The sequence below is a fragment of the Bufo bufo genome, chromosome 4 (assembly GCF_905171765.1).
Source record: "Bufo bufo chromosome 4, aBufBuf1.1, whole genome shotgun sequence".
Lineage (NCBI taxonomy): Eukaryota > Metazoa > Chordata > Amphibia > Anura > Bufonidae > Bufo > Bufo bufo.
In genome coordinates, this window is record NC_053392.1 from 209,125,339 (window position 1) to 209,197,427 (window position 72,089).

Consider the following 72,089-nt stretch of genomic DNA (forward strand, 5'->3'; position numbering starts at 1 on the left):
ACACAAAATATTAAAAGGAAACTAGCAAAATTGCAAGTGTTTTTTGTAATTTAAAGACAGAGAAAGCATGAAAATGCCCCTCCTTTATACAAACACACTGCACACTGGTATTGACAATTTTATATTAATAATGCAGTTTTTGGCAGTAAAATGTGTTTGATCTAATGTTATATTGTAGTAATATAATGTGTTTAATAACACAGGTATAACAATGCAATTTTTGCAGTAAATGTCTTTGAACTACACAATATATTGCAGTATTAGAATGCATTCAATAACACAGATATGACTGCAATTTTTACAATAAAATGTTTTTTTGAACTGAATACCATCTTGCAGTAATAGTTTTTTGCAATAACATGGATTTAACAATGGCGTTTTTGTGTTATTACTGTTGATGTAACCACCTCTTGCATCATATACAATGTGTGCAAAAACATCGGTATAAAAATGATGCTATTGCAGTAAAATGCCTTAGCTTTAACTACCTGTTATCTTGCAGTAGAAACACATTCAATAACATAGGTTTAACAATGGCATTATTGCAGTATTGCTTTTACTGAAACTATTCGTTATCTTGCAGTTATATAGAAGCCATTCAGTAATACTGGGATTGTGCACGGAAATGCCCAAATACAAATGATAAATTGAAAAACAAATGTGAAATTGCTCAGCATTTGCAGCAGAATGTATGCTAGTGGAGAACTGGCAATAAGTCTATGAACTGTAGAAACATTTTTACAAAAAAAAAAGCTGGCTAGCTTTCATGCAGAAAAATATTATTTTCTTGCAGGATTTTCTAATGCAGAACCAGTTTGCATTCAAACAACAAGACATTATCCAGTCCCCACTCTGTCAAAATGCTTTCCCTGATCAAACCTAAATACTCCAATCATATCTCACCATTCTTTCCGTTTTCTCTCCTTATAGTGCTCCTAAAGTGTCCCCTACCATGCTAGATTAGTGGCTTTTGTCATAAAAAGCCACAAGACCATACCTTTTAGGTCACTAGTTGAGCACAGAATGGCATTTCTTCCTTCTGAGCAGAAAGACCTGCTGCATACTGCTCCAATTGGCTGATCAGGCTGTGTGTCAGCCTCTGAGCCAATCAGGGCAAGCCCCACCATTCTCTCCCAGTATCATGTGATCCTCTATTTTCTTCCTCTCTCCCTGGGTTCCCCTGCCAATTCTCATAGTAAAATGGTACTGGGCACTGTTTTTACGTGATTGGCCATAACTTCGGATGTGTTTGGTGGACAAATGTTTCTGAATAATTGATTCATTTAGAATTGATTCTGTCATTGCAATATAGCTAATAATTTGAGTTTTTCAGTGGAATAGGTGTCCACCGATCTTTTGAGACCCTAGCAATGCCCCTTTGGTCAGTATTTTCCATCAGTTATTGTGAGCCAAAACCAGGTGTAGGTCAAAAACATGGAACAGGTGCCAATATTTCCATTATACCTATCTCGAGTAGGCTTCACTACTGGTTTGGCTCACAATAACTGATGGAAATAACTGACCAAATAACTGATGGAAATAACTTGACCAAAACTGATGTGTGAACTGGGCTAAATTGGTGAAGAATCATAGAAGAAACCAGCCTGGAACCGAGTTTAAAAGGACAGTCCCATTTCCCTTTTTATTAAGCCTTTTAGCATCAAATCTTGTATAAAAATATATCAGAGGAATGGTCTACAACAGATAATGCTGCCATTTTTTTAAACAGTAATGACTCACAGCACAATGGTGCATACAGTACTAACACATTGTAGCATAGTCTTATGAGATATGTTGCCACATTTGGAAGAGAAGTGCAAGTGGCCTGCAATGCCTTTGTCCCTGGCGATCTTTAATATCCACTAACATCATACTGTGATGCTGACCCCAGTATTGTACTGTCAAGTGGCATGCCTGTATATATTCTCTGTTTGCTTCAATCCCAAATTTGCTATAGCAAAAATAAAAAAATAAAAAAAATTCTCTGCATCTAGAAGCATTATGCTCTGTAAAATGGTCGCTCTGTAATTAAGTGTTAATCTTTTACGCAAACATAATAGCAATCTCTATAAAAGTTCTATATTAGAAAGATGGTATGTCCTGTTAAGAAAATAAATTGGCACATATCTGCAAGTTTCAAATTGTGCTAACTATGGAAATCTTTGATAATATGCTATGCGCTGTGTTTCACTGTAAGCCCATCTCCCCTGGTTTCCGGCTATTTAAGATTTGTGTGGCCTCATTTCATTATCTCTCATCTACTGCTCAGTACAGCTTGCAGAATATCATTTTTATAAAGTGCCCATGGATTAACTATTTCTTAGTAATAAACACCATTGTACTGCTTTATCGCCGCTTACAGTTCATTCATTTTGATTAGGTTATCTTCATAAGCGAAAACAAGATAAAGTTTTCTTAAAACAAATGGTAAGGATACCACATGAAATCTATTACTTCCTAGTGATAGCCCCCGTTAGGCTATCTTATCTCAATGCAAAGAACATAAAGGACCGAGGGAAAATGGAGGAAAACCAGAAAACCGTCTTCTATTAAAACATACTAATTGTTCTCCTCTCAGAGGATTTCTGTTGTTAATAATAGATCAAACAGAGAAATGTAAATAGATAAATGTTAAATCATTAAAGTCCTTTTAACACACAAAATAAAAAGAGTGACTCGTCTCAGGACAGTTATCAAATGCAATCATTTAAAAATTTTCTCCGAAAGTGTGCATAAATGTCTTCTGTCTGGATTCTGTGCTATCGTCCTGTCAAGGGCTCTCTCAACATCATCTTGGATCTGAAAACTATCCACATTAAAATTTCATCACAAGATTTTCAGAGGTTTTCATAAAGGGTTATGTCATGAAGCACACAAAGTGAAAAGTTTCCATTAAAACAGACTGCCTTGGTAGCAATAAAAAGCTAAGTAGCTGTTTCTATGATTTCAACACGTATTTAAAATTCTGAATCTGTAGCAAGTTGCAATAGAAATAATCATTTCTGCTACTAAGTTGATGGCAATGTTGCCTCATTAAACTTAATGTGTAGTGATGGATGAACATTGGCCGGGACGGTTCGCGAAAGCGCGTTTGGAATCAAATGTTTCGCGATCCGTGTTCGCGACCCGCGTGTTCGCGGCAGGCCCCATCGACTTTAATGGCAGGCGAACCTGAAAAACCTTCAGGTCATATTTGCAGCCACCAAATACTTACTAGAAGTGCACAAATAGTCCCACAACATGGACAGGACATACTAGAGGGGGATCATTGGCAAAAATTCCACAACAAATATGTATTTAATCAGGGGCCTGTGGGGTTTTGCTCTGGAAGACAGCATTAGCGGAGCAGCAGTATAGAGACAACAACAAGTTCTTTGGATCGACAAGTTCAGTGTTTTATTCACACTGTAGGCAAGTGACAAACAAGCAGTTATAATCATGCGGAAATTTCATGTGGAAAATCTGCCTCAAAGAGTTCCTTGACCATAGCAGCCCAACCTGTTTTCACGCCAGACAGGTAGCAAGCCTTCATACGGACACAAGGCTCCCAGATCCCAACACAGAGACTGGCTTCTGAGCCCAGCGGCCTATTTAAAGAGAGCCAGGTGCTGCAAAACACGGACAGGCACTTAAAATCTGGTCGGTATTTGAGCTCACCTGGCTGTAAATCAGCCCAGCAGCACATGCTGGAGGAAAATACCTGTTTTCCCAGACTAAACCTCTCACTTTGTCACAGGCATTTTTATGCGTCTTAAAGTGAAACTCTCAAAAATGTGTACATGGCCCCCAAAATTGTCATTCACCTGACAGAAATGATCTTGTGATTATGTGCTGTAGGTACATTAGGCGGTCACTGGAGACAAATTTTACTGTAGGCCACGGGAGTAAAGGCCCCAAAAATTAGGCATTCACCTGACAGAAAAGAACTTGTGATGATGTGGCTGGAGGTACATTAGGTGATCACTGGATACAAATTTTACTGTCGGCCAGTATAGGCCCAAAAATTAGGCATTCACCTAAAGAAAAGAACTTGTGATGATGTGGCTGGAGGTACATTAGGCGGTCACTGGATACAAAGTTTACCTGTAGGCCACTGGAGTACAGGCCCCAAAAATTAGGCATTCACCTGACAGAAAAGAACTTGTGATGATGTGGCTGTAGGTACATTTGGCGCTCACTAGATACAAATATTACTGTAGGCCAGTACAGGCCCAAAGATTAGGCATTCACTTGACAGAAAATACTTTTATGCCGCTGTATATACATAAGACAAGGACCATTTCTTTGTTCTGGGTGGTTGCGGATATGTGTGGCATGAGAAATTCAATTACATGCGGTTGTCACAGGTGTTGAATTTCTCCGAGATCCATGCCGCATTCAATTTTAGAACTGTGAGGTAGTCCACACTGTCGTGAGCAAAGCGAGTGATCTATTGTTCACGTTTATATTTACACTTATTTATACCCTGCACGTGTAGAGGCACTTGTGATAAATTTACATTTAGTCAAAGACTACTAGTTGCCTGCTCTTGACACTTGCATTTTTTTTATTGGTGTTATATTTATATCGTTAAAATTTTACTATTATTATTTATTTATTTAATAATATGTGATTACATATATCTAACCTACTAATATTAAAACTTTCTACAGTAGACCCTTTGTGTGCTTGGGTTATATGGTTTTGCTCTTGTAGAAGTCAGTATTGCAGTGGCGGTGTATTATTAGACTGTCAGTCTTTTAGCTTAATGCTTCTGTGTACACCTACTATTTTTGCAGTGATAACACTGTGTTTCTTACTGCCTACTGGCTTCTCATTATCAATGCTTGCTGATGCATTTGTACAACAGTGTTGCACTAATAGTGGTCCCTATTGTACCCACCCCACTGTACCCTCCATCATAGGGTACTGTTACCCTATTGTACAGTGGGTTGGACATAAAGTTTTAATAGGAACCTGTGAAAAACACTATGGATCTTCCAAGTCTGAGGAAGATCAAGACAGAAGGCAACGGGATTGATGACGGGGCACAAGATCTTGTAAGCCCAATAAACTTAGGACCCAACTTCCAGGAGGGAACCTTCAGTTAGATATTCTTTGTAGACAACAACACCAGATCACCCACATTCAGGTCCGGACCAGGCACACGTCTCTTATCCGCCACACGCTTATATCTCTCACTCATCCTCTTCAGATTACCTGAATCTTTTGCCAAATAAATGACAAAGGCGAGGAAAATCTCTCTCATCAGGTAAACCAGAAGACCCCTCTCCAGAGAATGTCCAAACTGCGGAATGAAACCCTTATGCACCAAAAAATGGTGACTTATTAGAGGACTCCTGGCGGACTGTTATTTAAAGCAAACTCAGCAAGGGACAAAAAAGAATACTAATCTTTCTGATCTCCGCCACAAAACAGCACAGATATGTCTCCAGATTCTGATTGACATGTTCGGTCTGATCATTCGACTGCAGGTGAAAAGCAGAAGAGAACGACAACCGAATCCCCAAGCGAGAACAGAAGGCCTTCCAGAATCTGGAAACAAATTGCGTGCCTCTATCAGAAACGATGTCTGAAGGAATGCCATGCAGATTACAATGTGATCAACAAATGCTTGCGCCAACGTCTTAGCATTGGGTAACCCAGGAAAGGGAATCAAATGCGCCATTTTGCTTAAAACGGTCCACTATCATCAGGATCACAGTCTTCCCTGAGGAACGAGGCAGGTCCATAATGAAGTCCATGGACAGATGCATCCAAGGACAGGAAGGAATGGGATAACGGGAGGAGAGAACCCGGTGGCTGTGAATGAGGAACCTTGGCATGAGCGCAGGTCTCGCAGGTTGCCACAAAACCCTCAACCGTCTTACGAAGAGCCGGCCACCAGAATCTCCGAGCAATGACATCCACTGTGGCTCTACTCCCCGGGTGCTCAGCAAGGACAGTATCGTTGGTGCTCCTTAAAAACCTTGTGTCATAAAGAGAGAGGCACAAACAACCCCCCAGGAGGACAAAGATCAGGAGCCTCTGCCTGGGCTGCCTGAACCTCTGCCTCCAAATAAGGATAAAGAGAAGAGACGACCAACCCCTTCAGCCAAAATGGGACCCGGGTCTTCAAAGTTCCCCCCTCCTGGAGAGAACAACGTGACCAGTGCATCCGCCTTCACATGTTTAAACCCCAGGGTGGACGTGACAACAAAGTTAAACCTAGAAAGAACAAAGACCATCTGGCCTGTCTCGGGTTCAGACGCTTGCCGAATCCCAAGTAGGCCAGATTCTTATGGTCGGTAAACATGGTAATAGGGTGTCTGGCTCCCTCTAACCAATGGGGCATTTCTCAAAAGCTAATTTGATGGCCAACAACTCCCTATCTCCCACATCGTAATTTCTCTCTGCAGAGGAGAGTTTCCTTGAGAAAAAGGCACACGGTTGCCATTTGGCAGGAGAGGGGCCCTGAGATAAGACCGCACCCACACCCACCTCAGAAGCGTCCACCTCAACAATAAAAGGTAGAGAGACATCAGGTTGTACCAAAATGGGAGCGGAATCAAAACTCTCTTTGATACTAGAAAAGGCTTTAAGCGCATCTACCGACCACGAGGAAAAATCTACCCCCTTTTTAGTCATATCAGTGAGTGGCTTAACACAGAGGAATAATTCTAAATTAACTTTCTGTATAATTGGCAAAACCCAAAAACCGCATTCAGCGCCTTCTGATTCTCAGGAAGCTCCCAATCAAGCACAGCGCGGACCTTCTCATGGTCCATGCGAAAACCAGAAGCGGAGAGAAGAAAAACAAGAAATTGAATCTCCGGAACTGCAAACACACATTTTTCCAGTTTAGCGTACAATTATTTTCCGCAGAATGAGCAAGTCCTGACGTAGGTGGTCCCGAATGAGTCTTGAAATCAGGATAAAAATCTAAATGTCATCTAGATACACCAGTACAAATTTCCCCATTAAATGATAAAAACTGCTGTTCACAAAATGTTGGCAAGACGGCCGGAGGATTCATCAAACCAAAGGGCATAACCAAATTCTCGAAATGACCCTCAGGGGGTAATGAAGGCCGATATCATTCGTCCCCTTTCCCTGAGCCTGACTAGGTTGTAATGCCCCTCTTAAATCCACTTAGAAAAAACTTTAGCCGGATCAGAGGAAGCAGATATGGGTCACGAATTGTGATACGGTTCAGCTCCTGAAATCCAAACAAGGTCTTAAAGACCCATATTTTTTCTTACAAAAAAAAAACAGCGGAACAGGTGACTTTGAGTGTCGGATGTGTCCCTTTCTTAGGCCTCTCAGAGATATATGTCGCATAGCGACTCTTTCAGGTTGGGGAGAGATTGTATAAACGTGATTTTGGCAGCTTGGCGCCTGGGATGAGATTAATAGGGCAGTCGTCCTCCGGTGAGGGGGCAACTCCTGGACACCACTCTCGGAAAACCCATCCGAAAATTCAGAGAGAAAAGATAGTACAGTCTTGGTAGAAACCTCTGAAAGAGACGCCGTGAGGCAATTCTCTCTGCAAAACTACACTCCAACCATTTATTTGCCTTTCTTGCCAATCAATGGTGGGGTTATGTTTAGTGAGCCAGGGTAGCCCCAACACTAGAGGAGTAGGTAAACCGCTTAGGACGAAACACAACATATCCTCAACATGAGCGTCACCCACAGTTAAACGAATATTGTGAACTATGCCCTTTAACGATCTTTGAGAAAGTGGAGCAGATCTATAGCAAAAACAGGTATATCCTTTTCCAAAGTGCATACTGGAAACCATGCGTTAATTTGCAAATTGATTATCAATGAGATTGACAGCTGCTCCAGTAGCTACAAAATCTCACAAACAATGTTATTGCTGTCTAGCGCTACCTGGCAAACGGGAACCTACAAGCAAGTGGCAAACCTTCAATTTCCGCATCAACTTGCCAATAGTAGCTAATGGAAAGTTTTAGAGGGTTTTTTCCTTTTGTTTTTTCTTTTATTACCCTCAGAAAACTCATGAATCTCCTAGAGGGGCAAACATTAGCCAAATGATTTATACCCCACAACAGAAACAAACCCTCCTCTGAGAGTGAATCCTCTCACTAATCAGAGGCAAAGCAAACCCAGCTGCATGGCCCTCCTCCTCAGAGGGGATTGAGAGAGACTGAGAACCCCTGCTGACCTGAATGAGACAGCCCCACTGTACTTGGGCTGAATATGACGGGAAGGATAAGTCTCTCCTCTCTCACACTAAGCCGTCTGTCCAATACGAACAGGCTATAGACATGGCAGAGTTAACGAGGCTGGTCTCTCATGAAAAGCAAATGCATCCTTTCAATCTTTCCGAAAGACGTTGGCAAAATTGACTTCGGAGTGCAGCATCCTTCCACCCAGTATCAGCTGCCCATCTCCGAAATTCTAACAATATATCTCTGCGTACTATTACCCTGTAATAAAAGACGCAGTTTAGAATTCAGCCAGAAGCAGTACGATCCGGGGTCATCATATATACTGCCCCTTGGGCTACAAAAATGTATCCACGAACGGAGGGGCCATGCCCCCACCGGCAGCGAAAAGGCCCAAGACTGAGCATTATCCCTGAGCAGCGAGATGATGATCCCCACCCTCTGCTCCTCATCACCAGAGGAATGGGGAAGTAGGAGAAAATGGAGTTTGCAAGCCTCTCTAAAGCGAAGAAAATTCTCAGTACCCCCGGAGAAGTATCCGGAAGCGAGATCTTAGGCTCGGAACAAACTCCATGAACGCCAGCAGAACCGGTCACCTGAAACTGAGACACAGTTTTACGGAGATCTTCTACCTCCATGCTTAAGACGGTTATGGCGGTTTATAATGTCACGAATGATGTTGCAGATAGCTGGAACTTAAAAATAAACATCCGACTGGCTTGATCCCAAACTAAGGAGCATATGGGTGTGCCCTATAAAACCCTAAGAGCTCTCCCTGACTGCTATGCCCATGCAAGGGTCTCAATGGTAGACAATTGCATGCACACGTTCCTAAGACTGTGTGACACCTGAAAACCCTATAATAGTGAGGGGACACGACCATCGGCTCCCTGCACTTAATACGGACGGAGTCAGGGTCACCTAGAATCAAGCCAGCAAGGAAACACAAATAAAGGAAAGGACTTATCTGACCAAACAGCAGCATCATTCTCCAGCAGTGAACAGCTCATCCAGGAAGTAGTATAAACCACAAAGTGAGGCAGTATGGGAAGGAATATAAAGGGAGACAATTAGTCTAAATAGGTGACACCTGGGAGAAGGAAAGGAGAAGAGAATGTGAAACCAAAACAAAGAACGTCATGCAAGAGGCAGAGAAGAACTTCTGCCAGACCTTCTCACAGAACTGGCGGTGACACTGGACTAAATGTGACAGTCACTTATGAGGGTATGAGGGTACTGTACTATGTCATGCGCCCACGCCGCCTGCTTCATTCATAAATTGGGCGGCGCAGGTGCGTGACGTAGTGACTCACGCTGCCAGCGCCCGTCCTCCCGGCCTGCCTCCTCCCTCCTCTCTGCTACCAAGTGCTTGTTGTAAGCAATACAGGCGCTGATTACCCTGAATTTGTATATATTAACAATGCCTACAATTATAGATAAGATTACAGTATATACAGTGAGCGGGCCCCGTGTAGTAGAATACAGTCATTGCACGGGCCCCGCTGTCATTATAAAACCAGATGCCGGCCCCCAGCCCCTCCTCCCTCTCAGCTGATACACCGCGCTGCGATGCCGCGCGGCGGGTGTATCATTGACAGTTCGTCAAAATGCAGCATTCGCCCCATAAGACGCACTGCCATTTTCCCCCCACTTTTGGGGGGAAAAAAGTGTGTCTTAGGCCGAATGCACACGGCCGTGTTCCGCGGCTGTGAGCGGTCCGTGGTATGCCGGGCTGGATTTCTGCTGACAGCAGGAGCGCACGGCGTCATTGGTTGCTATGACGCCGTGCGCTTCATGCCGCCGCTGCACTACATTAATACACTCGTATGATCTATATGAGTGTATTACCGTAGTGCAGCGGCAGCATGAAGCACACGGCGTCATAGCAACCAATGACACCGTGCGCTCCTGCTGTCAGCAGGAATCCAGGCCGGCATACCACTGCCGTGTGCATTCGGCCTTATAGGGCGAAAAATACGCTAATCAGTCATAAATACATTTCATAAAATAGAGACACAAGGTACAAGTGAAGGCACAAATGGAGAGGTTGAGCAAGCATCCGATAAATTTAGAGTTTAATCAAAAGCAACTAGTCAATCCATGTTTCAGGAGTCATATCTAAAATATAATTTTAAAAAAACTGATTTAATTAGGACTTAGGAAATCAAGTTATTTTTCACAGTATTTTTAGATAGCTTATATTTTGTAATTCACATGGATAACTCTAAATTATATATTTTAATTATATCTGCTGTGTGATAAGGACAGGCTTTGTGTGTACTAATAGGACGGCTGCCATTTTGTTTCTCCTAATGATGGCTTCCCAGACAAAAGGAGCCATTATAACTAATGGAAGGTATTTGAGAATATATTTATAGTAAATTAATATTTAAGTATTTTTATTTTCTTAATTCCCAGAGAACCTCTTTAAAGAGGTTCTCCAAGACAGGTCATCAATATTAGAGCTGGCTACTGAAGTGCTGCAACGTCTGGCGTGAAAGGGAGCAACAATGACAGTTGATAGTGACAGCAGTGTAGTCTTTGATGATGATTTCACATCTTTATTTCCAAAGCTACTCAAGAACATTTCCATTTTATACTGACAAGAACATAATGACTATATGTAACCCAAAATTACTAATATCTAGGGGCTTCACCATTAATCGCCGGAACTGTACCCCTAGGTTCCATGAGGCTGATTGTATCTACATGTGAATGCATTTTGAGTTACACTATACCACAACATGATGATAAGTCATTGCTATCCACCATTTTCTGTATTCTCTGTATAAGGAAAGGCAGGTGGCATTATATAATCAAGAAGCATTGGAGAACTTAAACAGTAAAATAAATTCAGAGTAAGATGTTGCCTGTACCCCGGACCATACAACAGACATAGTACACAGACACTCGTTACAGTGATAAATGTCTCTATCTACAGTGATTTATGTTCCACAATTTATAAAATTGTCTTTATTTGTTTTCAGATACAACAGAGTTACAAAGATTTCACGGAGGCGAGGGAAATTGCTGGTAAATATATTGTATTTCAAATTTAAGAGAATAAGACTAAAATAAGAATTAAATGTTATTTTGTATTGATGATATTTTGCAGCAAACAAGCCCTGGGGTTAGAGACATGGAATACTGTATTTGGCATTACTGCAGCATCAGTTCTGATGATAACACAAGCACAAATACAAATTGATGCTGATGAAAGTACAAATTGATTTTTTAATATTTGAGTTCCTCAGTTAGGATAAGTTTGAAACAGAGGGACATATTAAATTATATGGTACAACGTTAACAAAACTTCCTTAACCAAAAATAATTGTTTTGATTTCTCAATTGAACTTAAAAAGTTTTTTGTTTGCCAGCTGTCCTGAATGCTCACCTCTCCTGCTACATTGCTATGCCAGAGGTCCATGCCCGTAGTCATCTCACCTCTCTCAGGGCAACAGCCATTGGTGTATTTATTCTCCCTGTGGCTACAAATTTTGGGCCACTTTTGGTGACCCTGCCTCTTGGTGCATGTTCCCTTACAGTGCAAGCATGTGCACTCTCTAGCTCTTTAAAAGCCAGTGCACACTCAGGCTAATCGGTCTCCAGCCAAATGGCTGCTTTCCCTGGGAAATTTAACCTGCCTTCACCTACGTGAATGTGACTGAGAAATAAGGTTCCTAGCTTCCCTAGCCTCTGCAAAGGTATTGCCATGTCTTCTCCCGTACCTGAATCTCTGACTGTTAACCATTTTCATCCTGTTCTGCCTGTCCTGAGCTCTGTTTGATCACCATATTGATCCTGTGCTGCCTGCCCTGACCTATTGCCTGTTTACTGTATTGAAAGAACACTACCTGTCCTGATCTCTGCTTCCCCTTTGATACACAGCATCAATAGGATAGGCAGAAGCATGATCAGAGTTTCTTGTGCCCCCAGGCATGGGAGGACTGGGAACTTAAAGTAGCCCTGGAAAAAAAACGAAGCGGCCCCATGTTGTTGGCGTGTCCAAATTAACAGAAGGCGGTAAAACATGAGAAGGCAGGAAGAACAGAAGAAGGTAGGGCCAGTAATACCACAGTGCAGTACAAAATACTGCCCCAGCAGATGCAAATACCACAGTGCCTCACAAAATACAGCCACCCTTGTCACAGTATTCAGCTGTATCACTGTCCAGAGGACAGCAATGCAGCTGCATTTAGGAGGGTATCTGTGGCTGTCAGCTAGGTGCATAAGTACCTGATGCTCCTACATTAATTAATACTGAGAGCATCAGATTGTTATGTACCTGGCTGCTGACCATGAGAAAGGCTTGGGCAGCCCCACTGGGCATCGGCTTACCGGGAAATTTCCCTGGAGGGTCTATGACCAGTCCGCCCCTGCCCCCAGGTCAGTTGTCATTGAACGTAGACTACACCAAGAGGTAGCGGCCTGGTGGTTCCCCTGGAGCAAAGTCCACATCCCTGTACAGGGGTGAAAGGGTGAATAACAGGGAACTGCCAGGATAATTCCTTTAGGAGTAACCATTTATCAAATCCATTCAGTGGAATAGTGGGTCCACACCTGCTGAATTACATAGGGCATTACATCATATTGTAGTGACTGGCTTCTGTGGTTACATGTTGAGATGTTTTGTACATGTGCATTCCACATAAAACTACGGTTTTAAGCTGAATTAACAAGGCTGGACCATGTGCCAGAGGCTGTCCAGCTGTGTACAGGAGTCTCTCTGGTTCTGCAAATCAGAGCCATAGGCTATAAACCAGTGTATAGGGCCTTGTACACGGATGTCATACAAAATTAAACGGGTTTTGCCATCTCCGACAATGGGGGCATAACGCTAAGAAATGCCCCCATTGTCTGATAGGTGCGGGTCCCACCTCTGGGACCCGCACCTACAGCAAGAACGGAGCGGGGAAATGAATGGAGGGCTCACTGCGCATGCGCAGCCGTCCTCCATTCATTTCTATGGTGCTGCCGAAAATAGTAGAGCGCTGGCTCGGCTATTTCCGTCTGCCCCATAGAAATGAATGTGTCACGGCCACGGTTTTGGCCGTGACTCCTTGGGAGCCGCATACTGTTGCCCGCGGTTTGGGTTGTTGTTTCAACCGCAGCTTGAGGCTTGATGTTGTTTGCCTCAAGTGCGGTTGCCGCGGACAATAGGTATGTGTGCGGTCCCTTTAGAGTTTGTGTGCGTTTATGTATGCACTGTCGTTTGTCTGTGTGCACTCTGTGTAGTGTGTGGTGTGCACGGACACCTTTCCTGCACTGTGGTTGCCCGTGGCAATGTTTGTCGTTGTGTACATGTGGTGGCAGTGTCCCGGCCTTGGGGCTGTTTCCCAGGACACGGTTGCCACCCATGTCGTTGCCTGCGGCAACAACCACAGTGTGTTTGTTGTGTTGGACACTTTCCCTTTAAGTTGGTGTTTTCCCTTTCCTGTGGTGCTGGAAGGGTTAACTCCCTTCCCAGTGTGTGTGATGTCACTGGGTGTGTCTGACCGTTGGGTGTGGCCTCTTAGGCCTATAAAGCCTCTCTCTTTGGCATGGCTCAGTAGGTTGCTTCAGTCATGCTTTGCTGTTGCAGCCTCCTGTGATTTCCATCTTCTTGTAAGGGCCACCCTTCCGGTCATAAGTTCTAATACCGTGATGTGTTGTTGATGTCTTGTGTCTTGTGTCTTTGGTTTTTGTGCAGCTATGGATGTCCTGGTCCCTGTGTGTCTTCATGTGTGTGATGTTTACCTTTGTCTGTGTGGACAGCCTTTCCTTAGCACGGGTTCCAGTCAGCAAGGCTGAGACAGGTTTGTGTGGAACTGTTTGGTTCACCTGTCTTATCCATAGTCCTGTTTATGTACCCTCTTCTTCATGCTGCTTGGCCAGTGAGACTCCTGCTCCTCCGTGCCTAGGAGGAGTGGGTTGTCTTACCCTGCTCCTTAGCCCAGGGACCGGTCGGAGGGTAAGTCAGGGATCCGAGGTTCCTGCGCATGGGTCCTCCTACCATCAAGGTCGGCCCATGCAGGTAGGAGACAGGGTCAGCGTTAGGGACGCAACAGGAGGTGACCTGCTCCCTAATTCTGTGTTCCTGGCGAGTAGCGACTGGACATCTTCAGTCATCGCACGGCTGAGGATTTCCCCCATCCTTAGCCGTGACAGAATGGAAGCAGGGGCCACGCGTGCGCGGTGCGCTCCCATTCACTTCTATAGGAGCAGTGCTTGGTGGTGGACAGACCCCGGGAAATCCGGGGTCCTCCAGCCACAGCTCTCCCTGCTCCGTTCTCTTTGTAGGTGCAGGTCCCAGAGGTGGGACCCGCACGTATCAGAAAATGCCCCCATTGTATGTGATGGGAATACCCCTTTAAGGTGTCTAACTGAGAAGACTTTCATAATATGATTAGAGTTGAGCGGACACCTGGATGTTCGGGTTCGGCAGGTTCGGCCAAACTTGAAAAAAAAAATCGGGTTCGGGCCCCGAACTTGACCCAAACCCGAACCCCATTGAAGTCAATGGGGACCCGAACTTTTGAGTAGAGTTGAGCGAATCCGAACTGTAAAGTTCGGGTTCATACCGAACTTTATGGTTTTCGGCACCCGGACCTGAACATTTACGTAAAAGTTTAGGTTCGGTGTTCGGCGATTTTATGGCGCTTTTTGAAAAGCTAAAAAGCAGCCAATCAACAAGCGTCATACTACTTGCCCCAAAAGGCCATCACAGCCATGCCTACTATTAACATGGCTGTGATTGGCCAACTGCAGCATGTGACCCAGCCTCTATTTAAGCTGGAGTCACGTAGCGCCTCCCGTCACTCTGCTCGGATTAGTGTAGGGAGAGGCGGCAGCTGCTGTGAGGGAGAGATCAGGAAGAAATCTTATGAAGATTCAGAACTTCTTCTTTACTCAGCGATCTACAGCAAATGTGTTTTGTGGGTGCAGTGCACAATTTTTTTAAGCCTGCCCTGAGCCAACTACTACTGAAAACGAACTTTTTTTTCCTTCAGTTAGTCAATATCAATACATAATCGGCAGCCATTTTATGCAACGATAGTGCATCAGCACAGGCTATCTGCATATCTGCAAGTCCAGAAATACAGCTTTTTTGCTTACTGGGGTAAAAAAAATACGTCTCTTTCATATAGTGCACATCTGGGATTAGACGTGCATAAGTGATTGTCACATTTAGGCCAGAAATACAGCTTTTCGTTTGGTGGGGTGATAAAAATACATCTGTTTCATATAGTGCACATCTGGGATTAGCCCGTAACTGTGGTTAGGTGGACCTTGCCACAGATGACGTTGCGCAGTGCACACTTGATTTTATCCGATACTTGGTTGTGCAGGGAGGGCACGGCTCTCCTGGAGAAGTAGTGGCAGCTTGGAACGACGTACTGTGGGACAGCAAGCGACATGAGCTGTTTGAAGCTGTCCGTCTCCACCAGCCTGAATGACAGCATTTCAAAGGCCAATAGTTTAGAAATGCTGGCATTCAGGGCCAGTGATCGACGGTGGCTAGGTGGGAATTTGCGCTTTCTATCAAAGGTTTGTGAGATGGAGAGCTGAACGCTTCCGTGTGACATGGTGGAGATGCTTGGTGACGGAGGTGGTGTTGTTGGTGGCACATCCTGTTTGCTGGGCGGCAGGTGCCAACGTTCCTACAGAGGCGGAGGAAGAGGCCGAGGCAGCAGCAGAAGAGAGAGCAGGAGGGGCCTGAGCCCTTTCTTGGTTTTGAAGGTGCTTACTCCACTGCAGCCCGTGTCTCGCATGTAGATGCCTGGTCATGCAGGTTGTGCTAAGGTTCCGAACGTTAATGCCTCGCTTCAGGCTCTGATGGCACAGTGTGCAAACCACTCGGCTCTTGTCGTCAGCACATTGTGTGAAGAAGTGCCATGCCAGGGAACTCCTTGAAGCTGCTTTTGGTGTGCTCGGTCCCTGGTGACGGTGGCCAGTAGCAGGAAAACTGTTTTGGCGATGGCTGCTCTGCTTTTGCACCCTGCTCCCGCTTTTGCTACGCTGTTGGCTCGGTCTCACCACTGCCTCTTCCTCCGAACTCTGAAAGTCAGTGGCACGACCTTCATTCCATGTGGGGTCTAGGATCTCATAGTCCCCTGCATCGTCTTCCACCCAGTCTTCCTCCCTGACCTCCTTTTCGGTCTGCACACTGCAGAAAGACACAGCATTTGGCACCTGTGTTTCGTCATCAGAGACGTGCTGAGGTGGTATTCCCATGTCCTCATCAGGAAACATAAGTGGTTGTGCGTCAGTGCATTCTATGTCTTCCACCCCTGGGGAAGGGCTAGGTGGATGCCCTTAGGAAACCCTGCCAGCAGAGTCTTCAAACAGCATAAGAGACTGCTGCATGACTTGAGGCTCAGACAGGTTCCCCGATATGCACGGGGGTGATGTGACAGACTAATGGACATGGGTTTCAGGCGCCACCTGTGCGCTTTCTGCAGAAGACTGGGTGGGAGATAATGTGAACGTGCTGGATCCACTGTCGGTCACCCAATTGACTAGCGCCTGTACTTGCTCAGGCCTTACCATACTTAGAACAGCATTAGGCCCGAACAAATATCGCTGTAGATTCTGGCGGCTACTGGGACCTGAGGTAGTAGGTTCAGTAGGATGTGTAGCTGTGGCAGAACGGCCACGTCCTCTCCCTGCACCAGAGGCTCCACCAACACCACCACCACGACCATGACCGCGTCCCTTATTAGATGCCTCATAGTTAGCATAGTAAAAAGTAGTTAAGTGTCTTAAAAATAATTAACCGCCAATAGAAACCCTGAAGTAGGGTATTGCACTAAAAAAAAAAAATTTCAACTCTATATGACAGCGGTATTTGTGGCCTAAATTTCACAGTAACTTATGCACGTCTAATCCCAGATGTGCAGTATATCAGAGGGTTTTTTAACCCCAGTAACCAAAAAGCCGTATTTCTGGCCTAAATGTGACAGTCACTTATGCATGTCTAATCCCAGATGTGCAGTATATCAGAGGGTTTTTTCACCCCAGTAACCAAAAAGCCGTATTTCTGGCCTAAATGTGACAGTCACTTATGCACGTCTAATCCCAGATGTGCAGTATATGAAACAGATGTATTTTTTTCACCCCAGTAAGCACAAAGCCGTATTTCTGGCCTAAATATGACAATCACTTATGCACGTCTAATCGCAGATGTGCAGTATATGAAACAGATGTATTTTTTTCACCCCAGTAAGCACAAAGCCGTATTTCTGGCCTAAATGTGACAATCACTTATGCATGTCAAATCTCAGATGTGCAGTATATGAAACAGATGTATTTTTTTCACCCCAGTAAGCACAAAGCCGTATTTCTGGCCTAAATGTGACACTCACTTATGCACGCCTAATCCCAGATGTGGAAGGGAGCAGGTCACCTCCTACCGCGTCCCTAATCCTCTCCCTGACTCCTCACTGTATGAGCGGACCCCGATGGTAGGACGACTCATACTCACGATTCCTAGAAACCCTAAGCCGCCTGGTAATCCCTGATTTAGGAGCAGGGGAGAGACAACCTGTTCATCCCAGTCATGGAGGAACAGGAGTCTCTATCTGAGGCCAGGCTGCAAGGAGAGGGGAATAGTGATGTCGCGAACATAAAATTTTCAGTTCGCGAACAGCGAACGAGAACTTCCGCAAATGTTCGCGAACTGGCGAACCGGGCGAACCGCCATAGACTTCAATAGACAGGCGAATTTTAAAACCCACAGGGACTCTTTCTGGCCACAATAGTGATGAGAAAGTTGTTTCAAGGGGTCTAACACCTGGACTGTGGCATGCCGGAGGGGGATCTATGGCAAAACTCCCATGGAAAATTACGTAGTGGACGCAGAGTCGGGTTTTAATCCATAAAGGGCATAAATCAACTAACATTCCTAAATTGTTTGGAATAACGTGCTTTAAAACATCCAGTGTGTGTATACGATCAGGTATGATGTTGTATCGATCAGGTAGTGTAAGGGTTACGCCCGCATCACAGACATTGACAGACCAAACTCCCCTTTTAATGCACCGCAAACAGTTCATTTGCACAACCGCAAACTCCCCATTTGCACAAGGTTGGATACCAAGCTAGCCACGTCCCGGTGATGTCATTGAAGGTTTCTTCCTCCACCCAGCCACGTACAACACCAAGGGTCCCCGAAAGGTCAATTGAATTGATTTTTCGAACGGGGAGATGGTTAAAAAAACGCTGGCTCCCTCCCCTTTGTTTTTATCCACGGTGACTGCGTCTGCGCCGTGCAATTTACTGTCACACCCGATATGAGTGGTATTTTCTGTAGTACTATTCTCATCAGTTTAATCCCTCTAACGTCCCCAATCTGGGTGCCATTTATTGAATAGATTTTTCGAACGGGGAGATGGTATCAGTGGTTGGCACTGGCAGTGGGCACACTACAGTCAGTAGAAGCGGGCCTGACACACACTGGCAGCAGGCAAGCAACTGAAATTACACTAAAGTGTAAAAATTAAATGCCTTATTTATCGGCAAGCTACTGTGCCACCCGGTATGAGTGGTTGGCACTGGCAGTGGGCACACTACAGTCAGTGGAAGAGGGCCTGACACACACTGGCAGCAGGCAAGCAACTGAATTTAGACTACTGTCTAAAAATTAAATGCCTTATTTATCGGCAAGCTACTGTGCCACCCGGTATCAGTGGTTGGCACTGGCAGTGGGCACACTACAGTCAGTGGAAGCGGGCCTGACACACACTGGCAGCAGGCAAGCAACTGAATTTAGACTACTGTCTAAAAATTAAATGCCTTATTTATCGGCAAGCTACTGTGCCACCCGGTATCAGTGGTTGGCACTGGCAGTGGGCACACTACAGTCAGTGGAAGCGGGCCTGACACACACTGGCAGCAGGCAAGCAACTGAATTTAGACTACTGTCTAAAAATTAAATGCCTTATTTATCGGCAAGCTACTGTGCCACCCGGTATCAGTGGTTGGCACTGGCAGTGGGCACACTACAGTCAGTTGAAGTCGGCCTGACACACACTAGCAGCAGGCAAGCAGCTAAAATTACACTAAAGTGTAAAAATTAAATGCCTTTTTTATGCAAAGTCCTGTGCCAGCCGGTATGAGTGGTGGGCACTGGCAGTGGGCACACTACAGTCAGTGGAAGTCAGCCTGACACACACTGGCAGGCAACTAACCTTAGATTAAAGTGTAAAAATTAAGTGCCTATTTTTTAAGCAAAGTCCTGTGCCACTCGGGATGACAGGGGTGGGCACTGGCAGTGGGCACACTACAGTCAGTTGAAGTCGGCCTGACACACACTGGCAGGCAACTAACCTTAGATTAAAGTGTAAAAATGAAGTGCCTTTTTTTTAAGCAAAGTCCTGTGCCACACGGATGACAGGGTGGGCACTGGCAGTGGGCACACTACAGTCAGTTGCAGGTCGGCCTGACACACACTAGCAGCAGGCAAGCAGCTGAAATTACACTAAAGTGTAAAAATTAAATGCCTTTTTATGCAAAAGTCCTGTGCCAGCCGGAATGAGTGGTGGGCACTGGCAGTGGGCACACTACAGTCAGTGGAAGTCAGCTGACACACACTGGCAGGCAACTAACCTTAGATTAAAGTGTAAAAAATTAAGTGCCTATTTTTTAAGCAAAGTCCTGTGCCACTCGGTATGACAGGGGTGGGGCACTGGCAGTGGGCACACTACAGTCAGTTGAAGTCGGCCTGACACACACTTGCAGCAGGCAAGCAGCTGAAATTACACTAAAGTGTAAAAATTAAATGCCTTTTTTATGCAAAGTCCTGTGCCAGCCGGTATGAGTGGTGGGCACTGGCAGTGGGCACACTACAGTCAGTGGAAGTCAGCCTGACACACACTGGCAGGCAAACTAACCTTAGATTAAAGTGTAAAAATTAAGTGCCTATTTTTTAAGCAAAGTCCTGTGCCACTCGGTTATGACAGGGGTGGGCACTGGCAGTGGGCACACTACAGTCAGTTGAAGTCGGCCTGACACACACTAGCCAGCAGGCAAGCAGCTGAAATTACATTAAAGTGTAAAAATTAAATGCCCTTTTTTAGCAAGTCTGTGCCAGCCGGTATGATGGTGGGCACTGGCAGTGGGCACACTACAGTCAGTGGAAGTCAGACCTGACACACACTGGCAGGCCAACTAACCTTAGATTAAAGTGACAAAATTAAGTGCCTATTTTTTAAGCAAAGTCCTGTGCCACACGGGATGACAGGGGTGGGCACTGGCAGTGGGCACACTACAGTCAGTTGAAGTCGGCCTGACACACACTAGCAGCAGGCAAGCAGCTGAAAATTACACTAAAGTGTAAAAATTAAATGCCTTTTTTTATGCAAAGTCTGTGCCAGCCGGTATGAGTGGGGTGGGCAACTGGCAGTGGGCACACTACAGTCAGTGGAAGTCAGCCTGACAACACACTGGCAGGCAACTAACCTTAGATTAAAGTGTAAAAATTAAGTGCCTTTTTTTTAAGCAAAGTCCTGTGCCACCACGGAAATGACAGGGTGTGGGCACTGGCAGTGGGCACACTACAGTCTGTGGGCCTGCAGCTCCTCACACACAGGCAGGCAGGCAACTGCAATATGTATATAAAGGAAAAAAAAAAAGCAGACTAATGTTTGCAGCCCTAAAAAGGGCTTTTTGGGTGCTGTCAGGACGCTGTTCCTTACAGCAGAGATCAGATGAGTCTTTCAGGACTGGAGTGGACACTGAATTCACTAGCCTAGCTATCGATTTCCCAATTAAATCAGCAGCAGTTACAGTCTCCCTCCTCTCACTAAGACTGCAGCTTCAGAATGAATCTAAAATGGATGCTGTGCAGGAGGTGGGAGGGTCTGGGAGGGAGGGTATGCTGCTGATTGGCTGGAATGTGTCTGCTGACTGTGAGGTACCGGGTCCAAAGTTTGCTCAATGATGATGTATAGGGGGCGGACCGAACATCGCATGTGTTCGCCCGGCAGAGGCGAACGCGAACAAGCTATGTTCGCCGGGAACTGTTCGCCGTCGGATAGTTCGGGCCATCTCTAGAGGGGAACACATACAGCTATAAGGAGATGGCAGGTAAGTGAAACCAGTAACACACTTACCTGCCACAGACACACTGACTGGAACCCGTGCACAAGTGCTGGTGTCCACACCAACATTAAAAGGACACAGCACACAGGAACCCAGGACACCCATAGCTGCAATAAACGTGAGACACCATAAGATCATCAATGACCACAAGGGTGGCTCTCACTGGACAGACCATAAGGATAGCACCAGCATTCACCATGGCTGGAGTACCCCCCAGCTTCAGGCATCCAGCAGAGGCTAAATAGCCCAACCAGCCACACCCACACACACAAAAACCCAGTGTTCACCAAACCCTAGGAAGGGAGTTAACCCCTCCAACACCAGACAGAGGAAGGAAGCCACTTAAAGGGGAAGTGCACACACAAGCAAACTAAGCCACACGTTACCACTGGCAACAGCATGCGTGGCAACCATGTCACGGCAATCACCCAGAAGGCCGAGACACTGCCACCGCATGCTCATACAGCAACACTTTGCCGCAGGCAACCGCAAGAGTAGCAACAGTGTCACAGCGCACACCATAGGCCGTGACACTGTATTTCTGGCCTAAATGTGACACTCACTTATGCACGTCTAATCCCAGATGTGCACTATAAGAAAACTGATTTTTTTTTTTACACCCCAGTAAGCACAAAGCCATATCTGGCCCTAAATGTGACAATCACTTATGCATCGTTCCTAATCCCAGATGTGCACTATATGAAACAGATGTACTTTTTTTCACTCCACTAAACAAAAAGCTGTATTTCTGGCCTAAATGTGACAATCACTTATGCACGTCTAATCCCAGATGTGCAGTATATGAAGCAGATGTATTTTTTTCACCTCAGTAAGCACAAAGCCTTATTTCTGGCCAAAATGTGACAGTCACTTATGCACGTCTAATCCCACATGTGCAGTATATTAGAGGGTTTTTTCACCCCAGTAAGCACAAAGCCGTATTTGTGGCCTAAATGTGACAGTCACTTATGCATGTCTAATCCCAGATGTGCAGTATATCAGAGGGTTTTTTCAACCCAGTAACAAAAAAGCGATATTTCTAACCTAAATGTGACAGCCACTTATGCACATCTAATCCCAGATGTGCAGTATATGAAACAGATGTATTTTTTTTTACCCCAGTAAGCACAAAGCCATATTTCTGGCATAAATTTGACAGTCACTTATGCACGTCTAATCCCAGATATGCACTATATGAAACAAATGTATTTTTTTCACCCCAGTAAGCACAAAGCCGTATTTCTGGCCAAAATGTGACAGTTACTTATGCACGTCTAATCCCAGATGTGCAGTATATTAGAGGGTTTTTTTCACCCTAGTAAGCACAAAGCCGTATTTCTGGCCTAAATTTGACAATCACTTATGCATGTCTAATCCCAGATGTGCAGTACATCAAAGGTTTTTTTTCACCCCAGTCAGCACAAAGCTGTATTTCTGGCCTAAATGTGACACTCACTTATGCACGTCTAATGTCAGATGTGCACTAAATGAAACAGATGTATTTTTTTCACCCCACTAAACAAAAAGCCGTATTTCCGGCCTAAATGTGACAGTCACTTATGCACGTCTAATCCTAGATGTGCAGTATATGAAACAGATGTATTTTTTACACCCCATTAAGCACAAAGCCGTATTTCTGGCAAAAATGTGACAATCACTTATGCACGTCTATTCCCAGATGTGCAGTATATGAAACAGATGTATTTTTTTCACCCCACTAAACAAAAATCTGTTTTTCTGGCCTAAATGTGACAATCACTTATGCACGTCTAGTCCCAGATGTGCAGTATTTGAAATAGATGTATGTTTTTCACCCCAGTAAGCACAAAGCCGTATTTCTGGCCTAAATGTGACACTCACTTATGCACGTCTATTCCCAGATGTGCACTATATGAAACAGATGGGTTTTTTCACCCCAGTAAGCACAAAGCCGTATTTCTGGCCTAAATCTGTCAGTCACTTATGCACGTCTAATCCCAGATGTGCACTATATGAAACAAATGTATTTTTTTCACCCCACTAGACAAAAAGCTGTATTTCTGGCCTAAATGTGACACTCACTTATGCACGTCTAATCCCAAATGTGCACTATATGAAATAGATGTATTTTTTATACCCCAGTAACCAAAAAGCCGTATTTCTGGCCTAAATGTGACAGTCACTTATGCATGTCTAGTCCCAGATGTGCAGTATATTAGAGGGTTTTTCACCCCAGTAAGCACAAAGCCGTATTTCTGGCCTAAATGTGACAGTCACTTATGCATGTCTAATCCCAGATGTGCAGTATATTAGAGGGTTTTTTCACCCCAGTAAGCACAAAGCCGTATTTCTGGCCTAAATGTGACAGTCACTTATGCATGTCTAATCCCAGGTGTGTAGTATATTAGAGGGTTTTTTCACCCCAGTAAGCACAAAGCCGTATTTCTGGCCTAATTGTGACAGTCACTTATGCACATCTAATCCCAGATGTGCAGTATATCAGAGGGTTTCTTCACCCCAGTAACCAAAAAGCAGTATTTCTGGCCTAAATGTGACAGTCACTTATGCACGTCTAATCCCAGATGTGCAGTATATCAGAGGGTTTCTTCACCCCAGTAAGCACAAAGCCGTATTTCTGGCCTAAATGTGACACTCACTTATGCACGTCTAATCCCAGATGTGCACTATATGAAACAGATGTATTTTTTTCACCCCAGTAAGCACAAAGCCATATTTCTGGCCTAAATGTGACACTCACTTATGCACGTCTAATCCCAGATGTTCACTATATGAAACAGATGTATTTTTTTCACCCCAGTAAGCACAAAGCCGTATTTCTGGCCTAAATGTGACACTCACTTATGCACGTCTAATCCCAGATGTGCTCTATATGAAATAGATGTATTTTTTTCACCCCAGTAAGCACAAAGCCGTATTTCTGGCCTAAATGTGACAATCACTTATTGTCACGGCTGCGTGTGAGCAACAAGAGCATACACAGTGGATAAAGCTACTGACCGGACCCAAACTAGGGAGGATAAAGGGTGACCCCTGTCAGACCCTCAAAGCTCTTCCTATGCTGCTAAGCACATGCCCGGATTCAAATGGTGGATTGAGGCATGCCCGCGTACCTAAGAGTGATCACCACTGTAACCCCTACAATAGTGGAAGGGGCACGGCCACCGGTGCCCTGCTCAGTATATGGACGGAACTGGGGTCGCCTCTGATCCAGTCAGCAAGCAAACAGAAACACAATGTCTGCACACTTAACTGAAGGAGCTGCGGCAGCAGTGAAGACAGATCCAAAGACAGCTGGCAATATCCGGAGTACTTGCTGCAGCAGAACACAGGTCCAGTGAAATGATAGCACACAAGTGAAGATGCTCAAGTGAGAGATACAACTCAAATGAGAAATATAATCCGCACCCTACAAAGGCAGAGGGGTGATTTAAAGGCAGAGAAATCAAACACAGGAGGAACAGCTGGGAGGAAGGAAACAGATAGTAAAGACCTAATCACAGGGGCGGAGAAACAGAGCAGAGAGAACTCCTCCAAGCTCTAGTAGTGACATCATCACAGGGGTGGAGAAACAGCTGTGAGAACGTCTCAAAGCTCTGGTAGTGACAGAACCCCCCCCCCTCTACGGGTGGACTCCGGACACCCAGGACCCACCTTCTCAGGATGAGCCCTATGAAATGCCCTGATGAGGCGAGTGGCTTTAATGTCCGACACCGGAACCCACATCCTCTCCTCAGGACCATAACCCTTCCAATGAACGAGGTACTGAAGAGAACCGCGGACAATGCGAGAGTCCACAATTCTGGAAACCTCAAACTCCAGATTGCCATCAACCAAAATCGGAGGAGGAGGCAAAGAGGAGGGTACCGTGGGCTGGACATATGGTTTTAAAAGAGATCTGTGAAATACATTATGTATCTTCCAAACCCATGGAAGATCAAGACGGAAGGCAACAGGATTGACAACTGACAAGATTTTATAAGGCCCAATAAACTTGGGACCCAATTACAAGGAGGGAACCTTCAGTTTAATATTTCTTGTAGACAACCACACCAGATCACCCACATTCAGGTCTGGACCAGGCACACGTCTCTTATCAGCCACACGCTTATACCTCTCACTCATCTTTCTAAGATTACTCTGAATCTTTTGCCAAATGGTAGACAAAGACGAGGAAAATCTCTCCTCCTCAGGCAAACCAGAAGGAGCCCCTCCCGAGAATGTCCCAAACTGCGGATGGAACCCATATGCACCAAAGAATGGTGACTTATCAGAAGATTCCTGACGACGGTTGTTCAGAGCAAACTCAGCAAGAGGGAGAAATGAACACCAATCCTCCTGGTTCTCTGCCACAAAACAGCGCAAATATGTCTCCAGATTCTGATTGAGGCGCTCAGTCTGACCATTCGACTGCGGGTGAAAAGCAGAAGAAAAGGACAGCCGAACCCCCAGGCGAGAACAGAAAGCCTTCCAGAATCTGGACACAAACTGCGTGCCTCTATCGGAAACAATATCAGAGGGAATGCCATGCAATTTAACAATATGGTCGACAAAAGCTTGCGCCAATGTTTTAGCATTGGGTAAACCAGGGAAAGGTACGAAATGAGCCATCTTGCTAAAACGGTCCACCACCACTAGGATCACCGACTTCCCTGAGGAACGAGGAAGATCCGTGATAAAGTCCATGGACAGGTGTGTCCAAGGACGGGAAGGTATGGTTAACGGGAGAAGGGAACCTGAAGGCCGTGAACGAGGGACCTTAGCGCGAGCGCACGTCTCACAAGCAGCCACAAAACCCTCCACCGACTTGCGAAGAGCCGGCCACCAAAATCTCCGAGCAATGAGATCTACCGTGGCTCTACTCCCGGGGTGACCAGCAAGAACAGTATCATGATGCTCCTTGAAGAGTTTGTGACGTAACTCAGGAGGCACAAACAACTTCCCAGAAGGACAATGGGCAGGTGCCTCAGTCTGGGCAGCCTGGACCTCGGCCTCCAGATCAGAATACAGAGCAGAAACAACTACCCCCTCCACCAAAATGGGACCCGGGTCCTCGGAGTTTCCTCCTCCCGGAAAACAGCGAGAGAGAGCATCCGCCTTCACATTTTTTATCCCAGGGCGGAATGTAACAACAAAATTGAATCTGGAGAAGAACAGAGACCATCTGGCCTGTCTCGGATTCATACGCCTGGCCGACTCCAAGTATGCCAGATTCTTATGGTCGGTAAAAACGGTGATAGGGTGCCTGGCCCCCTCCAACCAATGGCGCCATTCCTCGAAAGCCAACTTGATGGCCAACAACTCTCTATCTCCCACATCATAGTTTCTCTCTGCCGGGGAGAGTTTTTTAGAGAAAAAGGCACAGGGTCGCGATTTGGCAGGAGAAGGGCCCTGGGACAAAACCGCACCCACACCCACCTCGGAAGCATCCACCTCAACAATAAAAGGTAAGGAAACATCGGGATGCACCAAGACGGGAGCAGACGCAAAACTCTCTTTAATCTTAGAAAAAGCTGCAAGCGCCTCCTCCGACCAAGAGGAAAAATCCGCCCCTTTTTTTGTCATGTCAGTGAGGGTTTTGACAACAGAGGAATAATTCAAAATGAACTTTCTGTAATAGTTCGCAAAACCCAGAAAGCGCATCAATGCCTTCTGATTCTCAGGAAGCTCCCACTCAAGTACAGCACGGACCTTCTCCAGATCCATGAGAAAACCAGAAGCAGAGAGGAGAAAACCCAGAAATTGAATCTCCGATACCATAAAAACACATTTCTCCAGCTTGGCGTACAATTTATTCTTCCGCAGAATCTGCAGAACCTGAAAAAGATGATCCTGATGGGTCTGAACATCAGGGGAAAAAATCAAAATATCATCAATATACACCAATACAAATTTCCCCATTAAATGGTAGAAAATACTGTTAACAAAATGCTGAAAGACGGCCGGAGCATTCATCAGGCCGAAAGGCATAACGAGGTTCTCGAAATGCCCGTTAGGGGCATTAAAGGCCGTTTTCCATTCATCCCCCTCTCTGACCCTGACTAGGTTGTACGCGCCTCTCAAATCCAATTTGGAAAAAACCTTGGCCCCAACAATTTGGTTGAAGAGGTCCGGGATCAGAGGAAGGGGATAGGGATCGCGAATCGTGATACGGTTCAGCTCCCTAAAATCTAGGCAAGGTCTCAGAGAGCCATCTTTTTTTTTAACAAAAAAAAAAACCAGGGGCAACAGGTGATTTTGAGGGACAAATATGCCCCTTATCGAGACTCTCGGAGATATAAGTTCGCATCGCGACTCTTTCCGGTTGTGAGAGATTGTAGAGGCGTGCTTTTGGCAGCTTGGCACCGGGAATGAGGTTAATGGGACAGTTTTAGTAGACACCTCTGCAAAAGTCGCTGTGAGACAATTCTCTCTACAAAAGTCACTCCACTCATTTATTTGCCTTCCTTGCCAATCAATAGTGGGGTTATGTCTAGTGAGCCAGGGTAACCCCAAAACTAGAGGAGAAGGCAATCCATTAAGGACAAAACAAGATATATCCTCCACATGAGTGTCACCTACAGCTAACCGGATATTGTGAACAATGCCCTTCAGGGATCTCTGTGAGAGTGGAGCAGAGTCAATGGCAAAAAACAGGTATATCCTTTTCCAATGTGCAAACCTGAAAACCATGCATGGCTACAAATTGAGTGTCAATAAGATTGACGGCCGCTCCACTATCGACAAAAATCTCACAAGAAATGACTTTGCTCTCTAGCATCACCCTGGCAGACAGGAGAAAACTGGAAATGCAGGTCAGAGGAAAAGCATCAATTCCTACATCAACTTTGGCCAAAGTAGCAGAGGTTGATGATTTACCTTTTGAGGTTTTTCTCTTACTATCACTCTTAGTACAGTTCAAGAATTTCCTAGACGGACAAACATTTGGCAAATGACCTATGCCCCCACAACAAAAACACACCATACTCTGAGGACTAAATCCTCTTTTATCAGGGGCAAGTCGACCTAGCTGCATGGGCTCCTCCTCAGAGGGGACCGAGACAGGATGAGGCCCCTGCACACTGAATGAGTCCGCACCACTGCCCCTAGACTGACAATGGCTGGACAGAGAGGTCTCGTTTCTTTCTCTTAGACGCCTGTCAAGGCGTACTGCCAATGACATGGCAGACTCTAAGGACATTGGTCTCTCATGGAAAGCAAACGCATCTTTCAATCTCTCTGAGAGACCCTGACAGAACTGACTCCGGAGTGCAGCATCATTCCAACCTAAATCAGCTGCCCATCTCCGAAATTCAGAACAATAAAGCTCCGCAGACAGTTTGTTCTGGCATAAAAAACGTAAGTTAGATTCGGCCAGAGCAACACGATCCGGGTCATCATATATCTGCCCCATGGCCACAAAAAATCTTTCCACGGATCGAAGGGAGGGATCCCCCGATGGCAGCGAAAAAGCCCAAGTCTCAGCATTACCCCTGAGCAGGGAGATGACAATTCTCACCCTCTGTTCCTCATTACCAGAGGAATGGGGACACAAGCAAAAATGGAGTTTGCATGCCTCTCTGAAGCGAACAAAATTCTCACTGCCCCCGGAGAACGTTTCCGGAAGTGAGACCTTTGGCTCGCAACAGACTCCATGGGCCAGAGCAGAGCCCAATGCTTGAAGCTGAGTCATAGATTGACGGAGATCCGCTACCTCCAAAGACCCTGCATGCGGTCAACCAGGCCAGAAAGCGGATCCATGTCAAAAAAGGATGGTTTTGGCGGATTATAATGTCACGGCTATATGTGAGCAACAAGAGCATACACAGTGGATAAAGCTACTGACCGGACCCAAACTAGGGAGGATAAAGGGTGACCCCTGTCAGACCCTCAAAGCTCTCCGTATGCTGCTAAGCACATGCCCGGATCCAAATGGTGGATCGAGGCATGCCCCCGTACCTAAGACTGATGACCACTGTAACCCCTACAATAGTGGAAGGGGCACGGCCACCGGTGCCCTGCTCAGTATATGGACGAAACCGGGGTCGCCTCTGATCCAGTCAGCAAGCAAACAGAAACACAATGTCTGCACACTTAACTGAAGGAGCTGCGGCAGCAGTGAAGACAGGTCCAAAGACAGCTGGCAATATCCGGAGTACTTGCTGCAGCAGAACACAGGTCCAGTGAAATGATAGCACACAAGTAAAGATGCTCAAGTGAGAGATACAACTCAAATGAGAAATATAATCCGCACCCTACAAAGGCGGAGGGGTGATTTAAAGGCAGAGAAATCAAACACAGGAGGAACAGCTGGGAGGAAGGCAACAGAAAGTAAAGACCTAATCACAGGGGCGGAGAAACAGAGCAGAGAGAACTCCTCCAAGCTCTAGTAGTGACATCATCACAGGGGTGGAGAAACAGAGCTGTGAGAACGTCTCAAAGCTCTGGTAGTGACACTTATGCATGTCTAATCCCAGATGTGCAGTATATGAAACAGATGTATTTTTTTCACCCCAGTAAGCACAAAGCCGTATTTCTGACCTAAATGTGACACCCACTTATGCACGTCTAATCCCAGATGTGCACTATATGAAACAGATGTATTTTTTACACCCCAGTAAGCACAAAGCCGTATTTCTGGCCTAAATGTGACAGTCACTTATGCACGTCTAATCCCAGATGTGCAGTATATGAAACAGATGTATTTTTTTCACCCCACTAAACAAAAAGCTGTATTTCTGGCCTAAATGTGACAGTCACTTATGCACGTCTAATCCCAGATGTGCACTATATGAAACAGATGTTTTTTTTCACCCCAGTAAGCACAAATTTGTATTTCTGGCCTAAATGTGACAGTCACCTATGCACGTCTAATCCCAGATGTGCACTATATGAAACAGATGTATTTTTTTCACACCACTAAACAAAAAGCTGCATTTCTGGCCTAAATGTGACAATCACTTATGCACGTCTAATCCCAGATGTGCACTATATGAAACAGATGTATTTTTTTCACCCCAGTAAGCACAAAGCCGTATTTCTCGCCTAAATGTGACACTCACTTATGCACGTCTAATCCCAGATCTGCACTATATGAAACAGATGTATTTTTTTCACCCCCCTAAACAAAAAGCTGTATTTCTGGCCTAAATGTGACAATCACTTATGCACGTCCAATCCCAGATGTGCAGTATATGAAACAGATTTTTTTTTTTCACCCCAGTAAGCACAAAGCTGTACTTCTGGCCTAAATGTGACACTCACTTATGCACGTCTAATCCCAGATGTGCACTATATGAAATAGATGTATTTTTTTCACCCCAGTAAGCACAAAGCTGTATTTCTGGCCTAAATGTGACAATCACTTATGCATGTCTAATCCCAGATGTGCAGGATATGAAACAGATGTATTTTTTTCACCCCAGTATGCACAAAGCCGTATTTCTGGCCTAAATGTGACATCCACTTATGCACGTCTAATCCCAGATGTGCACTATATGAAACAGATGTATTTTTTACACCCCAGTAAGCACAAAGCCGTATTTCTGGCCTAAATGTGACAGTCACTTATGCACGTCTAATCCCAGATGTGCAGTATATGAAACAGATGTATTTTTTTCACCCCACTAAACAAAAAGCTGTATTTCTGGCCTAAATGTGACAGTCACTTATGCACGTCTAATCCCAGATGTGCACTATATGAAACAGATGGTTTTTTTCACCCCAGTAAGCACAAATTTGTATTTCTGGACTAAATGTGACAGTCACCTATGTACGTCTAATCCCAGATGTGCACTATATGAAACAGATGTATTTTTTTCACCCCACTAAACAAAAAGCTGCATTTCTGGCCTAAATGTGACAATCACTTATGCACGTCTAATCCCAGATGTGCACTATATGAAACAGATGTATTTTTATCACCCCAGTAAGCAAAAAGCTGTATTTCTGGACTTGCAGACATGCATATAGCCTGTGCTGGTGCACTATTGTTAGATACAATGGCTGCCGATTTTGTTTTGATATTGACTAACTGAAGGGAAAAAAGTTCGTTTTTAATAATAGTTGGCTCAGGGCAGGCTTAAAAAAATTGTGCACTGCACCCACAAAACACATTTGCTGTAGATCGCTGAGTAAAGAAGCAGTTCTGAATCTTCATAAGATTTCTCCCTGATCTCTCCCTCACAGCAGCTGAAGCCTCTCCCTACACTAATCCTAGCAGAGTGACAGGCGGCGCTACGTGATTTCAGCTTAAATAGAGGCTGGGTCACATGCTGCAGTTGGCCAATGACAGCCATGCCAATAGTAGGCATGGCTGTGATGGCCTTTTGGGGCAAGTAGTATGACGCTTGTTGATTGGCTGCTTTGCAGCCTTTCAAAAAGCGCCATAAAAATCGCCAAACACCGAACCCGAACTTTTACGTAAATGTTCGGGTTCGGGTGCCGAAAACCCTAAAGCTCTAAATATGATATATGATGGAGCATGTCACATTTTTTCAACCTAATACTTAATAGGGTTATAAGGACTAGAATAAGCTAACATAAGCATTAGAGATGCTTAGGGAGGATTTTTAGACCATAAGTGGATTTATGGACCATACATTTGCATGTGTGCGTGTGTCAAAATTTTTGGATCATAATCAGTAAACAGTGTTGTCACTCAGCATTTGTAATTTCTCTAGACAACCCTTATTTAAAAATAAAGCACTTGACATTAAAATTATTCAGTTGAAACTCAGAATTTAAATACACAGTTATCATTAGAATTAGAATCACTACCATAAGAATCCGTTAAAAAATCGGGAGTTTGTACTCAGATGCTTAACTATCAGACTACATTGAAACAATAGTTTTTTTTACACCTGTCACACAGTCAATTTCAGAACCACTGCAGTCTATGGGAATATTCACATGGCCATTTTTTTAATAGCCAGTGAATAGCGGCTATAAAAAATAGGACATGTCCTATTTTTGGTCATTTTCACAGTCAGACAAACCCCATTGAAATCAATGGGACCGATTTTAGCTGCCACTTAGGAGTGCACCCATCTAACGGCCATTAAAAACGAGTACGCTAGTGCAATATGGCCTTTTAGGGCTTAAAAAAATATACTCACCTCATCCATTCGCAGAGGCAGTCGCTCTTCTCTTGATTTTGAAGGACCTGCCGAAGGACCTGCACTCAAGCATGATGACATTACCATTTTTTGTTTGGCTAAAACAAACATTGCAGCTGAGGACTACTGTGGAGGACTTTGAGGCCACTAGGGGGGACATTATGGGCCACTATGCTGAAAATTATTACTGCTGGGGGCCTCAATGAGGGACATTATTACTGCTGGGGGCCACAATGAGGGACATTATTACTGCTGGGGGCCACTATGAGGAACATCAATACTGCTGGAGGCCACTATGGAGGACATTATTACTGCTGGGGGCTACTATGGGATACATTATTACTGCTGGGGGCTATTAGAGGGGACAGTATGTATACTGCAGGGGTTGAAATTTTATTTAAAATAGTTAATGAAATTCATTCATTTTTAACAGCCATGAAAAGCAGATGCAAAACCGCCATTACAAATGCACAGGCAGCCAGAAAATGGATGCACAGATGGTCATTAAAAACTGACAATATGTCTGACAATGTGTCGTGTGAATTTAGCCTTATTATCAGAATTTAATATATCATAATTTGATAATGGTAGACATGGCTTTAAATACTGAACTTAAACATTAATTTATTGGGTTGATTTTTTTTTATAGTTCATTCAGAATACACATATATTTCCAACTAAGTGGTATACAGTACATCTAATGATGAAGCTCATACCATGCAACACATGAATCCCAAATGAATGTAGATTTTAAGCCCTATTCTAGAACACCCCCATACCTATTTATATGTAAATCTGCATTAACTCAGTGGGGAAGATTATTAGTACTATCTTTAGACTATGTAGTTAGTTTAGTGAACATAAAAAAAAAATGTTTGGTGCATTTTTTGGCTCTCATTGGTAGTTTTAATGCCATGCCCCCTTTCCCATAAAGACAAGCTTATTTTTTGCTAAACCACATCCCCTTGTGGAATGGCATGCAAAAAGTGTCTAAAACACTAAATATATTGTTCAGGTTCACCAATTTTTGGAGCAAATTGCCCCAATGTCTTTGTGATCCCATTGTATCATTTTAAGTGCCTTGGAGAGATTAAAATGGATCTAAATGTGCACATAGTTTTTAAATGTTGTCTTATCATTGGTTTAATGCAAATATCTTAGATTTTATCAAAATCAGCATATTGAATAAAATGGTTTACCAAAATACTTAATTTGAGCTCTATTTAGTATAATACACTTGGCAAAATTATAAATTGAGGTATAGTATATGAAAAAGTGCAATAAAGTAAACCAGTAACATGCAAAACTGTCCAAAATGTGTTACTGTGAGTATGCCATATGTTCTTGATGTTACAGACAGTGGATGTGGATCCATTGCATCAGGAAGTAGAAGGAATTTGGTCTTCATTGCAGGGAAGCTACCAGGCTACTACGTCTTGGAATAGTTCTAGTGTAGTCTCTGACTCTGAAGCACCCAGAGATCAGGCAATACTCGCGGTCAAGAAGGCAGCAGTCAGGACAAGAAGAGCTTGTGCATATATGTAAAACATTCTGAGGTTAGGACAGGCAGAGTTCATGCATATCTGTAAAACAATATGAAGTCAGAGCAGGCAGCACTAGAGTTGAGCGAACCCGAACATTTATGTAAAAGTTCGGGTTCGGCGCATTCTTGGCGCTTTTTGAAAGGCTGCACAGCAGCCAATCAACAAGAGTCATACTACTTGCCCCAAAAGGCGATCACAGCCATGCCTACTATTGCCATGGCTGTGATTGGCCAACTGCAGCATGTGACCAAGCCTCTATTTAATCTGGAGTCACGTAGCGCCGCCCGTCACTCTGCTCGGATTAGTGTAGGGAGAGGCTGCAGCTTCTGTGAGGGAGAGATCAGGGAGAAATCTTATCAAGAACTGCTTTTTTTACTCAGCGATCTACAGCAAATGTGTTTTGTGGGTGCAGTGCACAATTTTTTTAAGCCTGCCCTGAGCCAACTACTGCTGAATATCAATAGATAATCGGCAGCCATTTTATGCAACGATAGTGCACCAGCACAGGCTATATGCATGTCTGCAATTCCAGAAATACACCTTTTTGATTATTGGGATAAAAAATACTAATTTTTTCATATAGTGCACATCTAGGATTAGACATGCATAAGTGAGTGTCACATTTAGGACAGAAATACATCTTTTTGCTTACTGGGGTAAAAAAAAACCTCTAATATACTGCACATCTGGCATTAGACATGCATAAGTGACTCTCACATTTAGGCCAGAAATACATCTTTGTGCTTACTGGGATGAAAAAACCCTCTAATATACTGCAGATCTGGGATTAGACGTGCATTAGTAATTGTCACATTTAGGCCAGAAATATATCTTTTTGCTTACTGGGGTGAAAAAACCCTCTGATATACTGCACATCTGGGATTAGACATGCATAAGTGAGTGTCACATTTAGGCCAGAAATACGGCTTTTTGGCTACTGGGGTGAAAAAACCCTCTAATATACTGCACATATGGGATTAGACGTGCTTAAGTGACTGTCACATTTAAGCCAGAAATACGACTTTTTGTTTACTGGGGCGAAAAAACCCTCTGATATACTGCACATCTGGGATTAGACATGCATAAGTGAGTGTCACATTTAGGGTGACTGTCACATTTAGGACAGAAATACATCTTTTTGCTTACTGGGGTGAAAAAACCCTCTAATATACTGCACATCTGGGATTAGACGTGCATAAGTGACTGTCAAATTTAGGCCAGAAATAAGGCTTTGTGCTTACTGGGGTGAAAAAACCCTCTGATATACTGCAGATCTGGGATTAGAGGTGCTTAAGTTACTGTGAAATTTAGGCCACAAATACCGCTGTCATAAAGAATTAAAAAAAAAAAATTGTGCAATACCCTACATTAGGGTTTTTATTGGCGGTTAATTATTTTTAACAGACTTAACCACTTTTTACTTTGCTTTGTAAATGCTAACTATGAGGCAAACATCTAATAAGGGACGTGGTCGTGGTGGTGGTGTTGGTGGAGCCTCTGGTGCAGGGAGAGGACGTGGCCTTTCTGCCACAGCTACATGTCCTACTGAAACTACTACCTCAGGTCCCAGGTCCCAGTAGCCGAATCTACAGCGATATTTGGTCGGGCCTAATGCACGTTCTAAGGATGGTGAAGGCCTGAGCAAGTACAGGCGCTAGTCAATTGGCTGGCTGACAGTGGATCCAGCACGTTCACATTATCTCCCATTCAGTCTTCTGCAGAAAGCGCACAGGTGGCGCCTGAAACCCATGTCCATTAGTCTGTCACATCACCCCCGTGCATATCGGGGAACCTGTCTGAGCCTCAAGTCATGCAGCAGTCTCTTATGCTGTTTGAAGACTCTGCTTGCAGGGTTTCCCAAGGGCATCCACCTAGCCCTTCTCCAGGGGTGGAAGACATAGAATGCACTAACGCACAACCACTTATGTTTCCTGATGAGGACATGGGAATACCACCTCAGCACGTCTCTGATGATGACGAAACACAGGTGCCAACTGCTGCGTCTTTCTGCAGTGTGCGGACCGAAAAGGAGGTCAGGGAGGAAGACTGGGTGGAAGACGATGCAGTGGACGATGAGATCCTAGACCCCACATGGAATGAAGGTCGTGCCACTGACTTTCAGAGTTTGGAGGAAGAGGCAGTGGTGAGACCGAGCCAACAGCTTAGCAAAAGCGGGAGCAGGGTGCAAAAGCAGAGCAGCCGTCGCCAAAACAGTTCGCCTGATACTGGCCACCGTCACCAGGGACCGAGCACACCAAAGGCAGCTTCAAGGAGTTCCCTGGCATGGCACTTCTTCACACAATGTGCTGACGACAAGACCCAAGTGGTTTGCACGCTGTGCCATCAGAGCCTGAAGCGAGGCATTAACGTTCTGAACCTTAGCGCAACCTGCATGACCAGGCATCTACATGCGAGACATGGGCTGCAGTGGAGTAAGCACCTTCAAAACCAAGAAAGGGCTCAGGCCCCTCCTGCTCTCTCTTCTACTGCTGCCTCGGCCTCTTCCTCCGCCTCTGGAGGAACGTTGGCACCTGCCGCCCAGCAAACAGAGGATGTGCCACTAACAACACCACCTCCATCACCAAGCATCTCCACCATGTCACACAGAAGCGTTCAGCTGTCCATCTCACAAACCTTTGATAGAAAGAGTAAATTCCCACCTAGCCACCCTCGATCCCTGGCCCTGAAGCCAGCATTTCTAAGCTATTGGCCTTTGAAATGCTGTCATTCAGGCTGGTGGAGACGGACAGCTTCAAACAGCTCATGTCGCTTGCTGTCCCACAGTACGCCGTTCCCAGCCACCACTACTTCTCCAGGAGAGCCGTGCCCTCCCTGCACAACCAAGTATCGGATAAAATCAAGTGTGCACTGCGCAACGCCATCTGTGGCAAGGTCCACCTAACCACAGATACGTGGACCAGTAAGCACGGCCAGGGACGCTATATCTCCTTAACTGCACACTGGGTAAATGTAGTGGCGGCTGGGCCCCAGGCGGAGAGCTGTTTTGGCGCACGTCCTTCCGCTGCCAAGGATCGCAGAGCATCATTCTTTGCCTCCTGTTGCCTCCTCTTCGTGCTCGGCTTCCTCCCCCTCTTCTACCACCTCCTCATCCGGTCAGCGACAGACCTTCACCACCAACTTCAGCACAGCCAGGGGTAAACGTCAGCAGGCCTGTTCTGAAACTCTGATGTTTTTGGGGGAACAGGGCCCCACACCGCGCAGGAGTTGTGGCGGGGGTATAGAACAACAGACCGACGAGTGGTTGCTGCCAGTGAGCCTCAAGCCCGGCCTGGGTGGTGGCGATATGGGCGAAATCTCGTTGCAGCTCTGGACTAGCCGGGGTTTGACGCACATCCCGTGCCTGGTGCATGTGCCTGAATTTGGTGGTGCAGAAATTCATTCACAACTACCCCTGACATGTCAGAGCTGCTGCATAAAGTGCGGGCCGTCTGTGCGACCGCAGTTCCGGCGTTCATCATCCTGGCCGCCGCTCGCTGTCTGCTCTACAGCGTAATCTTCGGCCTTTCCCGCTCTCCCGCCTCATATGCGACGTGCCACAGGTGGAACTCCACCTTGCACATGCTGAGAGACTGTGCGAGCAGCAGCAGGCCATAGTGGAGTTTCAGCTGCAGCACGCACGGTGAGTCGACACTGCGGAACAGCACCACTTCACCACCAATGACTGGGCATCCATGCTGAGACCTGTGTGCCCTGTTGCGCTGTTTTCGAGTACTCCACCAACATGGCCAGTGGCGATGACGCCGTTACAGCGTTACAATACCACTTCTATGTCTCTTGAGAAAACACTTAGGGCGATTGATGGAAGAGGATGTGGGCCCAGAGCGAGGGAGGAGGGAAGAGGGGTCATCTCTAACACTTTCAGGCCAGTCTTAGAAGTGGCTCAGAGGGAGGTTTTTTGCAACAGCAGAGGCCAGGTACAAATTTGGCCAGCCAGGGCTCACTACTGGAGGAGAGAGAGAGGAGGAGGAGGAGGATGGGGATGAAGCATGTTTCACAGCGGGGTGGCACCCAACGCAGCCTGGGCCCATCACTGGTGCGTGGCTGGGGGGATACGGAGGACGCAGAACGATACGCCTCCCACAGAGGGACAGCTTGTCCTTACCTCTGGGCAGCCTGGCACACATGACGACTACATGCTGCAGTGCTGCGCAACGACAGAAGAGTTGCCCACATTTTAACGTGCTGACTACTGGGTGGCCACCCTGCTGGATCCCCGTTACAAAGACAATGTGCCGTCCTTAATTCCCTCACTGGAGTGTGATCAGAAGATGCGTGACTACAGGCGCACGCTGGTAGATGCGCTCCTGAGAGCATTCCCGACTGATGCCGGGGGACAAGTGAAAGCATAAGGAGAAGGCAGGGAAGGAGGAAGAGGTGACCAACGCAGCTGTGTCAGCGCCAGCACCTCAGAAGGCAGGGTTAGCATGGCCGACATGTGGAAAAACTTTGTCACCTCGCCGCAACAAACGGCCCCAACTGCTGATATGGAGCGTGTTAGCAGAAGGCAGCATTTGAACAACATGGTGGAACAGTACCTGTGCACACGCCTACACGTACTGACTGATGGTTCTGCCCTATTCAACTTCTGGGTCTCCAAATTGTCCACATGGCCAGAGCCCTGTATGCCTTGGAGGTTCTGGCCTGCCCTGCAGCCAGTGTACTCTCTGAACGTGTATTTAGCACGCAGGAGGCGTCAATACAGACAGACGCAGCCGCCTGTCCACAGCCAACGTGGACAAGCTCACGTTCATTAAAAGTGAACCAGGCCTGGATCCTCAAGACTTGTCTGTACCTTGTGCAGAATAGACAGTTCTAACAGCCTCAACCATCCATCCTTGTACTCAAGTGCACTTATTCCTTTTTTTTTTTTTTATATGTCCCAATATTTTGGGGGATACCCTATGTAAAAATGCAAAATAACACACATCTGTGTTGGCTACCTATTCTCCTTCTGCCGCCGCTTCCACCTAGACCGCCACGTGAAGCCTACACGGCCACATCCACCCATTCACCGCCTCCTCAACCTCTTCCTCCTACATCATTCCTAATTTTTATTTTTTTTAAGGTCTTTTAATGTTTTTTTTTATTCATTTCCCTATCCACATTTGTTTGCAGAGCATTTGCCATGCTCTTAAGCACATGTTGCTCGCCTTTTGCAGCCCTCTAGACTCTTTCCAGGGCAATTTTAGAGCCATTTAGTGCTCAAAAGTTCGGGTCCCCATTGACTTCAATGAGGTTGGGGGTCACGTTCGAGTCAAGTTCGGGTGCCGAACCCAAATTTTTTTTTCAAGTTCGGCCGAACCTGCCGAACCCGAACATCCAGGTGTCCGCTCAACTCTAGTCAACACGGTAAATGGGTAGAGTTCAGTACGCGGTAAGACAACAGAAATGCACACCTTCATTGCAAACTAGCAAGCTAGGAACCTAATGCTCAGACATCCTCTCCTAGGGGAAGGTGATTAAATATCCTACACAAACCAGCCATTGGCTGGCAGAGATCAAAGTAATTGAACACAGGCCCTTTAAGAGTCTGTAGATACTGCTGCGTCCTAATGGAACTAGGAAGAGGTATGGCGCTGGCTGCGGCCTGCAGTATGGGACAGTGGATGTACTAGAAGGCAGAGGAGAGCCAGCAGGGACCAGGCACCAGGAAATTTTAGTGATGTTGCACCTGTGCCCTACCTGAATAGAGGGATGGCAGCTGGCATGGAGCACCATGGTGACACTTCAGAACTTCCTTTACCGTATCTTGATATTCTATCAAGTCAAATGTGGGGCACTTTACCCATTAGAAAAATCCTTCTACTATATACATGTGTTCTGAGCTATTTTTAAAAAGCATCTGTAATCTGGGAAAATAACCTATTGTTTAATTTATGTTTTTATATTAATGAGGACCTTTCACCGGATTTTATTAATTGAGATTAGTACCTGTACTTGCGGGGTACCCCCGCTGATGCTGCCACCCTGCATGTTTTGTTAAAATATCGCATTGGAGAGGGTCACAGCCAGGGAGGTTTTTTCTCCCTGGCTGTGACGCTCTGCGTTGCTATTGGACAGCGTTACAGCCAGGGGAGAAGGAGACGCCCACAGAGAAAAACTGCGTCTCCTCCCCATTGCTTCGATGCTCAGTATTTTCATACTGAGAGGGGAAAATACCGGGGGGCACAGCGCGGCATAGGAGCGCTATTTTAACAAAACAGGCAGGGTGGCAGCATCAGTGGGGGGGTACCCCACAAGTACAGGTACTTATCTCAATTAATAAAATCCGGTGAAAGGTCCTCTTTAAATATATTGGTGGTCATTTATTAAGACTGGCGATTTAGACACCAGTCTTAATACCTCTGCACTGGCAGCGGATGCATCAAAGTTATGTAAAGGCGCAGGACTCTATATAACTTTGGCACTTTGTTCCGCTGGCTGTGCGACATGATACAAAATGGCTCCCTTGCTGATGTAGTTTAAGGCCATTTTCCATACCATAAGCTGGTGTAGAAAATGGTAAATGAGACGTCTGGCCAGCCCACTCTCTTCCCCGCCCACGCCACGCCCCTTTTTCTGCCACCTCAGGAAAAGTCCCAGATTTTGCAGCAAAACCTCTTCCTGACTAAATCTGTGCCTTAAATATGTCAAAATATGGTGTATATTTCATAATAAATGACCCCCATCATTTTAGAATTTTAAAAAAATGCTATAATCATGCAATTCTCAGACTGACCATTAGGCCTATATAATATCAAGGCTTTCTGTTCTGTGAGACCAGACACATCGACTATAGACACAATAGATTGGAGGTGATCTCCTTTTGTATGGGAATTTTTTTTAGACATATTCTGTGACCTGGACAAAAATCAGGAGGGAGCAGATAAGCTATAATATAACCTAACGTGAATGGCAGATCCTGTGTTATCTATACACAGGTGATAGCTTTTATTGTAATCCTGTCTGTGATAATAATTTGATCACTGCTGAAAAGTTATCTGTAAAGAACAGTAAATGTCAACATATTATTAGGCCTGGTGGTCAGTTTGAAAACTGTATGATTTTAGGCATTTTTACAATTTGATATAGTGAAAGGGAAAATTAAAACAAACAATACCATAAGCTGGCGTAGAAAATGGTAAATGAGACGTCCAGCCAGGCCACTCTCTTCCCTGCCCATGCCACGCCCCTTTTTACGCCATTCTGGAATATTGTCGTAAGCGGGGAAAAGTCTGTGATAGTAATTTGATCACTGCTGAAAAGACATAAAAAGAGACATATTATTAGGCCTGGAGGTCAGTGTGGAAACTGTATGCTTTTAGGCATTTTTACAATTTGATATACTGACAAGGAAAATGAAAACAAAAAAATTCTAAAATATATTTTGAAAATAAAATGTCGCCTCAACAATAAGTCATTTTCTGATGACACCTTCCCTTTAACTAACCAACAAACTTTATGGCTTAGACAATACCAACGGGGAATGTCTGCTCCACTGCAGGCAATCCCTGGTAGCCAAGTTTAAAAGATGAAGAAGGGAAAGCTCTATACATCATATAAAAATGCCATACAGCATATGTATGCACTACTTCTACTTCAAAGTGGTATGGCCTCATCTATCATAGCTGTCTGACAGAAAAACATGGTCTTGTCTCCTATAGCAACCTATCACACTTCAAAATGTGGAGTCCTGATTGGTTGCTGTACATTTTTATTAAGACAGTTTTGATAAATGACACTATGTATCATTTTGATGAATGACCCCAACAACATGTAATTCTCCTTTTCTACCAGATATTTTGTTTTATGCAGTAGGCATGGTGTATAAAAAAGGTTGTCTTACTGAAAATGTTGCTGAAATTGAGTCAACAAATTAGTGTAGAAGTTTAGGGGATAAAATGTTGATTTCCACATATATGTTCATATTATTGGCATTGCATAGTTATGTTAAATATGGTTCAATGGCATTTCCATCACAAAGGGCACGTATTACAGTTCTTCATCCTATTCCTAACAGATTGTTACTTATTCTGAAGTTCTCTTTCTAACAGATTGTCCAGTTATTCATGTCTTCACTGTTCCGAACAGATAATCCAATTATTCAAGGTTTTCTCTCTCTAACAGATTGTCCAATTACTCAGCAAACATGATCATCCAGTAACTCACACATGGACAATGCTGAGGAACAGCTGATTGCTGCAGCACGTGACTGTACTGGTAGCACTCATTTACTATATTTTACTTCGTCTTTTCATTATTTTACTGGTGTCAGAGAGACCATCTGTACACTAAATATAAATTATCAGCTAAATGACAAACTAGTTCTATATTCAAAAGGAAGTAGCATTTAAGAAAGAGGACACCAACACTGCACTGTAAAAGGCAAAAAAAAAACCTGTGAATGTCCCTAGATTTCTTTCACGACTTCTCCAGACTATATACTATGTATACTATGTATTAAAATAATTAAGATAGCTGTAAATTGTTAGTAAAAAAAATCCACACACACAAATAAAGTTAAAATAGGCAAAATAACTGCTGCTAAACCGTATCCTGTCTAAGTCACGCAATGCATACAAGTCATATATCAAAATCTCATATCTAAGTTACTTTCACACTTGCGGTAGTCTTTTCCGGCAGGAGAACAGCCTGCCGGATCTGTGCTACCCCAAGTCCACCGGAAGTCCACTCCGGCCCTGTTCACTATAATGGGGGCGGGCTGGAGGTCCATCTGCAGCAAGGCAAACGTGCCAGAATTAAACTACAGCATGCTGCGCTGGAACAGCCTGCCAGAAAAGGCTACCGCAAGTGTGAAAGTAGCCTAAGACATTTAATATAAGAGCGCATTTACAAAATGTAAATTGTTTTGCACATTTAACATATAAATGATGTTAAAACTGACCCATATGTAACAAAAACAATGCACAAATTATTTGAGTTGGCCAGTTAATAAAATGTAAGGGTCATTATCATAAAAAGCAAAATTGCAAAGGTGATAAGTGATGTTTCAGTTTGTGGCATATATTAAGTTGAATCTATGTTATCACTCAGGGACGTACACACATTTCATAGGGCCCCATACCATAACGTATTATTTGCCCTTCCACCCAGTTTTTCAGTATGTGTATGTCAAGTACACCCAGCCCCAGACCATGCAGAATGCAAAGCACAGCTTCTCTTATTTCACAGTTTACATTTTTTATTAAATGGAAGAAATTTAGAATATTTTTTTTTTAATAAAATAGTCATCCTGCTCCTCACCCACTTCTATCTGACTTCTGTGTCATAAGAAGTGGAACAGGTGCTTCATAAATATGGCAGTAATGATGAACACCATATTTTCAGACAACTAGCATAAATACATTGATAAATCTCCTGATTCTCTTCACACAGTGTATTATAAAGCAGTCTTCCTGCAGCCACCAGTAGAGGAAGCTCAGTTCATAGGAATTTATACAGTTACCATTAACTTGAATGGAAGCTGTAAATCTCTTTGTACAGAGCTCTCCCCAGTGGCAGCTAATGGCAACTGCAATGTATGTCATGAGCAGGAAAAGCCAGTTCAGTGCCAGGAATCCTCTCTTTGCAGGCCCCATAGCAGTCCCGTGGTCTACCTCTATGGTGTCACTGGAAGTGTCAAGCAACCACTTAGCTCTTTCCATGATTTCCTTAAACTTTAATGGAGAAAGTCACAAACCATGTGTATGAGGGGTGCAGGGTCACATTCAGTAGTTTGCTGTGCTTTTGCCTCTGCAGTATATTACTACAGTGGAGATAGATTACCCCAGTGGCTAAACATTTCTTATATTGTATATGTTAGCATACGGAGTGCAAAGAAATCGTCACAGGGACACCTACCCAATCCAATCTACCCTCATTCAGACCGAAGCCACTCTCTGGGTCAGACACACAAAATGCTACTATGACCTTTGTTCTTAAGTTCAATAGTTTTCTGGTTTTATTCTGATGATGATGGTTATTTTATGTATTAATAATTTTAGAACATTTGTAACATGTTTTTACAGCTCGTGACGTAGAACCTAATCTGACAATTTGTGTAGTCAGACAATACATATTATAAACCTAAACCCAAAAAAGCTGGAATTTTTCACAGTCTCATCAGATGTGGTACATGGAACCACTGCCTTCACAGTGCATAACAAGAATACAAAATAGGAGTAGATTTGTTTAAAGGGGTTTTCCTTGCAAAAAGTACACTGGTGTTTTTCCTGTTTAAGTTGCATTACAATCTGGAATGAAAATGGATTTTAATTTACATTTAATGTGACAGACCTGACAAAATAGTCCAAATTGTTAAACTGGAATGAAAAAATAATAATTGTTAAAAATTAATATATAAAAACTGCAACATCTTGAGTGCATATGCATTCACCTCCTTTGCTATGAAACCACTAAATAAGATATAGTTCAACCAATTAACTTCAGACATCACATAATTTGTTAAATTAGGTCTCTGTATGTGCAATGTGTCACATGATCTGTCACATGATGTAAGTATAAATGCACCTGTTCTGAAAAGCCCCCCAGTCGGAAACACTACTAAGCAAGCAACATGAAGACTAAGGAGGTCTCCAAACTGGTAAGAAACAAAGTTGTAGATCAGGGATGGGTTATAAAAAAAAATCATCCCATCCTAGAAAATCAGCAGCGTATCCATCCTGAGTAGTCGTAGTTTACCACATATCCAATAAATATATGCCCCAAATACAATATTTTTTTTACTGTGCACCCTCCTCCCAGCCTTACCTGTATCAGGGATGATGCCCATACGGTACATTGCCTAAGACACTGTGGGAGAAATGGCACATCACTGGAATAAGTGAAAATGCATATAAGGAAGTCACCAGACTGGATCTGAGATGGTAGAATCGGTGGCACTTCAGAGCGTTAAGTACATTGAAAAATACTCTTTCTATATGTACTAGCAGCAGATTTTTTTTTAACATTGTCCCTGAATATCACTTTACATAGAATTTGTTTAAGAAAAGTATATGACTCTGTAAATTTATAAACTTTATGTAATTCTGAGTACACAATTGGAATCTTTCTATAATAATGTACTGTACATTGCTATCTTACCTTTTCTTTTCCAGAAACTTTTCCATTAAATTAAACACCTACTCCAAAGAAAAAAAGGTGATTTGTAATGTATAATGTAGGTAATTCTTACATGTGTTTAGAGTACATGTAATGACAGGTTACTTTAAAATAACAGTTCACAGCACGTAAAATTACAAGTTTCTTGCTATCCAGACTACGGTTTAACCACATTTGTTACTCTTTAACAACAAGAAAATTGAATTTTAATTGTAATATTCCCCAGTTAAACAATTTAACAAATAGCATATGCAATTTTATACAACAGTACTAAAAAAGGAAATGAGTCCTGTATGATAAACTTTAGTATTATTTAAATAAGATACAGTAGGGGAGATTTCATTTTGATCTTATTCTATTATAGAAGTCATGATATAAAATGCTAAGAATGATGTTATTGAAATGTATTTACCGTAATAAACAATGTTATCACTGTTACCAAATCAATCTTTAAAAACGCCAACAAGTATTAACTGTGCATATATATAACAAGGCACCTCTTGCAGCTATATTCTTGTTTAACTACAAGTTAAGACTAGAGATGAGTGAATCGATTCTATGGCTTTTCCATTTGGGAGAATTTCTCAAAATGACAGACTTTTTTTCAGATCAAAAGACAGGAAAGATGAAGAAGGAGGGTCACATGACCCCCAGAAGGCATTTGCCACCATAAAGAGAAACATTTTCAGACCTTTTTTAATGTAAAAATCCTACAGTTTGCATTTTGTTTTTAAAGAGGTTGTTTGTTACCACCAGCAGCCATGCGTTTAATCATAGCCATATATGTTGCTGTCAATTTATGATTACTAAAGCTGGCTTGGCATTAAATAGTTTGAAATGAGTTGCATACAGTCCTAGGAGACCCCAGAATGTCATCCACAACTTTTCATAGCAATTGGAGCACTTTTGTTTTGGGTTGAAATTTTTCTGGACCCAAATAGAATAACTCGATCAATTTGGCCAAATTGAGTCTGAATTTGCTCATCAAAATATCTTTTGGCCAAATGAGCTTTCAGCCAACAACTACATCTTAGGTGTATGACCATCTTTGATCAAAATGCAAAAAGCAGTTCTTAACAATAGACGCTGCAGTGTTAGGCTCTATTTACACTCTTGGTGTATATGATGAAAATGTCAATAGACTTCTATGGACCCAGCATAAGCCAAAAGAGTATCCTTTGGCATACATCTGGCAGGTATGTATTGGCCTTTTTAAACAATATAATGCCTGTAGGTAGGGACAGACAAGGACAGTAAGCCCTAACCTAGAACCCAGCCCTCCTTCCCTACCTACTTGCTGTATAAGCCCTACTTGGAAGAACCGCAACTGGATGACGGTCCCTACTGTAAATAAGTGCACAGTCAGACAAACAAAACACCAAAGCAGAGTTGTATGGAAATAGGTCAGAACCAGACAGGATACACAGTACCAAATGGGAGACAGAGGGTGGTCAGAAGAAAAGCTGAGGTCAGAAGCACAGAATATCAGTATGCAAATGCAGTAACAGGGAAGAAGGAACCTAGCTAGTGAGACAAACAAGACTATCACTGGCAATGTTGTATGGCCAGGAAGGAATTAAAATAGAGAGCCAAGTTCCTTGATCAAAATCTGATAGGTCTATTGACTCGTGCTCTATTAGCGATAAACACTAGTACACAGTAAGAGAGCAGCTGAGCCACTGATAATCTCCCCCAGCACATGTCCACTGCAGGGAGAAACAGAGCATTGAATCCTGTCATTAAGCATCCGTGCCGAGGCTGAGGATCACACCGCTGGAGCCTGGACAGGTAAGTTTATTACAAACAAGCTAACTACTAATTTATTTTTAGGAATCATGCAAAAAGATGCACTGCAGTCTGAAAGAGCCTTAAATGTATTGTCACATCTTTTGTATTGATGACCTATCCTCAGGATAGCCATCAATATCTGAATGGTGGGGATCTGACACAGTACACCCTGCAGATCAACTGTTCCAGGGTGTTCACCAGCACTGAAAATAGGAACTACACAGCTCCTTCCATAGTGTAGTGGATAGAGCACTGCATTAAAGTAACATAAGCTACTCCCAAATGATGTGGGTGTTGGTGTCAGACTCCTGCTGATCTGATTTGAATGATATCTCCTAAAAATAGACTATCAGTATAAAAGAAGTCCACAACCCTTTAAAGGGTTCAACACTGAACTGACCTCCGAGGGGTTCTACAGCTTGGACCTCCTGATGAGCTGGTATGAGACTTAAAGCAGATAACCTCTTTAAAGTCAAGTAATATGTGGCCTTTTCTAAACTTGTCCATGCACTTGTCCAACTGTTCAATGTTTCAGTACTTTTTGAACAACTTGCAGTTCTATAACAAGGAGCTTAAAGGCAAAATTTGCAACAGATGTTTGATCCATGAATCGCCCCAATAAATTTCCTGGTTCAATTACAATTCGTATTTAAACAGTCCTCCTCGTAATGCTTTTCACATTTTGACATCATGAGATCAAGACGACACCTAACTATTGATCAAGCTGGATGTTCTCAGACAGAAGTGGTCACTGAGCTTAGAGTGTCACAGAGTATCATCAGCATTGTAAACAATGCACTGCTGAAACGGATGATAAATGCCACTCAACGCCAGGCACATTTAAGAGAGGTGAATGGCACCCAAGTGTCACATTAGACCATTCAAAACCATTTACATCAGCGTGGTCTGCTTGCTAGACGATATGCAAGGGTACATGACAAGAACACCAGGCCATCTTGCATGGGCCAGGGAGCATGTACACTGGATGAGGGACCAGTGGGCCTCAGTGCTGTTCACTGATGAAAGTCGATTCACGCTGATCAGAAATGATGGCCGCCAACAATGATGGAGACGTCAAGGAAAGCGCTATGCATCAGCCACTGTTGTCACCCAACAAGCCTTTGGTGGTGGTGGTGTTAGTGTGTGCAGGTGTGTATAGTCAATACAGAACTGCCCTACACCTTCTGACTGATACAGTGACAAGCCCATACTACTTAAATAACATAATTATTCCAGTTATTGTGCCTATGCATGAGCAACACAGACCTAATTTCATCTTCATGGACGACAATGAGCCAGCTCATCGAGATCGCATCATTAGTGAACGGCTGCTGGAAACAAGGGTACCTCAAATGGAGTGGCCTGCACTTCCTCCAGACCTGAATCCCATTGAAAACCTATTAAATCATTTAAGTTGCCATGGTGAGACTTGTAACTCTGTACCCTAAAACCTCAATGACCTGAGGGTCGCCCTTCCAGAAGAGTGGGATGCCATGCCTCAGCAGACAATAAATCGACTTGTGAACAGCATGAAATGTCATTGTCAAGCTGTAATTGATGCTCAAGGCCACATGACAAGTTTTTGAGACTGAAATTTTTGGTGGTGGTATACCCACCACTGTTGTTGGCTTTTGTTTCAATAAATTGTTTGAGATGAGGAAATCACCATTACATGCTTCTACTTAAATGCCCTACTTTCATGATATAATATCACTGTAGTGTGAACTTTTTATGTTTTTCATTAATTTCACCCGAAAGCCAAATTTCTCTAACTCTTTGTGAGTAGTGTATATTGCTAAAAACTAAAAAGACTCAACACTGCAAAGGCAAGAAGACTTTCCTACAGTTAACCCAAGTCTCACAACCATTACATTTTTATTCATTGAATTAAAAATCTTACAGTACCGAAAGTTTAAAATTTCAGTTGTATTATCTATAGCATAAGGTTAAACAAAGAATGATTTTATGTGATTTATTGAACATAAACTAGTCATAGAAATATAACAACTATTGCTAAGAAAATGTCAAGGTGGGCAATCAACAGCTTCATGATTAACTTTCTGTCCTCCATTACTGTGAAGATTATTATCAATGTGTTCCTGTAGGTGCACTGAACTAGAACAATAAGGATGATAAGCTATTAAAGAAAAGTTTGGCTTTGACATTTGTATGATAAATCTAAAGTCAATTAGATTCAAAATCCTTTAGATTAGATGAAGCAAGTGTACCAATTACTGCAGAGAAGAACGAGCACTTAAATTATAATTGAAATTTGAGTACATGATGCATTCCCTTAGGGGCTGTTATAAAATCAGCTGGTGACACAGCAGGGCACATTCAGTTCAGAGTTTTCGGAAGCATGACCTATGCTGTAGTCCAGTAGCTAATGATTCAAACCGCTTCAGTATTAATCGTGTTGTTCATGAGTAGTCTTAGCTATTTTAAAAAGTACTTTAGATTGGATCTTAAATCTACAGTTGCATGTTAAAAGAGAAATGTCAATTAAAGGAACACTACCATTAAACTTTTTTTTATCACATATTAACAATCTTTATGTCCATTCCATGTATTCTACTTCCTGACTGGCTCTAACTTCCTCCTTTGTTTGGACTTTTAGCACAACCTCACTTGATTTTGCATTCAGACCCTTCACAGTGACCAGAGAGGGAAAGGCATGAGATACTCAACGTGGATATAGACGGGGCGATATTCGGGAACGAACATTCCTGTGAACACTAACAATCTGTCAGTCTAAAGGTGTGGTCGATCACCCAATGAATGAGTGAAACGCTCGTCCATCGGGTGAAATTGTCGTCAGTGCTTGTAAGTAAATTATAATTTCTGAGCAGCAGATCATGGTGTGTAAACAGCACTCTGCTGCCCAGAAACATTGCAGCTGTATGAGGACGAGCGATCGCAATAGTGATCATTAGTTCTCATATTGTAGAGATGATCTCTGCATGTAAATCCAGCACTTCACCTCCACTTAACGAGCAGCCAACTGTTGGCCTATCAAGAGAACAATAACTTGGCCATTCTGTTATCCTAATTCTACTTATCTATCTATCTATCTATATATATATATATATATATATATATATATACACACACACACACACACACACAATCTTTCCCTCAAAGCAGCAGTGAACTAGCAATGGTTTATCTATGTATATAGGAGTTCTGTCTCTAAATATTTCATATGTAATTTTCAATGGTGTAGTACTGCCAAAATGAAAAAGTGAGACAGCCAAACATTTTAAAAACTGCTTTCTAATTCTGTGAATATTATGTTAAAAAAAGAACCCTTTCTGATGGAAGTATTACTTTAATAAGGAGCAATGGGATCATAACATGTCTCTCCTAAATTCGTTTCCTCAAATTACAAATCACATCTTCAGCTCAGATTATATGGAAATACTCCAAATGCTGCAGTATGACCAGTACATCCTCTTACCTAATCTGAAGCTGCCCAATCATTCAGGGTACAGGTTCTTAATGTGTAGCACTGGTTGTGCTTGACTCTGCGCGGCTCATACACCACTTACTACTTTCCCTGAGGAGAGTAAAGCAGAGCTGATCTGAACGTATAGCATACAGAGCTCAGCTGAACTGTTTATCTCCTTCGTTTTAGCAATAGTCTCAGCACCCAGACCCACACTGATCAAATTTTCTGACATGTCAATATGACATGTCAAACATTTTCTGAACTTATAGGTACCCTTTAAATTTCTCAACAATAAAATGAGCACTGATGATTAATGACTCTGGTTACACTCATTCCTTCAATCTCTTATGTCATGCTAAAATAGACATTGTAAGAAAAAAAAGTAAAACTCTATTGTGACTGCAGATAATGATTCAGTATAGGGACGAGTAATGGCATTAGTGATTGCTCATCGCCATACTGAGGAGAATATCACTGTATGTAATAGCAGGTCTCCTTTTCTACCAAGCAAGTGATTGCCAAAAAGGTACGCTTCCTTCCCGACAATCGCCTGCAGAATCTATAGGTGCAATAGGGCCCTTACTCTTTAGGGTGCTTAGTTTACACCATCTGCAGGATTAGTTAAACTTCTCGCTAGACGACTCAGGGATGTAATCTTGTCTGTGATTGATCCCGATCAAACTGGTTTCATGCCGGGTAAGACCACTGATATTAATCTTAGAAGATTGTTTACCAACTTACAGGTCTCACATGATAATGCGGGATCCCGAGCGATCGCTTCCCTCGATAACGAAAAGGCATTTGACTCGGTTGAATGGAATTTTATGTGGGAGACCTTTAGCTGTCTGGGCTTCCCCCAGTCTTTCATAAGGTGGGTACAATTATTGTACCAGGCCCCTATGGCAAGGGTTAGGGTTAATGGGTACCTGTGCGCCCCTTTGGTCTACATAGAGGTACTAGGCAGGGGTGTCCCCTATCACCTATGTTATTTGCCCTAGTTATGGAACCCCTTACTCAATTAGTTAATAGATCGGGACTGATTGAGGGATGGTCTATAGCGGGAATAAAGGAAAAGATTTCGCTTTAGGCTGATAACCTACTGGTGTATCTAGCTGATGTAGGTCCCTCCTTGGAAGCCCTTTTGGATACCATAGATGGCTTTGGGAAATTCTCGGGCCTTAAGGTTAATTGGAGTAAATCTAGTCTCTGCTTAATAGATGAGATGGATCCCGCAGATATAACGCCCCTGTCGCGTTTAAAGGTAGTTGATTGTTTTGTCTATTTGGGGATTAAGGTAGTCTCCACTATGGAGTATATTACTCGTAAACTGGAAGCTTGGGAAAATTTGCCACTGACATTAATGGGTAGAACAAATATGATAAAAATGGCCTTGTTGCCGAAACTTCTATATCTTTACAGAGCAGCTCCCATAAAGATCCCCCATATCCACTTTGTTTCTCTAGATAAGATTTTCTCCCCCTTTTTGTGGAATCATCAGTCCCCTCACATTGCTGGGAAATCTTTGAAAGCCTTATATAATCAGGGGGGTTGAGACTACCAGACATGTATGTGTATTACATCGCTGCCCAGATAGTGTATGCCTCTTGGTGGATCAGGGCAGATGCCAATAATCCTGCAGTGGTATTACAGGCGGCTCTTGTGGGCTCTTATGAGGCATTAGCCAACTTGGTATATCGGGGGGGAGTGTCTCCAGTCCTGCAGTACACTGAAGCAATGACTACAGTGGTGATGGCTTGGAAGCAATTTGTGGTGACGCACATCAAGGGTGAGGGATGTGATACTTGGTCCCCATACATTCCATTGTGGCGCAACAAGCAGTTGCAAGAACTGTTTCATTTACCTGATTATGAATTTTGGCCTCAAAGGGGTGTGAAGTACCTTACTCAATTGTATGTGGATGGGGTCTTCTGTTCATTTGAGAGCCTTTGCAGGGAATACAAATTGCCTCATACATGTTTCTATCGGTACCTCCAGCTAAGGCACGCCTGTGAGGCCCAATTAAAATCCTCATCCTTGTGTCTGAAATGTGGCCCCATTGAATCTGTCGCCCGGGTGAAACAACCATATAAACCTATTTCATCATTCTATGTTGAAATTATGAAAATGCAGGATTTGCCGCTCTGTCGCTCCTTCGAGCGTTGAAGGGTTGATATCCCAGATCTGGAGGCGTCTCACCTGGAGGAACTGAGCTCTGTCTGGAAGAGCACGGTAATAAGCTCTTGTGATCAGCTCATTCAACTTAAGTGGATACACAGGGTTTATCTCACTCCAGTCCGTCTGCATCATATGCGTAGGCTCCCAGACCCTTCTTGTACCAGGTGTGGAGAACAGAGAGGATCCTTGTACCATATGGTATGGTCTTGTCCTGCTGTGTGGCGGTACTGGAGTGATATTTGTGATTTTATCTCCTCAAAGTTGGGGCTCCTGGGAATACTCTCTCCTATAGTCTGTCTGTTGGGATTAGTGTCGGAAGTAGTTCCTACCAAATATGGAAGGAAGTTGCTCCGTTTACTTATGTTCTATGGGAGGAAAACAATCCTTTTGAATTGGAAACCACCAAAGACCCCTACCCTTGGTTCTTGGATCCAACTGATAAACTCTGACCTGCAGATGTACTGTATAAACTCACTTTTGCAGCGAGGGGCACTCCTGATAGGTTCGACCAGATTTGGGGACTTTGGCTATGTGCGCAGGGTACTGTCTGATCTTATGTGCAAGATTCAGGGACTCCAGGTTGTATGAATGTGTGTGTGGATGGTTGTCTGGTCCTGTACTCGTAAATATGCCATGATGTATTACGGGACTGCTCATTTGTTTAGCAACTCAATGTCATCGATTTACTCTGATGTATTTCCCGGTCAAGGATCTTTGTATGAGTACTGGATTTTGGATTTGTTGTCCAGCTGTCTTTGTTTCTGTATCCCTTTGGGATTTGAGAAGTTCTTAAAATTTTTTAATGATTTCTATAAATAAACACTATTAAAAAAAAAGTAATAGAGGAAGAAGTCATTGCTAGTGGTCTATCTACCACAGGAGGAGCCTAAAGGTAAACAGGTCTCCAGTTAGGTTGTCCTTACACATAACATCAAATTACTGCTGCTTAAACTGCTGGATTAATTGGCCATCATATATAATGGAAAAGAAAGATTGGGCATTTTGGCCTTCATACATGTTAGATTGTTGACTGATCCTAAAAATCTGTGTGTTGTAAACAATGCACCATGGGGCACAGCTTTGCAACATATCACACTAGTCAATACATATAATATTTTAATAAAACACTGCTGAAAACTCCTTGTTAGGCACTGCTATAAAGGTTCACAATAAAAGGATGCAATAGTGTATCGTACTATACAATGGCACACTACCTTGTGCAGACTATGTGCTACAGTGAGGAACAGAAGTATTTGAGCACCCTGCGATTTTGCAAGTTCTCCCACTTAGAAATCATGAAGGAGTCTGAAATTCGCATTGTAGGTGCATTCCCACTCTGAGAGACAGAATAAATAAAAAAAACTGAAAATCACATTGTATGATTTTTAAAGAATTTATTTGTCTTGCACTGCTAAACATAAGTATTTATGGCTGGCAGAATGGCTGGCAGAATCACTGGTACTCAGTTACCATCACTGGATGACATCTTCACTGCTCGCTGCAGCAACAGGGCAAAAATTATCTGCGGGGATCCAACTCACTCCGGCCACAGCCTTTTCATTCCCCTACCCTCTGGTAGGCGTCTTAGAGCCCTACATGCCCGCACCACTAGGCTGAAGAACAGCTTTTACCCCAAAACAATCAGTCTCCTAAATGCTCGGAGATTATTGCCCCTTCCTAGGATAGAAACTATCACAGTGACTGCTGCATTCATGAACCCATGATGATCTCTTGTCTGCAGTGGTGTCTGAATCAGTGTGTATATATACGGTACTCATAAGCACTTCCTACTTTGCTCTTGCTATATACTGTATATGCTGTGAACTGTGAATAGTAATGCTTTCTAGTGCAATGTTTTATTTTTTTCTAGTGTAATGCTTTAGTTTAAATGTCAGTTCTTGTTCCTCTGTCCATGGCATCTAGGATTGCTCCAAACAACATTTCATTGTATTGTACATTGTATTACATTGTATTGTACAGTGACAATAAAGGCATATTATCTTATCTTATCTTTGAACACCTGAGAAACAGCAAGAATTCTGTCTCTCAAAGACATGTTACTGTGCCTTTAAAAAGTCCACCTCTACTCCACTCATTAATTTAACTTAGTAGCACCTGTCTGAGATCTTTAAACACACCTGTCCACCCCAGAGTCAGTCAGACACCAACTACTACCATGGGCAAGACCAAAGAGCTGTCAAAAAACACCAGAGACAAAGTTGTGGACCTCCACAAGGCTGGAAAGGGCTATGGAGCAATTGCCAAGCAGCTTGGTGAAAATAGATCAACTGTTGGAGCAATTGTTAGAAAATAGAAGAGGCTAAAGAGGACTGTTAGTCCCCTCGGACTGGGGCTCCATGCAAGATCTCACCTTGAGGGGTATCACTGATTATAAGAAATGTGAGGAATTGGCCCAGAACTACAAGGGAGGAGCTGGTCAATGACATGAACAGAGCTGGGACCAGTTTCAAAGGTCACTGTCGGTAGAACACAACGCCGTCATGGTTTCAAATCATGCATTGCACGGAAGGTTCCCCTGCTCAAGTCATCACATGTCCAGGCCCATCTGAAGTTTGCTAATGACTATCTGGATGATCCAGAGGAGGCGTGGGAGAAAGTAATGTGGTCAGATGAGACCAAAGTAAAACTTTTTGGTCTAAACTTCACTCATCGTGTTTGGAGGAAAAATAAGGATGAGTTGCATCCCAAGAACACCATCCCTACTGTGAAACATGGGGGTGGTAACATCATGCTTTGGGGGTGCTTTTCTATGAAGGGGACAGGAAGACTGAACTGTATTAAGGTGAGGATTACTGGGGCCATTTATTGTGAGATTTTGAGCAACAACCTCCTTCCCTCAGTCAGAACATTGAAGATGGGTCATGGCTGGGTCTTCCAACATGACAACGACCCGAAGCACACAGCCAGGATAACCAATGAGTGGCTCCGTAAGAAGCATATCAAGCTTCTGGAGTGGCCTATCCAGTCTCCAGACCTAAATCCAATAGAACATCTTTGGAGGGAGCTGAAACTCTGTTGCTCAGCGACAGCCCCGAAACCTGACAGATCTAGAGGAGATCTGTGTGCAGGAGTAGGCCAAAATCCCTGTTGCAGTGTGTGAAAACGTTTGACCTCTGTAATTGCAAACAAAGGCTTCTGTACCAAATATTAACACTGATTTTCTCAAGTGTTCAAATACTTATGTTCAGCAGTGCAAGACAAATAAATTCTTTAAAAATCATACAATGTGATTTCCTGAATTTATTTTTAAAATTCTGTCTCTGAATGCACCTACAATGTGAATTTTAGACCCCTCCATGATTGCTAAGTGGGAGAACTTGCAAGATCACAGGGTGTTCAAATACTTCTGTTCCTCACTGTATATATGAGGTCTATTGTGTATATACAGTTACTGTACACTTTAAAACCAAGCTGGTGGATATTGGAATATGATTTGGCTTTGTAAACATCATTCCAGGATTTCAAATTGCTGTATGAGACTTTTATTTTGCAATGCTACATTTACTGTAAGACCTCTGCCAGTCTGATTGGCTCTAAAGAATATAATACACCAGAGAACTTTTTTGTAGTATGCGCATTGTATGTGTTTTGCTGTAATGTGTATACTTAATCTTAAAATTGAAGCTGTGTATTATTTTTACTTTCTATTAGATGGTAATTTTTCAAGCAAAAACATAAGAAAGTATATCGCAGGGTGATACACCAATACCAGCTAACTCTGGAGAAAGTGTAGTGACATATAGTGCCAAGTATGCAAACTACTACATCTGTCTATCATATCTAGTGCCAAATAATCCAAATTACAGAGTTATCAGGAAAGGACTTGTGATGTCATGGCAAAGTCCAATTTCCAGACTTTATCGAAATTGTAACACATCTCTTGCTGTGAAACAAGTCTTTACAATAAATGGCTATAAAGTCATTGAATCGAAGACAGAAATCAAAAATGTGTACAAGTAGTTCTTCATTCTTTTGAATAAACTGAAATATTTTTGTGCAGTAGTGTACTGTTCATTTTTTGTTTTATATATTATGAAGAAATTACACATATACTCATGTATGTGGTAGAGGTCATGTTATATTTTTATAACCTCCCTGAGGTAGAAGAAAGATTTAGTCACCTAACTCAAAAGCCTTCTAGAGGTGTCTACCTACGATTGTGTAAGATTTTTCTATTGACAGGATAGGTGATTAGTATCTGATCAGTGGACATTTAACCATTGGGACCCCCACTGATCACAAAAACAGGTTTGTGGAGTCCAATGGTTGCTCATAGTGTTGATCGAATGGAAGTATCCAAAGTGAACTTCGATCCAAATTTCTGGAAAATTTGATTTGCCACGAAGCTGAATTTCTTCCCGCTTTGTGGTAACTTCGTGGTGGCTGAAAATAAAATTATACACATCTCATCCACTTGATCACATAGAAGCCATCCTCTCCATCTTGATTGAAGAAAACCCGCCATGTGGCGAGCATGAAGACATCACCATTAGTGTTGAGCGAACAGTTCGAGCATAGTTCGGGTCCGTACCGAATTTTGGGGTGTTCGTGACACGGACCCGAACCCGAACTTTTTCGTAAAAGTTCGGGTTCGGGTTCGTCGTTCGGCATGTATTTTGGCGCATTTTGAAAGGCTGCAAAGCAGCCAATCAACATGCATCATACTACTTGCCCTAAGATGCCATCGCAGCCATGCCTACTATTGGCAAGGCTGTGATTGGCCAAGTGCAGCATGTGACTCAGCCTCTTTATAAGCTTGTGCGCACGTCGGGACGTGCTCACTCCCGATGTGAATAGAACAGGGATAGACGCAGCTGATGCTAGGGCGAGAATAGGCAGGGATAATTGAATAACTGGAAGCAAATTTCTCTCCTCCACCTGTGATTCATCTGAACAACTGCAGCTGAGCTGCTTTTTTGATAGGGATTGGCTATTTTTAGAGTGGCCAGAGTGATTTTTCCATCCACATGTCCCTGGGCTGACCGCCGGCCGCCATTTTGCGACTTGTAGTGCTGCAGCAGAAGCTGCCACAGTGTGCATTCCAAAGCTCCAAACAAGTCAGACATCTACACCTGGGATTCAGACCAATAGCGATTTAGCAGCACAGTCCAAGGCTATTTTTTTTAAAGGTTGTGCAGACCATTTTGTGGCACATGTTACTGGGCTGATAGGCGGCGGCCATCTTGGGACTAGTGCTGCAGCACAATCTCTCCCAACGTCCATTAATCACTTGTAATAGTGGTCTGTGCCATAGAAATCCTACATCAGGGACTTGGGTGTGCTTGTGTCACCCCTACTAATACCAGTCCACCTGTAATCCATACAGTGAAAAGCCATAAAGTATTCCAGTGAGGGAATTTTTTTTTTATTTAAAAAAGGCCAAGTTAGTTTATCTGGCGTTCAATATACTAGATACAGTTAGGCCTGCGTTTCATACATCTGGAATTAGCAAACTAATGTGCTGGGGTTGGGAAAACATATATGTACCCATACTAGAATCTGTCAAAGAAAGCGGTACTCACATATAACAGTCATTCCATCTGTAATCCATTCAGTCAAAAGACTGAAAGTATTCCAGTGAGGGAATTTTTTTTATTTAAAAAAGGCCAAGTTAGTTTATCTGGCGTTCAATATACTAGATACAGTTAGGCCTGCGTTTCATACATCTGGAATTAGCAAACTAATGTGCTGGGGTTGGGAAAACATATATGTACCCATACTAGAATCTGTCAAAGAAAGCGGTACTCACATATAACAGTCATTCCATCTGTAATCCATACAGTCAAAAGACTGAAAGTATTCCAGTGAGGGAATTTTTTTTTTATTTAAAAAAGGCCAAGTTAGTTTATCTGGCGTTCAATATACTAGATACAGTTAGGCCTGCGTTTCATACATCTGGAATTAGCAAACTAATGTGCTGGGGTTGGGAAAACATATATGTACCCATACTAGAATCTGTCAAAGAAAGCGGTACTCACATATAACAGTCATTCCATCTGTAATCCATACAGTCAAAAGACTGAAAGTATTCCAGTGAGGGAATTTTTTTTATTTAAAAAAGGCCAAGTTAGTTTATCTGGCGTTCAATATACTAGATACAGTTAGGCCTGCGTTTCATACATCTGGAATTAGCAAACTAATGTGCTGGGGTTGGGAAAACATATATGTACCCATACTAGAATCTGTCAAAGAAAGCGGTACTCACATATAACAGTCATTCCATCTGTAATCCATACAGTCAAAAGACTGAAAGTATTCCAGTGAGGGGATTTTTTTTATTTAAAAAAGGCCAAGTTAGTTTATCTGGCGTTCAATATACTAGATACAGTTAGGCCTGCGTTTCATACATCTGGAATTAGCAAACTAATGTGCTGGGGTTGGGAAAACATATATGTACCCATACTAGAATCTGTCAAAGAAAGCGGTACTCACATATAACAGTCATTCCATCTGTAATCCATACAGTCAAAAGACTGAAAGTATTCCAGTGAGGGGATTTTTTTTATTTAAAAAAGGCCAAGTTAGTTTATCTGGCGTTCAATATACTAGATACAGTTAGGCCTGCGTTTCATACATCTGGAATTAGCAAACTAATGTGCTGGGGTTGGGAAAACATATATGTACCCATACTAGAATCTGTCAAAGAAAGCGGTACTCACATATAACAGTCATTCCATCTGTAATCCATACAGTCAAAAGACTGAAAGTATTCCAGTGAGGGGATTTTTTTTTTATTTTTTTTTATTTAAAAAAGGCCAAGTTAGTTTATCTGGCGTTCAATATACTAGATACAGTTAGGCCTGCGTTTCATACATCTGGAATTAGCAAACTAATGTGCTGGGGTTGGGAAAACATATATGTACCCATACTAGAATCTGTCAAAGAAAGCGGTACTCACATATAACAGTCATTCCATCTGTAATCCATACAGTCAAAAGACTGAAAGTATTCCAGTGAGGGAATTTTTTTTATTTAAAAAAGGCCAAGTTAGTTTATCTGGCGTTCAATATACTAGATACAGTTAGGCCTGCGTTTCATACATCTGGAATTAGCAAACTAATGTGCTGGGGTTGGGAAAACATATATGTACCCATACTAGAATCTGTCAAAGAAAGCGGTACTCACATATAACAGTCATTCCATCTGTAATCCATACAGTCAAAAGACTGAAAGTATTCCAGTGAGGGGATTTTTTTTATTTAAAAAAGGCCAAGTTAGTTTATCTGGCGTTCAATATACTAGATACAGTTAGGCCTGCGTTTCATACATCTGGAATTAGCAAACTAATGTGCTGGGGTTGGGAAAACATATATGTACCCATACTAGAATCTGTCAAAGAAAGCGGTACTCACATATAACAGTCATTCCATCTGTAATCCATACAGTCAAAAGACTGAAAGTATTCCAGTGAGGGAATTTTTTTTATTTAAAAAAGGCCAAGTTAGTTTATCTGGCGTTCAATATACTAGATACAGTTAGGCCTGCGTTTCATACATCTGGAATTAGCAAACTAATGTGCTGGGGTTGGGAAAACATATATGTACCCATACTAGAATCTGTCAAAGAAAGCGGTACTCACATATAACAGTCATTCCATCTGTAATCCATACAGTCAAAAGACTGAAAGTATTCCAGTGAGGGAATTTTTTTTATTTAAAAAAGGCCAAGTTAGTTTATCTGGCGTTCAATATACTAGATACAGTTAGGCCTGCGTTTCATACATCTGGAATTAGCAAACTAATGTGCTGGGGTTGGGAAAACATATATGTACCCATACTAGAATCTGTCAAAGAAAGCGGTACTCACATATAACAGTCATTCCATCTGTAATCCATACAGTCAAAAGACTGAAAGTATTCCAGTGAGGGGATTTTGCTTATAAAAAATAATATATTTCATTGTGGTGCGAGTTGAATCGCAACAATGAAGAAAAATACTATTAAGGGACGAGGACGCGGTCGTGGTGGTGTCCGTGGAGCCTCTGTTGCTGGTAGAGGACGTGGCCGTTCGGCCCCAGGCGCACACAGTAGGGAACGAACTCCCTCAACTAGCCGGCAGAATGTACCGCAATATCTCGTGGGGCCCAATGCCGCTCTTAGGATGGTAAGGCCTGAGCAGGTACAGGCATTAATCGATTGGGTGGCCGACAGTGCTTCCAGCACGTTCACCACATGGTCTTCCACCCAGTCTTCTGCGGAAAGCGCACAGGTGGCACCTGAAAACCAAGCCCATCAGTCTGTCACATCACCCCCAAGCATATCAGGGAAACGGTCTGAGCCACAAGTTATGCAGCAGTCTCTTCTTCTGTTTGAAGACTCTGCTTCCAGGGTTTCCCAGGGGCGTCCACCTAGCCCTTCCCCAGTGGAGGAAGACATACCATGCACTGACGCACAACCACTTATGTCTCCAGATGAAGAGGACATGGGAATACCACCACAGCAGAGTCACCGACTCTCTGATGATGACGAAACACAGGTGCCCACTGCCGCGTCTTTTTGCAGTTTGCAGACTGAACAGGAGGAGGTCAGGGAGGGAGACTGGGTGGAAGACGATGCAGAGGACGATGAGGTCTTAGACCCCACATGGACTGAAGGTCGTGGCGATGACTTTCACAGTTCAGAGGAAGAGGTAGTGGTGAGACCGAGACAACAGCGAAGCCAAAGAGGGAGCAGGGGGCCAAAGCAGACGAGCCGCCGCCCCCAGAGTTCGCCTGCTACTGGACATCGCCAACAGGGACCCAGCCCCACAAAGGCAGCTTCAAAGAGTTCCCTGGCATGGCACTTCTTTAAACAATGTCCTACCGACAAGACCCGAGTGACTTGCACGCTCTGCCATCAGAGCCTGAGGCGAGGCATTAACGTTCTGAACCTCAGCACAACCTGCATGACCAGGCATCTACATGCAAAGCATGAACTGCAGTGGGGTACACACCTTAAAAACCAGGCACTCGCTGAGGCTCCCCCTGCTCCCTCTACCGCTGCTGCCTCGGCTTCCGCCTCGAGAGGAATGTTGCCACCTGCCGAGCAGCAAACAGAGGATGTGCCACCGACACCACCACCACCGCCACCGTCAACTAGCGTCTCCACTATATCACACAGCAGCGTTCAGCTCTCAATATCTCAAACCTTAGAGAGGAAGCGCAAATTCCCCCCGAGTCACCCTCGAGCCCTTGGCCTGAACGCCAGCATTTCTAAACTGCTGGCCTTTGAAATGCTGTCATTCCGGCTGGTGGACACAGACAGCTTCAAACAGCTGATGGCCATGGCTGTCCCGCAGTATGTGGTTCCCAGCCGCCACTACTTCTCCAAGACAGCCGTGCCTTCCCTGCACATGCAAGTGTCCGATAAAATCAAGTGTGCACTGCGCAACGCCATTTGTGGCAAGGTCCACCTAACCACAGATACATGGACCAGTAAGCACGGCCAGGGACGCTATATCTCACTAACTGCACACTGGATGAATGTAGTGGCGGCTGGGCCCCCGGCGGACAGTTCCTTGGCGCACGTCCTTCCGCCCCCTAGGATCGCAGGGCATCATTCTCTGCCTCCTGTAGCCTCCTCCTCCTACTCGGCTTCCTCCTCCACTGCCTCCACCAGCTCATCCGGTCAGCCACACACCTTCACCACCAACTTCAGCACAGCCCGGGGTAAACGTCAGCAGGCCATTCTGAAACTCATATGTTTGGGGGACAGGCCCCACAGCGCAAAGGAGTTGTGGCGGGGTATTGAACAACAGACCGACGAGTGGTTTCTGCCGGTGGGCCTCAAGCCAGGCCTGGTGGTATGCGATAATGGGCGAAATCTCGTGGCAGCTCTGGGACTAGCCGGTTTGACGCACATCCCTTGCCTGGCGCATGTGCTGAACTTGGTGGTGCAGAGGTTCATTCACCACTACCCCAACATGTCAGAGCTGCTGCATAAAGTGCGGGCCGTCTGTGCGCGCTTCCGCCGTTCACATCCTGCCGCTGCTCGCCTGTCTGCGCTACAGCGGAACTTCGGCCTTCCCGCTCACCGCCTCATATGCGACGTGCCCACCCGGTGGAACTCCACCTTGCACATGCTGGAGAGACTGTGCGAGCAGCAGCAGGCCATAGTGGAGTTTCAGCTGCAGCACGCTCGCGTCAGTCGTACTGCCGAACAGCACCACTTCACCACCAATGATTGGGCCTCCATGCGAGACCTGTGTGCCCTGCTGCGCTGTTTCGAGTACTCCACCAACATGGCCAGTGGCGATGACACTGTTATCAGCGTTACAATACCACTTCTATGTCTCCTTGAGAAAACACTTAGGGCAATGATGTTAGAGGAGGTGGCCCAGGTGGAGGAGGAGGAGGAGGATGAGGGCTCGTTTCTAACACTTTCGGGCCAGTCTGTTCGAAGTGGCTCAGAGGGAGGTATGTTTAAGCAGCAGAGGACAGGTTCACAAGTCGCCAGCCAAGGCACTGTACTGGAGGACGAGGAGGATGAGGAGGAGGAGGTGGAGGGGGACGAGGATGACGCAAGTTCACAGCGGGGTGGCAGCCCAGGCCCATCACTGGTGCGTGGCTGGGGGGATACGGTGGACGATGACGATACGCCTCCCACAGAGGACAGCTTGTCCTTACCCATGGGTAGCCTGGCCCACATGAGCGAATATATGCTCCAATGCCTGCGCAACGACAGCAGAGTTGCCCACGTTTTAACGTGTGCAGACTACTGGGTGGCCACCCTGCTGGATCCCCGGTATAAAGACAATGTGCCCACTTTAATTCCTGAACTGGAGCGCGACCGTAAGATGCGCGAGTACAAGCGCACGCTGATAGAGGCGCTCTTGAGAGCATTCCCACATGTCACAGGGGAACAGGTGGAAGGTGAAGGCAGAGGAGTGGCAAGAGGTCGCCAACGCAGCTGTGTCACGGCCAGCTCATCTGAGGGCAGGGTTAGCATGGCAGAAATGTGGAAAAGTTTTGTCTCCACGCCACAGCTATCTGCACCGACACCTGATACGGAACGTGTTAGCAGGAGGCAGCATTTCACTAACATGGTTGAACAATATGTCTGCACACCCCTCCACATCCTGACGGATGGTTCGGCCCCATTCAACTACTGGGTTTCGAAATTGTCCACGTGGCCAGAGTTAGCATGTTATGCCTTGGAGGTGCTTTCTTGCCCGGCGGCCAGCGTTTTATCTGAACGCGTATTCAGCACGGCAGGGGGCGTCATTACTGACAAGCGCAGCCGCCTGTCCACAGCCAACGTGGACAAGCTGACCTTCATAAAGATGAACCAGGCATGGATCCCACAGGACCTGTCCCTCCCTTGTGCAGAGTAGTCCTTATTAACTGCCTAAAACATGTCTTGTTGTGCTACGGGCCACTTCTTTATTTGATACAAATTTTATGAAACCCACAGTTGAATGAAACTCTTCTCTGTCTGGGCGCCGGGGCCTAACCAGATGAAAGTGGCCGGTTAAACTAACGGGTGACATGAAGCCATAACCTCTGCCATGCTACCTCTGTCTTCTGTCTGGGTGCTGAGGCCTAAGTCAAATAAAGCGGTCTTCTGCTGTGCTGGGGGATATGAAGCTAATCTCTGACCTCTCTCCTCTGTCTGGGTCCAAAGGCCTAAATCACTGAAAGAGGCCTTCTCCTGTGGTGTGTGATATGATGCCAGAATATGTGCTGTGGGGCCTCTCTCCTCTTCCTGGGTGCAGGGGTCAAATAAACTAAATTGTGGCCTACTCCTGTGGTGGTTGATATGATGCCTGATTCTCTGATGTGGAACCTCTCTCCTCTGTTTGGGTGAAGGGGTCAAAGTAACTAAATGGTGGCTTCTCCTGTGGTGGCTGATATGATGCCAGAATATGTGCTGTGGTGCCTCTCTCCTCTTCCTGGGTGCAGGGGTCAAAGTAACTAAATGGTGGCTTCTCCTGTGGTGGCTGATATGATGCCAGAATATGTGCTGTGGGGCCTCTCTCCTCTTCCTGGGTGCAGGGGTCAAAGTAACTCAATGGTGGCTTCTCCTGTGGTGGCTGATATGATGCCAGAATATGTGCTGTGGTGCCTCTCTCCTCTGTCTGGGTCCAAAGGCCTAAATCACTGAAAGGTGCCTTCTCCTGTGGTGTGTGATATGATGCCTGAATATGTGCTGTGGTGCCTCTCTCCTCTTCCTGGGTGCGGGGGTCAAAGTAACTCAATGGTGGCTTCTCCTGTGGTGGCTGATATGATGCCAGAATATGTGCTGTGGTGCCTCTCTCCTCTTCCTGGGTGCGGGGGTCAAAGTAACTCAATGGTGGCTTCTCCTGTGGTGGCTGATATGATGCCAGAATATGTGCTGTGGGGCCTCTCTCCTCTTCCTGGGTGCAGGGGTCAAAGTAACTCAATGGTGGCTTCTCCTGTGGTGGTTAGTATGATGCCAGAATATGTGCTGTGGGGCCTCTCTCCTCTTCCTGGGTGCAGGGGTCAAAGTAACTCAATGGTGGCTTCTCCTGTGGTGGCTGGTATGATGCCAGAATATGTGCTGTGGTGCCTCTCTCCTCTTCCTGGGTGCGGGGGTCAAAGTAACTCAATGGTGGCTTCTCCTGTGGTGGCTGATATGATGCCAGAATATGTGCTGTGGGGCCTCTCTCCTCTTCCTGGGTGCAGGGGTCAAAGTAACTCAATGGTGGCTTCTCCTGTGGTGGTTAGTATGATGCCAGAATATGTGCTGTGGGGCCTCTCTCCTCTTCCTGGGTGCAGGGGTCAAAGTAACTCAATGGTGGCTTCTCCTGTGGTGGCTGATATGATGCCAGAATATGTGCTGTGGTGCCTCTCTCCTCTTCCTGGGTGCGGGGGTCAAAGTAACTCAATGGTGGCTTCTCCTGTGGTGGCTGATATGATGCCAGAATATGTGCTGTGGGGCCTCTCTCCTCTTCCTGGGTGCAGGGGTCAAAGTAACTCAATGGTGGCTTCTCCTGTGCTGATTGATATAAAGCTGATGGTTGTGCCATCTGACATGGTTGCCAGGGTCTGATTCAATGGGGGCCTACTCCTGTGGTGGGTGATCTAAATGCCTGATTCTCTGCTGTGAAACCTCTCTCCTCCGTCTGGGTGTAGGGGTCAAAGTCTTTCAAAGTCGCCTTCTCCTGTGCTGATTGATATGAAGCTGATGGTTGTGCCATCTGACATGGTTGCCGGGGTCCCATTAAATTGTGGCCTACTCCTGTGGTGGTTGATATGATGCCTGATTCTCTGATGTGGAACCTCTCTCCTCTGTTTGGGTGAAGGGGTCAAAGTAACTAAATGGTGGCTTCTCCTGTGGTGGCTGATATGATGCCAGAATATGTGCTGTGGGGCCTCTCTCCTCTTCCTGGGTGCAGGGGTCAAAGTAACTCAATGGTGGCTTCTCCTGTGGTGGCTGATATGATGCCAGAATATGTGCTGTGGTGCCTCTCTCCTCTTCCTGGGTGCGGGGGTCAAAGTAACTCAATGGTGGCTTCTCCTGTGGTGGCTGATATGATGCCAGAATATGTGCTGTGGTGCCTCTCTCCTCTTCCTGGGTGCAGGGGTCAAAGTAACTCAATGGTGGCTTCTCCTGTGGTGGCTGATATGATGCCAGAATATGTGCTGTGGTGCCTCTCTCCTCTTCCTGGGTGCAGGGGTCAAAGTAACTAAATGGTGGCTTCTCCTGTGGTGGTTGATATGATGCCTGATTCTCTGCTGTGAAACCTCTCTCCTCCATCTGGGTGTAGGGGTCAAAGTCTTTCAAAGTCGCCTTCTCCTGTGCTGATTGATATAAAGCTGATGGTTGTGCCATCTGACATGGTTGCCAGGGTCTGATTCAATGGGGGCCTACTCCTGTGGTGGGTGATCTAAATTCCTGATTCTCTGCTGTGAAACCTCTCTCCTCCGTCTGGGTGTAGGGGTCAAAGTCTTTCAAAGTCGCCTTCTCCTGTGCTGATTGATATGAAGCTGATGGTTGTGCCATCTGACATGGTTGCCGGGGTCCCATTAAATTGGGGCCTACTCCTGTGGTGGGTGATCTAAATGCCTGATTCTCTGCTTTGAAACCTCTCTCCTCCGTCCGGGTGTAGGGGTCAAAGTCTGTCAAAGTCGCCTTCTCCTGTGCTTATTGATATAAAGCTTATGCTTGTGCCATCTGACATGGTTGCCGGGGTCTGATTCAATGGTGGCCTACTCCTGTGGTGGGTGATCTAAATGCCTGATTCTCTGCTGTGTAACCTCTCTCCTCCGTCTGGGTGTAGGGGTCAAAGTAACTAAATGGTGGCCTACTCCTGTGGTGGGTGATATGATGCCTGGTTCTCTGCTGTGGGACCTCTCTCCTTTGTCTGGGTGCTGTGGTCAAAATAATAGTAAGTGACCTTCTCCATTGGTGGGTGACTTGAAGCCTGATTCTGTGCTATGGGACCTCACTCCAATTAATATTGTTTAATTTTTATTTATTTTATGTTAACTCATCATTTCCCTATCTACATTTGTTTGCAGGGGATTTAACTACATTTTGCTGCCTTTTGCAGCCCTCTAGCCCTTTCCGGGTGTGTTTTACAGCCTTTTTAGTGCCCAAAAGTTCGGGGTCCCCATTGACTTCTATGGGGTTCGGGTTCGGGATGAAGTTCGGGTCGAGTTCGGATCCCGAACCCGAACATTTTTCGAAAGTTCGGCCGAACTCGTCGAACCCGAACATCCAGGTGTTCGCTCAACTCTAATCACCATGTGATCACGCTGGCTGCACGCAGTGACATCCTTTGGCTGATTTTCTTTAATCAAGGTGGGATTAACCCCTGAGAAGAGAAATGTCAGTCTCAGATGCCACGATCAGCGTTGAATTCAGCATCTGAAGGGTTAAATGATGGGGGGGGGGGTGATCGCCATTCCCCGTCATTGTACCCACTCCATGCAACAAAAAGTGATTTGTGATTAAGTAATTCGGAACGAATTGAATTTCTCCACTACCTACATAACATGTTTTAAACTGATTATATAGCTCTGTGGGAGGCAGATCCATAACACTGATGGTACCCGGGGTTAGTTTTTTTGAGCCTCCAAAGTGCCAAAACGAAGTTTTAAAGATATGCAAATTACTTATCGCAAGTGCCCAGGGGCGGAGAGTGTGCTGCAAGTGCCCAGTGCTCCCTGCCTTACTTGCACCAGACTCCTCCCCTCTGTATCGTTCGGCCAGCCCTGTATTCTTTCGGCGTCATTCTCGTCTCCATTCACAATCCAGCGCCTGTGCACTTCACCGCTGGAAGATACAGAGGTGAGGGGTCAGGCGCAAGTAAGGCGGGGAGTACTGGGCACTTGCAGTACACTCTCCACCTCTGGGCACTTGCAATAGGTAATTTGCATATCTTTAAAGCTTCGTTTTTGGCACTTTGGAGGTTCTGAAAAACTAACCCCGGGTAAAATCAAGGTTATGGATCTGCCTCCCACAGAGCTAAATAATCATGTTATGTAGGTGACAGACTCCCTTTAAGTTCAGCAAAGCTGCCAAATCACATTTTCTAAACTTCTCTCATCACTATTTGTGCATGTGTGCTGCTGCTCTATTCAACTCTATATGACTGCCAAGGAATGGCTAGGTACACAGCTTTACTATCTCAAGCAGTCCCACAGAGATAAATGGAGAGAAAGCGCTTGTGTGTGATCATCTATCCATTCACTACAGGGAGGGAATCCAGGACCCTATTCTCATGATTAGTGTGAAACTCAGAGATAAGTCTCCCAAAGATTAGATTCTTATCACCTTTGCTGTAGATAGACATAAAACCTGGCTCCCCGGCAACCGCGTCACTTCTAAAACCTGCATGGCCGCCTCTTCTTCTCCCCGTGCGTGAATGAAAACATTCGGCATCGGGTGGCGGGGGCAGCCAATAGTAGGCAGTGACAGGGATGAACCTCACTAGCATCAAATAACTCCTTTAAGTTCTTATGGTGGGACAACCCCATTAAAGAGCTTGTAAATAGAGTTGAGCGGACACCTGGATGTTCGGGTTCGGGTTCGACCCCCAACTCTATTGAAGTCAATGGGGACCCGAACTTTTGAGCACTAAAATGGCTCTAAAAATGTCACGGAAAGGGCTAGAGGTCTGCAAATGCCAGCAAAATGTGGTTAAGAGCATGGCAAGTGCTCTGCAAACAAATGTGTATAGGGAAATTACTTCAAATAACATAAAATAAGTAAAAATTTAAAATAATTATCTTGATCTAGGAGGACGAGGTCCATAAGGAGTAGGAGGTTGAGGAGGCGGTGGATGTGGCAATGTAGGTGGAAGCGGCGGTGGAGGAGGTAGCCTACACTGCTTTTTTGTTTTAAATTTATTTATATTTTTTTCAAATTAGGGTACACCCCAAAAACATTGGGAAATATATTCTGTGATAACCCCCTCCAGTCGTGCTAAACACACGTTCAGACAATACACTGGCTGCAGGGCAGGCCAGCACCTCCATGGTGTAAAGGGCAAGCTTAGGCCACATGCCCAATTTGGAGACCCAGAAGTTGCAGGGGGCAGAACCATCAGTCAGTTCATGTAGGCGTGTGCAAACATATTGCCCCACCATGTCGCACGTTCCCGTGATGCTCACAATCCAATTGGATATCTGCTCTATCAACTTTCAATGTTCTTTTCTGCGCCTAACATGTTGATCACTGTTATTGGCGAATCAGGGTACCAACGCCGGAGAGGGAGCGTGGAGAAAGAGAGACCACATACAAGGGAGATAAATGGATGAATTATTTTTTTTAATCGAGCGGAAATATGAGGAAAGTTATTGAAGCGCAAATGTGGGACAAATTATTGAAGCACAAATGTGGGACAAATTATTAAAGCGCAAATGTGAGACAACTTGTTAAAGTTTAATCATTGAATAATAGAAGGTAGCGCGCATCAATTAAGAAGAATTTCAGAAATTTTATTCCCTGTCACCTATGCAAAGCATGGGTATTATTCACATCCAAAATTGTAAAATGTCAACCCAAGAATGTAACAGAAAAATTAGTGAAATTTATTAACTGTCTACTTGGTATAGAGCAGGGGTCTATGAACAGAATTTTTTTTTTTAATGTCACCCGAAAAATGTTAAAAAGAAAAATTTGTGAAATTTATTAAGCTGACAACTAGGTAGAGGAGAGGTCTATTACACCCAAAAATTGGTGAATTTCACCTGAAAATGTAACAGACAAATTAGTGTTTTTTTTTTTTGCCTGTCTAATAGGTATAGCAGTGGGACATCACACCCAAAAAAATAGTGAATTTCACCCGAAAATGTAACAGACAAATTAGTGAAATTACATAAAATAAAATACGTACAAATCAAAAAATATATATTTGATTTATGAGGTGGAGGTCCATATGGAGTAGGAGTTTGAGGAGGCGGTGGACATAGCGGTGTAGGTGGAAGCAGCGTTGGAGGAGGACGATGTAGCCGACACTGTTTTTTTGCTTTAACATTTAAAAAAAAAATTAGGGTGCACTCCAAAAGAGTGAAAAATATCCAAACTGCAAAAAGAGCAATTGTGCTGTAGTATAAAAACGGCTGGTTAGGCCGTATACATGTCTATTCTGCACAAGATACGGACAAGTCCTGTGGGATCCATGCCTGGTTCATTTTAATGAACTTGAGCTTTTCCACATTGGCTGTGGACAGACGGCTGTGCTTGTCTGTAATAATGCCCTATGCCGTGCTAAACACACGTTCAGATAATACACTGCGTAAAGGGCAAGCTCAGGCCATGTGCCCAATTTGGAGACCCAGAAGTTGAAGGGGGCAGACCCGTCATTCAGTACATGTAGGCGTGGTGCACACATACTGCTAACACCATGTTGGTGAAATGCTGCCTCCTGCTAAGACGTTCCAAATCAGCTGTGGTGCTGGTTGTTGTGGTGTGCTGACATCAGCACAAGTGGGCAACTCGGCGGTCGTTGCGGAGACCACTGCAGCATGCATTCCCTCATGTGTGCCAGCCTGCCAGAGGCAACGAAAAGCTGTCCTCTGTGCCTTGTGTATCGTCTGTGTCGTCTGTATCCCCCCAGCCACGCACCAGTGATGGCCATGAGCTGGTCTGGGTGCCACCCTGCTGTGAACAAGGTTCCTCCTCCTCCATATCCTCCTCCTCATCCTTCACCTTGTCATCCTCCAGAACTGTGCCCTGGCTGGACAATTGTGTACCTGCGTTTGTGGGTGCAGGAACCCACCCTCGGAGCCACTTGTGAATGACTGGCTGGAAATCCTAAGAAATAATCCCTCTTACTCCTCCTCCTGTGCCACATCCTCCTCCATCATCACCAGCAGTGTTTTTTCAAGGAGGCATAGAAGTTGGATAGTAATGCTGAGAACGGCGTTATCCGCACTGGCCATGTTGGTGGAGTACTCTAAACTTCGCAACAAGGAACACAGGTCTCGCATTGGAAGAGACCCAAGTCATTGGAAGTGGTGCTGTTCCGCAGAGCGACTCACCCATGCGTGCTGCAGCTGAAACTCCACCTTGTTTGCACGTCGCATGTGAGGCGGTGAGCGGGAAGGCCGAAGTTACGCTGCAGCGCTGACAGGCGAGCAGCAGCCGGGTGAGAATGCTGAAAGCGCACACACAGACAGCCCGCACTTTATGCAGCAGTTCTAACATATCGGGGTAATTTTTAAGGAATCTCTGCACCACCAAATTCAGCAAATGCGCCATGCAAGGAATGTGCGTCAAAGCCGGCTAGTCCCAGAGCTGTTACGAGATTTCACACATTATCGCACACCACCAGGCCGGGCTTGAAGCTCACTGGCAGCAACCACTCATCGGTCTGTTGTTCAAGGCCCGTCCACAACTCCTGCGCAGTGTGGGGTTTGTCCCCCAAACAGATCAGTTTTAAAACTGCCTGCTGTCGTTTACCCCTGGCTGTGCTGAAGTTGGTGGTGAAGGTGTTAAGCTGACCAGATGAGGATGCGGTAGAGGATGAGGAAGCGGAGTAGGTGGAGGAAGTAACAGGAGGCAAACTGAAGTACCCTGCAATCCTCGGTGGTGGAAAGGACATGCGCCAAACTGCTATCGGCCTCAGGCCAAGCCGCCACTTGCATATACCCAGTGTGCTGTTGTGGTAGATATAACGGCCCGACCGTGCTTACTGGTCCATGTATCCGTAGTGATGTTGTACCTTGCCACAGATGGCGTTGCGCAGTGCACACCTGATTTTGTCCCCACTTGGTTGTGCAGGAAAGGGATGACACGGCTGTGATGGCTTCTAAGGTCACACAGTTAAACGCTTGTTGATTGGCTGCTTTGCAGCCTTTCAAAAAGCGCCAAGAAAGCGCCGAACATCGAACCCGAACCCGAACTTTTACAGAAATGTTCGGGTCCGGGGTCCAAAAATCCTAAAGTTCGGTACGAACCCTGAACTTTACAAATCGGGTACGTTCACGTTCAACCCTACTTGTAACATTTAAAGGGTTCTTTATGATTTTGATTTTGGCCTATTGCCCTCAGGATAAGTTATCAGAATCTGATCGGTGGGGGGTCCGATTCTTGTCGCACAGCCCCATTCACTTAAGTGAATGAGTCTGAGTTTTTACTTTCTTAAAAAGCCTTTAAATGTTTTTCCTTCCTGCTAGCAAACTCAGAAGGTAAAGTCTGACTTTTTAGAGTTCTTTCAGCAATTTACAGCTCTATGTGAAGTTTACATTGGGAAT